Consider the following 66,690-nt stretch of genomic DNA (forward strand, 5'->3'; position numbering starts at 1 on the left):
CTGGTTTTGCGAATTATTGTAAATTACTGTACATTCTCTAAATTAAAAAGAATTATGGGGTTTTACGTGCCAAGACCACGATCTGATTATGAGGCACGGCGTAGTTCGGGAATATGGAAAATTTCGACCACCTGGACCTCTTAAACGTACACCGTACACGCGTGTCTTCGCATTTCGCGCCCATCGAACTGCGGCCGCCATACTTTATATGCGCTACCCGCCTTGCTTCTTCTCGCAGCAAAAATATTGTGACACGCTGACGAAGAAAATGTTTTATTCATCGTCGGATGAAGACGATGTTCTGGGTTGCGCGCGCTGGCTACCATCTTGTCAGCTGATAAAATTATTGTAAATATTCTGTAAATACACGTCTGACTGTTTTTAGCCCCGTAACGTTTTTGGTGGAGGTTGCGCTATGATTATCAAGACGGATTTACGCAGCGGGCGCTCCTTGGCTGCATCTACAATGGCAGCTCAAGGCGAGGATGCTTCGGGCCCGTCGGCACCATCGCCCACCATCATTCTAGAAGAACCCCGCGACCCAGGAACCTTTTCTGGCCCCGACGACACTGATATTGAAGACTTGCTTCAACTATATGAGCGGGTGAGCGCCAGCAACCACCGGGACCAGACCATCATGATCGCGAATCTGATATTTTGCCTCGTGGGCACGGCACGCGTCTGGTTTCAGACCCACGAGGAAAAACTTACCAGCTGGGACATTTGTAAACAGAAACTCAAACATTTGTTTGGCAAGCAAGTTCGACGTCAGCGCGCCGCCGAAAAAGACCTCGCTTCGCGTGTCCAGACGTGCACAGAATCCTATCTCACTTACATCCAGGACGTGTTCACTCTGTGCCACAATATGGATCCGAAGATGCCCGAACCAGATAACGTTGCACATGTCATTAAGGGCATAGCAGATGATGCCTTCCATATCCTTGTCTTCAAGAATTCTTCCACTGTGGAAGCCATCATTACCGAATGCCGGCGGTTTGAAGCAGCCAAGAGTCGCCGCATTGCCCAGCCATTTCCCCGCTTTCCCAACACAGCTGCTACGTCCACCTGCGAAGACCTCCGCTGTCCGCCCACACCCAATCGCTCTGATGACATCCTCCATGTCATCGGACGTGAAATAGAAGCCGCATCTTCTGTCATGACTCCAACCCATGGCCCCGACAATTGCCAGGCGACCGTTTCGTTGATACAGTCCGTCGTGCGCCAAGAAATGGCCAACGTTGGCTTGACCAACGTCTGCTCAGTTAATCTGCCTGACTACACTCCGTCCAGCACTGTCATACGCACGCGCAGCCTGAATGCCCCAACACGGTATCGATGCCCGGCCGAATGGCGTACTCCAGACGACAGGCCTATATGCTTCACTCGTGGCCGTATCGGCCATATTTCACGTCACTGCCAGTCTTCGTCGAATTCGACCACCTGGTCCTACCACCCAAGCTGCGGCCCTCATGCTGCTCCCCGCTTCGCCCCGCAAACGCAGCCAGCAAATTCTGGCGACACTTCTTGTCCTACCCGCTCTAGCCGCTCTCCTTCACCACGTCGCCGCTTCTCCCGATCGCCCCCATCTCACCGATCACCGTTCCCTAGTTTCTTCCGGCGCACCCTTCCGGAAAACGAACGTGTGCAGCACCTAGAGGAGATGCTGCCAAACCAACCCGACGTAAAAAACCTCTTTCGACCTTGCCCACACATCGGAACCTCATTAACGTGAACGTGGATCGTGTACCTGTTACGGCTCTGATTGACACTGGCGCGCACGTATCTGTGATGAATGCTCAGCTTCAGAATCGTCTCAAGAACGTCCTCACTGCTGCCCCTTCGCCTGTGGTCCAAGTCGCCGACGGTGGAAGACCAGCCATCATTGACATGTGCCCGGCTGACGTGAGTGTCGCCGGACATCATACGTCTGTTTAATTTTATGTACTAGAACACTGCCCTCATCACCTCATCCGGGGCCTTGACTTTCTGTCTACACATTCCGCTTTGATAGACTGTTCTGCTGGTGTTCTGCAACTCGTTTTACCTGCTGCTATTGACCCTCCCGATAGTGCTCCGATACGGCTGTGTTCCACAGAGCATATTCGCCTACGTCACCGTGCCGTTACGTACATAGGTGTTTCCTCCGTTCCACCTGTCCCCGACGGTGACTACATCATATCTCTTAATCCGGAGGTCCTGCTCTCGCATAACGTCACTTTTCCTCACACCATCGTTACCATTTCGGACAACACATCCTGCCTTCAGCTTGTGAACTTTGGACTCTGTACACAAGTACTCCCGCACAGAATATGCCTGGCGCTAATAACGCCAGCCAGAGACAACCACATTTCGGCTTTAACTTGTGACAGCTCCTCGTGTTCAACGCTTGCTTCGCCCCCAGTCCTTCAGATTTGAATGCCCTAACAAAAATGATTGCTCCCGACCTTTTTCCCCAGCGAGCTCAAGAACTACGTTGCCTCCTTGGCTCATACTGGTACCTATTGGACCATGGAGAACGCTCTCTAGGACAAACATCTGTCGTAAAACATCGAATAAACACCGGTGATGCGAGCCCGATCCATTGGCGACCCTACCACGTCTCGCCTACTGAGTGACTCATCATCCGACACGAAGTTGACAAGATGCCTTCACGAGACATCATCGAACATTCTTGCAGCCCATGGGCATCCCCTGCTGTACTAGTTAAAAAGAAGGACAACAGTTGGCGATCTTGCGTCGATTATCGACACCTCAACAAGGTAACAAAAAAAGACGTCTATCTGCTACCGCGCATTAACGATGCCCTGAATTGCCTGCATGGAGCACAATATTTTTCGTCCATCTACCTTCGCTCCGGCTAATGGCAAATTTCCGTCGATGACATGGACCTCGAGAAGACAGCTTTTATTACTCCCGATAGCCTGTATCAGTTCAAAGCGATGATTTTCGGTTTATGTAATGCCCCGGCCACATTTGAACGAATGATGGACGCCCTCCTACACGGTTTTAAGTGGTCAATCTGCATCTGTTACCTGGACGACGTGATTGTTTTTTCTCCGTCTTTTGCGACACACCTCGAGCGCCTGTCGACGATCCTATCTGTTTTCCTTCAGGCGGGGCTACAACTAAATTTGTCCAAGTGCTACTTCGGTCCTCGTGAAATTTCTGTGCTTGGGCATCTCGTTGATTCTTCTGGTGTATGCTCTGATCACCATAATATACGGGCAGTCAAAGACTTTCCTGTGCCAACATGTGCCAAGGATGTTCGCAGCTTCTTGGGCCTTTGCTCCTACTTCCGTCGGTTTGTCCGAAATTTCGCGTACGTTGCGCGCCCTCTCAATCGGCTCCTGAAGAAATACGCTGCATTCATTTGAGGCAATGAGCAAGCTAGTGCTTTCACCGAGCTGAGTGGGCTGCTTACGTCGCCGCCCATTCTCATTCACTTTGACGCGTCAGCTCCAACAGAAGTCCGTACCGATGCCAGTGGCCACGGTATTGGAGCTGTCTTGGCACAAAAACAACAAGGGCGAGAACGTGTTATTGCCTATGCCAGCCGCCTTCTCTGCTCTGCGGAGAGCAATTATTCTATCACCGAACGCGAGTGTCTAGCTCTCGTTTGGGCAGTGGGTAAATTCCGCCCCTATTTGTACGGCTGCCAATTCACAGTCATCGCTGATCACCACGCTCTGTGTTGGTTTTCGTCCCTGAAAGATCCTTCAGGGCGCCTTGGCCGCTGGGCTCTGCGCCTCCAAGAATACAACTATTCTGTTGTATACAAGACCGGCCGGTTACATCAAGATGCGGACTGCTTGTCGCGCCATCCTGTCGACCCTCCTGACGTTTCTGCGGCCGGCATACCTGTCACCGTTCTCTCTCTGCCTGCTTTTCGCGACATTGATGCCGAACAACGTTGGGACCCCTCCATGCAACACCTCATTCAACGGCTCACGTCAACGACGCCCGATCCTTCCCTTCGCATGTTTGAACTTCAAGATGGTATATTGTACCGCTCTAACATGCGCCCAGACGGCCCTGCCCGACTTTTCGTTTTGCCTGAGCATCTGCGTCAGACTGTTCTCGCCCAGCTTCATGATGTACCGACTGCAGGTCACCTTGGCGTGTCACGGACTTACGACCGCGTTCATCGGCGCTTCTTTTGGCCTGGTCTATACCACGACGTCTGCCGTTATGTCACTGCGTGTGATCTCTGTCAACGACGCAAGACCACAGTCCCTGCTGGTCACCTTCAAGCACTTGACGTACCATCAGAACCATTCTTCCGTGTAGGTGTTGATCTTTTAGGGCCTTTCCCTAGGTCTGCTTCGGGAAACAAGTGGATTGCTGTAGCAGCAGACTACACCACCCGATATGCAATTACACGGGCTCTTCCGACATGCTGTGCAACCGACGTCGCCGACTTCCTAGAAAACGTCATCCTTCACCACGGCGACCCTCGACAGCTCCTCACTGACCGAGGCCGCTACTTCCTTTCTAAAGTTGTCAATGACATTCTACACTCGTGCGCGACTAAACACAAACTTGCTACTGCTTACCATCCACAAACGAACGGTTTAACCGAGCGCCTTAACCTCACCCTTACTGACATGCTGTCCATATATGCCTCCGATGACCATCGCGACTGGGACGTTGTGTTTCCGTTCGTTACTTTCGCCTCTGATACGTCTCGCCATAATACCGCAGGCCTTTCTCCATTCTTCCTCTTGTTTGGCCTTCACCCTACGTTACCTTTCGGCACCGTTCTGCCTGCTAGTCTGAATTCCATATCCGAGTGCGCCCGTGAAGTCATCCTCAAAGCACAAGAAGCACGCCATATTGCGCGACGTCGACTTGCGGAGTCGCAGGACAATCAGCGGCGCTTATATGACGCCCGCCATCGCGAAGTCCATTACACATTAAGCGCCCTGGTTCTCCTTTGGTCGTCGTCGTGACGCTTTGGCCTCTCCGAGAAGTTACTTTCACGCTACTCCCGCCCTTACCGTGTCTTGCGTCAAGTAACTGACGTCACGTACGAAATCGCCCCTCTTGAGCCAACCGTGGCTCCGCATCGCTCCGACGTGGTCCACGTCGCGCGTCTTAAGTTGTATCACTCGCCCGCCTCCTAACCAGCACCGAGCCTGTGCTTCAGCCGCCCGGGGTCATGTGACACGATGACGAAGAGGATGTTTTAATCATCGTCAGAAGAAGACAATGTTCTGTTCTTCGCGCGCTGGCTACCATCTTGTCAGCTGATATAATTATTGTAAATATTCTGTAAATACACGTCTGACTGTTTTTAACCCCAGAACAATATTATTCTAAACCTAACTTAACGGGAAGCTTTTGCTGCTACATGGGAAGTCAGCAATCCTTTCTTCTTACAACCACTGCACCGCAATTCAGGAGTTATGTTGAACTTGAGAGAAACAGTTAAAATGAGATTTCCGAAAGCAAATTTTTATTTAGCTTCCACTTCTCTTATATTATAAAAAATTCGAAATTTGTAATCTGTATTCTGCACCTCAGCAACTAAAAACGATATCGGAATTCTGTGAGCTGCACCTAATATTTCATTTAATGCAGACAAAAATGATATATCATATGCCACCCTTAAATACACCGCTAACTCCTGAATATGGTATTCGCAAAATCTTTACATGCATTGTAACTGCATATAAAATATAAATTCATGCATCGAATTTGTCCGGTTAAGATACTCCAAGGGATGCAGTTTAGAGGGATGCGATATCAGTTTTTATCCGAACTAACGGATTTGTAAACTTCGTGCTTCTATTCATTTTTCAGATTTGCCAATTTCCGATAATTCTTGTCAATAATACCATGGCCTAGATCTAAATTATTATTGCAGCGATCACTGTGATCTAACGTTCCCTCTTGAATGCAACAATTCTCATTCAGATCGGTTGAGTGATTTTCTCATGAAATCATTATGAGTTTGACATGTATTATAGCAGCCGGCATCGAAGAAGGGCCCGAGCTAAAGCTTCCTCTTATTGAATCACACCGGTTCTTAGAAAACGCAAGAAAAATAACGCTGACTATACAGAAGCCCGCGGCCCCAGTGGTGCACAAATAATAAGAAAAAACAATGAAGAAAGGAAACCCGACGGAAGCTTTGCAGGAGCCGTTTTTTCGGCCAGACATCTCACCCGGAATGCCGACGAGCTGTCTGGCAAGGTGCCTAGCAAAATCGGTGATTCATTGCAAGTCGAGCAAGTAGAAGGTTGTCTTCAAGATAACGCTGATACATAACCGCACTCGTTTCCAAGTGCCGAGGTGAAGCAACAGTCTCAGGGTCTGCTTCTTTTTATTTTGTTTTCTTTAGTTGTGCGCCATGGCATACGTCACGGCGCGAATTTCAAATATTTAAGGTTGATACGCCACGTGGTGGCGAAAAAAAATATCTAAACGCATGTCCACAACTCCCTGGTATGAGACGGCCGATGATCTATGCCCAAAATTAGGAACTCAAGAGAAAATGACCTTTTATTGCTGTGAAAGCTTCATTGCAGGGGGGGGGGGGGGTATCAGAACTGGTGCGAAATTTATCAGCACATATATTTAGGAACAAAATTTTATTGATTAGGTTTGGTTTATTGCTTTAGAGGACATCTCCTTGCAGACTGAAAGCCGCCAGAGGCAGGGTGTCAAACCGAAAAGTCTTGGGGTTTGGTTCGGCTTCAGGCTTAAGAGTTATGTATATTTTACGTTTCTGTTCGACTTCAGCTACGGTGAAAAAAAGGTGTAAAAATGTAATGGTTCTAACTGGTTTGGACCGGTTAGTAAAGGCTCATATTGGCTCGGAATTAAGGAGAATTAACTGTTTAGTCTTACCAGCGAACTTACTTCAATGAACTATAGTTCACTGTAAAATGTCTCACTTTACTGCACCTTTATTTCCAAAAAAAGAAAACAGGTGCTCTTAAGATCTCTATTAAGAGATGAATGGCGGAAGCCTACTCTTCCTCCTCTTATCATTCGCCTTTCTCTCTTTCACTCAACCCTTCCTCTTCTTTCTTTTAGCCATCACTGCTCATTACTAAGCATTTTTAGTCATTTGTAATCAATTGTGGTCATTACAAGCCGTCGTTAGACACGTTGGTCATATCTTAGTCATAAGTAGTAATTTCAAGTCATTTCAGTTTTTATTAAGTATTACTGTTCATTATTAGGCATTTTATTCATTTTTAATTCATTGTGGTTGTTACAAGTTGTCAATAGACATATTGATGATTTCGTAGTCATTACTAGTCATTACAAATCATTTCAGTCATGATTAGTCATTACTACTGACTACTAAGCATATTTAGTTATTTGTAATCAATTCAGAATATCAGAATTCAGAACAATCAGAAGAATGATAGGTGTAATGTTAACCGATAAGAGAAGAGCAAATTGGAAGAGGGCACCAGCGTGGCTTAATAACATCGTCTGTACGTAGGAGAGGGCAGACATCCTTCTTAGTAATATTGTTCAGATTACGGTAGTCTACACAGAAGCGCCACGTGCAGTTCTTCTTCTCAACCAACACCACAGGTGATGCCCAGGAACTCGAAGAAGGCTCCATGATGTTTTTATCGAGCATTATGTTTGCTTCACTTTGAAATACTCGGCGTCGGGCACAGAAACTCGATACGGTCTTCGGTGAGAAGGCGTAGCATTGCCAGTAAGAATTCGATGCTTGACCGCGAGCGTCTTGCCTAAAGGGCGGTCGTTGAAGTCGAAAATATCGCGGTAGGAGGATAATACTTGGCAAAGGTCTTCAACCTGCGCAGAGGACAGGTCTGTCACAATCATTTTCTATACGTTGGTATCGGCCCCTGAGGCTGGCGCGAGGGGCCTGCTAAGCTCGCGAAAACCATCGGTCCATAACGCTGCCACGGCATGGTCGCCGAGACAATCAATGGTGGCGAGGCAAATACCTTGCGGTAGAGTCTGCTTTCCCAATCCAAAGTTAAAGAAAGGCATGCGAGTGCGGTTCGCAGTAGTAGTAAGTACATTGTGAGGCACGGTAACGTCATACTGTAGTGCAATGTCGGGCCGAGGAGGGACGAGCTACTCGCCATCAGGAACTGGTGGGGAAGACAACAGTTCAATATAGGCTATTGACTTTGGCTGCAGGCGAAGAAAGCCGGCGGGGCGTAAGCGGCACTGGGGTGCGTCAGAAGGTTCTGCGAGAATCGGCATTTCAAGGCGATGGGTACTGGAAGAGCAGTCAATAAGAGCAGAATGCGCGGAGAGGAAATCGAGGCTGAGAATGAGGTCCTCTGGGCAATGAGCAATTAGAGTGGAAAGGACAGGAGTGTGGATGCCGGCGATGCTGACACGTGCCGTACACATGCCGATGATAGGCACAGTACCGCCATTCGAAGCGCGGACGACGCGTGCCGACGCTGGGGCGAGTAGCTTGTTCAGTCGTCGTCGGAAGGCAGCGCTCATAATAGAAAGATGTGCGCCTGTATCGATGAGTGCCGCGACAGGATAGCCGTCCACATCAACGTCAAGAAGGTTTTCGTTCGTAGGTAACGTGAGCAGAGCATCAGAGGGCAGGGTCGATGACGCAGCTTCACCTCCAGAAGCTGAATTGCCAATTTTCCGTCTGGATCCGGGAGGCGATAGGCGGCCAAGAGAAGCGACGGCGCTGGGGCGAACGAAACTGATGGCTTGGAGGGGAGGGCGAGCGGCCGTAGCGAAGGTTCGGAGCTGGTGCATCAGCGGCAGTTCGTTCATCGCGGGTGGTATCGGGAACAGAAGGTCCAAAGATGCGGGAATAAGCGGCGCCGTATGTCCGAGAATGGGGTTGCGGTTGCGGCATCGTTGTGGTTGCAATATCGGTTGCGGCAGTGACGAGCGACGTGGCCGATGCGACAGCAGTGGAAGCGGATCGGTCTGTCGTCAGAGGTACGCCATTCGGACGGGTTGCGGCGACATGTGGCAGCAAAGGACTCTCGGGAACGAGGAGGGCCGCTAGAGAACTGGGTAACACTGGGTTAAGACGTGGAATAGACGGTGTTCAGACCCGTGTTCTGAAATTCTTGTCTGACGACGGTCTGAATCTTCGCAATGGTGGTTGCTGGCGGATCTGGAGGCGTCGTGCAGAAAGCCGACGAACAGGTGGCCCCGAGTTCGCGGCGGACAATACGGTTGAGGTCGTTACAGGTGGTGATCTGACGCGATCGACGCTCACATGTCGATGTAGCAGCAGTGCTGGGTAGCCGCGTGATATGGTGTGTGATACGGCGGCTCTTAGCTTATTCAAGGCGACGGCATTCTTTTATGATGGCATCAATAGTCTAGACGTTGCCGAAAACAAGCAAATAGAAAGCGTCTTCGGCGATGCCTTTTCGCTGATGTGCCACTTTATCTGCTTCGGACATATCGTCAGCTTTGCGGCATAAAGCCAAGACGTCGAAGATGTATGAAACGTACGGCTCTGTAGATGACTGAACGCGAGACGCAAGAGCCTTTCTCGCGGCAACCTTGCACCCAAAGGGGTCGCTGAACAGTTCCCGTAGCTTTTCTTTGACACCGTCCCAACTGTCTCGTCTTATCTTGCCTTATCTCGTCTTATCTCGTCTTCATGCGTTTGGTGCCACACACGTGGGGTGCCGCCGAGATAAAAGATGACATTGGCGAACCTAATCGTTGGGTCCCACCTGTAATTAGCAATGGCGAGTTCATACAGCTCAATCTATTCGTCAACGTCATGTCCCTCAAGGCCAGAGAACACATCAGGGTCGCGATGTGGGGCAACCGTGATGATTGGAGCAATCGGATAAGCCGAACAGCGCTCGTCCTGTGTCCTCCTTTGTCCGTGTTTTTTGACACTGTTTTAAATATGAATGATCCGTACAAACTAGCTCGCGCCCAAACCCTTCTAAGCCGAAGCCGTTGCAGAGGCGGGCTCGTCACCGGGAGGCATGGGGACAAGCTCGATGTGTCGACCACTTCGCAGATCCGTGGCGAGGGCGGTGATCGCTAACCTCCGCCAGAATGTTACATGTGAGAAGACACACGATAAACTTGTGCGCAATAATAACAACAAGAAAAACGTAAATATAGCGATACCACTGGCGATAGCGATACCACACATGTGGCGTAGAGTGCAGACTTCTAGTGCACAGTGCACAGTGGACTGTCACATAACGCAAGGAGCCCGATCCGAGCATAAAGTTCCAATGGCGTCTTGGTGGCGAGCAGGCTCAACGCTGCATGTCGCAGAGGCCGAGGAATCTACGGAGCTCATGGATTTCAGTTCTGAAACTTTATCGGCATAAAGTTCTCATAAACTTTTCATGCGAAAGGTGCGCTGACATTTCCAAAGTCGTGCTTTAGATTTTCAATTTCGGAACCTTGTAGGCTTAATGTTGTTATAAACATTTGACGTCAATAGGGCATTGAGTTTTCCAAAGTAGTACATCTGACCATACAACGATACAAGGAGACAACCCAAAACAAGACACCATCAGACAAGGTGACAAAACACGCAGTGAGGTCCGATGAGACGAAGCGTTTTGGTGGTTCATTTTTGTCGTCATGTCACAGAAAACATTATCAGCATTTTTTTTTCACCTGCGTCAAAGCATCCATGTCAAGACACTAAAGCCAGCAAATGTATCTACGTTCTCATTTATTTTTCTACTTTGACTTTTATCACGAGGACACATTGAGCTTCTTCAATTTTTTTTATATTCTCGCTACCCGCTGGCTGCCGGAGCCTGCCAGAGTGAATCCATTTTTCTCGTGTTGCCGCGACCACCGCGCGCGCGCACTTCGATGCGTGTTCGTTTTTCTCTGGCCGAGTGTATTTTCGCCTGGCAGAGTTTTGGACGCTTTGTGGCTAGGAGACGAGAAAAATAAACAATGCATGGTCGCTCGCCGCCATCACTGCGCGGACTCGCACGGGCGGGCAGGTCCTACAAACATTGGGGTTCCAAGCTATAACAACGCGAACCCAAGAAACCTTCTCGATACTTTGTCACGTCCAGGAGAGGTATCTCGTAGCCCCGATACCACGCAACAAGGACCCTAAGCTACACACCGGCAGGAGGAGAGCAAGGGCCCAGTACATGGAGAAAGCATTCAGGTTCAATTCCATGGCCCGTTCACAGACGCCGCCATGTATGGGACGAACAACAAGGTCGCAGTGGTAGAGGTTGCGACCACCAAGGCCACGTTGCCTCCGATGCATCGGCCCTCCTCGGCGCGATCATAGAAGCCGAAGAGCTGGCCATCGCACTAGCCATCGGCGAAGGCCTCCACGCAAACAAACCACCCACGATCCTCACAGATTCCCAGTGGGCCTGCCGTAACTTCCTACAGGGATGAATCGGAAGACCTGCTGCAAGGAGCATCCTGAGGACATCAACACCCAAACCATCATCTAAATAGTGGGACACACTGGCATCACGAGCAACCCGCAGGCCGACAGAGCAGCTCGAGGATTCGTGCATGAGCCAGCACTCATCACGCCGGCTGCAGAAGACCCGGACCTTGTCGACCACGAGTATTCAGCCATAGTGAACTACCACAGAGGGAGTCGCTTGCGATATCCACCACACCATCGAAATCTAAAGACAGAGGATGCCGTTACCTGGCATAGGGTCCAGACAGGCAGTTACACATGAACCTGCACTTATTACATCGCATAACCCCACAGCTTGCAGGGACGAATTCCCTTGGTGCGGGGACTCACCAACACTATACCACATTACGTGGGAGTGCACACTACAGAGCATAGAACACCTCGACAGGTACACCACGAGAGCAATAGGAGGCACTGCTGTCCAGCTCGGCCGTCGACGACCAGCTCAAGCTGATATAGAGAACTGAGAAGATGGCAAGAGCCAGTGGAGCCCTGGTCTAAGGTTCCGGACCATTAGCGATTCTTCTGATTATTCTTTTGATAAAATCTATCCATCTATCCATCTATCCATCTATCCATCTATCCGTCCGTCCGTCCGTCCGTCCGTCCGTCCGTCCGTCCGTCCGTCAGTCAGTCAGTCAGTCAGTCAGTCAGTCAGTCAGTCAGTCAGTCAGTCAGTCAGTCAGTCAGTCAGTCCAGTCCAGTCCAGTCCAGTCCAGTCCAGTCCAGTCCAGTCCAGTCCAGTCCAGTCCAGTCCAGTCCAGTCCAGTCCAGTCCAGTCCAGTCCAGTCCAGTCCAGTCCAGTCCAGTCCAGTCCAGTCCAGTCCAGTCCAGTCCAGTCCAGTCCAGTCCAGTCCAGTCCAGTCCAGTCCAGTCCAGTCCAGTCCAGTCCAGTCCAGTCCAGTCCAGTCCAGTCCAGTCCAGTCCAGTCCAGTCCAGTCCAGTCCAGTCCAGTCCAGTCCAGTCCAGTCCAGTCCAGTCCAGTCCAGTCCAGTCCAGTCCAGTCCAGTCCAGTCCAGTCCAGTCCAGTCCAGTCCAGTCCAGTCCAGTCCAGTCCAGTCCAGTCCAGTCCAGTCCAGTCCAGTCCAGTCCAGTCCAGTCCAGTCCAGTCCAGTCCAGTCCAGTCCAGTCCAGTCAGTCAGTCAGTCAGTCAGTCAGTCAGTCAGTCAGTCAGTCAGTCAGTCAGTCAGTCAGTCAGTCAGTCAGTCAGTCAGTCAGTCAGTCAGTCAGTCAGTCAGTCAGTCAGTCAGTCAGTCAGTCAGTCAGTCAGTCAGTCAGTCAGTCAGTCAGTCAGTCAGTCAGTCAGTCAGTCAGTCAGTCAGTCAGTCAGTCAGTCAGTCAGTCAGTCAGTCAGTCAGTCAGTCAGTCAGTCAGTCAGTCAGTCAGTCAGTCAGTCAGTCAGTCAGTCAGTCAGTCAGTCAGTCAGTCAGTCAGTCAGTCAGTCAGTCAGTCAGTCAGTCAGTCAGTCAGTCAGTCAGTCAGTCAGTCAGTCAGTCAGTCAGTCAGTCAGTCAGTCAGTCAGTCAGTCAGTCAGTCAGTCAGTCAGTCAGTCAGTCAGTCAGTCAGTCAGTCAGTCTGTCTGTCTGTCTGTCTGTCTGTCTGTCTGTCTGTCTGTCTGTCTGTCTGTCTGTCTGTCTGTCTGTCTGTCTGTCTGTCTGTCTGTCTCAGTCTGTCTGTCTGTCTGTCTGTCTGTCTGTCTGTCTGTCTGTCTGTCTGTCTGTGTTGTGCGTCTATGCGGAGACTAAGGATTGCAACGCGTTCGCTTGAGCGCAACCTCTCCGGAAAATTTTGTCTCTCTAGTGCACGATTCTCTGTGGACCAAAAGTCTCACGTTTTCTTCGACATTCCTTCGGTAGCCACATTAGGTGCCCAAAGTAGGCATTCGATTGTGGCCAACATGCTTTCCTTTGCGTTTTTTCACGTCCGTGCCCCTGCCTCGAAAAAAAATATATTGTGGCGGTGCAGCAAATTGTCGCATAGTGAAATTTTGATTTTTTTACTTCTTCTTCCTTCGCGGAAATGATGGGCTACAGGGCGCTTCAGTTTCCGGATACTCTTAATATATTATTGTGACAGCAATTATGTGGACACTCCACGCGCTTTCGTGCAATCGCCTTCACCCACATTTTCCGAATGAAGTCCAAGTGTGATATCAGCATGACCGCGCTCCGCATGCTGTATGTGGGAGTGAAAGCGTAAGAGGGGGGGGAGGTGGCACGGGTGAGCCGACGATGGTGGCTGTCTTGTGGGCTCAAAGGACAAAAGTGGGGAGGAAGCGCACCGCCTCGTGTAATGCGCGATACATCAGGGGGAGTGGATACAGGGGTAGCTGTAATCAGTGAATCTGGTTGCGCAACATGTTTATTTGCCTTGTCTGACGCATTACATACACTAACTTTTTTTAGATAGGTAGATTTATTGGAGTCTTATACGTATACTTAGATATCTTGTTGCGAGGTTATGTGCATACCCGTGCAGCAAACTTTGTTTCCAGTGCTAATTTTTTGTCATTTATCAAACTGTACCTTCGCATTTGTATATTCCATTGTGCCTTCGCATTTCTAATGCACGCGGGCGAATCAAATGAACGTGAGTTTATCTACCCCGTGCAATAATGGTTCGGTTAAGTATGCGCGAGGCATGCGCGTAGCACACAGGCATCTCTAATTTATCAAAGGGACACGAAGTTATGAGGATAAAGGTTCTTTATTGCTCTCATAGATTGGGTTGAACACGGTTACATGACGTAATGGAAACTGCCAATGTTGGGCAGCGTGGTGTCGTGAGGTTTCTCACGCCTGAAGGCGCTTCTCAAAACGTGTTTCCGAAAGGTGCTTCCCGTATGGCTGCCGTTCACGTTGAACCTTGCATTTAATGAGCCACTATGAAGCGTTGGAGCAAACAGTTCAGAGAAGGACGTGACAGTTGCAAGGACGATTCAAGACCGGGTCAAAGCCACCGTGCAATCACACCCAACACTATTGCAAAGGCTGATGAGCTGATTAGACAAGAAAGGGCGATAATCACCAATGAATTCGCAAGGCGTGTGAACATCAGTCGCGGTTCGGGTCGCACCATAATTCATAAACATCTCGGTTATCGGCTCTTGTGTGCGGAATGGATGCCCAAGATTTTGAGCCACCGCCAGAAGAACCAGCAGGTTCAGCGCTACCTTCACTTATTTGATACGGTATCACAATGAAGTTGACGACTTCCTGTCTAGAATAGTGACCGGGGACAAATCATGGTGCCACTACTAGTAGCCTGAAATACGACGGCAGAATTCACAGTGGGAACATTCGACTTCACCACCCCCAATCAAAGCAAAAGCCGTCATTTCCGCCGGTAAGGTGTTGACTTTTCTTTCTCGATAGTCAGGAGCCATTAGTGATCGAATTTGCTAAACCTGGGGAGACTACCGATCGCTTCTAATACTGTAAAACGCCGGATCGGCTGCGTGTCGCAATCAAGAACAAACGACGTGGAAATTTGAGCAATGTGGTCATGTTGCTCCACGACAATGCCCGTCACCATGTCGCTCATGTGGCTAATACAAGAACGGCAAAGTTCATGTGGGAAAAGCTGCAACATCCGCCATACAGCCCAGACCTGTGGCCTCGCGACTCACCATTTTGGAGCTTCTGAAAGAACAGCTCAAGGTAACCAGATTCGTGTTGGAAGATGACGTGATACAGTCAGTTACAGTCTTTTAGAAGCAGCAACCCAAGCAGTTTTATGAGACGGGAATCACGCGTCTCGCTAGTCAGTGGGAGAAATGTCTAAATAATCATGGAGACTACTTTTAAATAAAGTACCCCGTTTGTCATATATTCGCATTGGCTCATCTTCATTGGAATCGCCCTCGTATATTTGGCAGAACTCCTGCTTTTTATAGGTGCTCTCTGTTATGACTATGATTTCAGTGCAATTACAATGCACGACAGATGAAAGCTGCTCCTGCGCGATAAATTGTAACAATGGAAGGCGGCATTGAGATTTTGCCTGGTCGTTGTATATGTACAAAGATGTAAACAAGGTTCTTCAATGACAAAGTTTCATTAAAGTAATTGTCCTCAACGTGTTCATCTTATGGCCTTTACATTTTTCGTATCAGCGACATGCACTGCTTTGCTCGTTTCAAACTAATATAATTCTAAAGTTCTTTTGATATTTTCTTTACTTATTGAACAAAAAACATGGAAGCATTAATATCAGTTATTTCAAGCATGATGTTTGACACATACGAGTATTCTCTTTTATGAAAAAATACATATTTTACTGGTCTTGACAGTGCGTAGCGTTCAAGAATTCGTTTTTAGCATCTTTGCAGTGGCAATGCAGTTATTATTAGTGTATTTGACCCCTCGATAAGTTTTACAAGGAGGAGGGGAGCTGCAACGTGAGCCCCCCCCCCCCCCCCGCCCCCCTTCGCTGGACGAAATTTCTGGCTACTCCTCTGTTCACTACCAAATTACAATCATCGTATAAGTAGCATACGTACAACGCTACTTATCAACTCAGAAATCGCTGTGAACCAGTAAACGAGGTCAATGTGCCGGTATCTGTTTGTTTCAGGGGCTGATTACTCCCAATGAAACGAGAAAAAGTAGCACCAGTGTACCAGTGGTTGACGGGGATGAGACCATGGGCCTCTATCATGAGAAATTCAGCCCACAAGAAGGAGCGGTGAAAGCCATTCCGGAAGTATCTAATCGCGCTTCGAAAAACCAGATAGGCAAACTGGCTAATGGAGCAGAACAGCACTCCCTCCAGTCGGCTAACGGCAAGTGCTACCAGTTCTCCGGATACGACTCGACGATCGGCCTCCAAATGTCGTTGGGAGATTCATTAGGAACCGACGCATTCAAACCGATCACTGTGAGTATAGGATGTTAACCCCATAGGAAACCAAAATATTCGCAGAGGCAGCCACAGCTTTCGAGCCTATATTGCTTATTTATTTTCACCCGGATAAAATGCCTTACTGCGCTCTGCAAAGTTGGCAGTACATATTGGTGTGAGCGAGCAAATGTTACAAAAAATGCAAGCAATTACCAGGACTTCATTGCTTGCGAATCGTTTGCTTTCCTCATTTACGGCGTAGCAAAATACCAGACCTCATTGAGCGCTATTGTTAGGGTTGCCACGTAGCCGTTGTCTAAAGTGTAACCTTTCAGATGCCTCTTTTCCTTTTGAACGGCCAAAGTGCGCGGAATATTCTTGCTCGTGTGATCGGAATTCCTCTACAGTGCTTGTTTCCATTCGAGGCATTGAGAGAAAGCTCCTACCACGTATGATGATAACGCAGCTGCAACGAGCAGAGTCGTTTCACTCCGTAGTTGCCGGACGAATTGCTGCCATGCTGGTTTTTTACTGGTGTCCTTATCGCAATATATCTTATAGTTGCTTGGTAATTATCTACGCAACAGGGCACCCAAAATAAGTGTGCAATTCGACAGTACATAATTTATGCGGTCTCTAACAGCAAGAAGAGAATAATTTGTTTCAACGAAGAACACCATCTGGTCTTTGGTAAAGCGCTGCACCACAAGAACAGTGCTGGCTTTTTGGTGAGTTGATCAGCCGTCAAGTGCTGTCGGTGAAGCAAAGAGCTGCGACAACTCCAAAGTGAAGTAAGCTGCATGAATTGAAAATAAAGTTCAGAGAACCATAGCCTTGCAAAAGAAGTCTTTTTAGCAGAAAAATAATGAGCAGAAGAGGATAAACTCTATTGGTAAGAGACGTTTCCGATACGGGACTAAGAGGCGTCTTATTCCGAGCAGAGCGCCAAGACACCGTGGGTAAGCAGCTCTCAGACACCGCCTTGAATTTTCCGCATTTTCTATTCTTGAGGTCAAAGATTTTAAGAGAAATTGCTGTGGACCAGTAACTACGCTGTCGGTGAGCTAGGATTAGACGTACTGCATTCGAAAAGAGGCGAACGAATCTATTGACTGAGTTTCCATCACATTGTGAATATAGTTGTGAACCCCGACATCACAGGCACCTATAGAATCCGGGACTTCGCAAGAACGTGACGAATTCTAGATGAACCGCTATGGTTCAGGCCTCGCCGCTGTTCCGCAAGGTCTCACTTAAGGGTTCGCTGGTTTCGCTTTGGCCATTCAGTTTACCTGCAATCAACCTATCACTTCCTGCCAAACTGATGGCACCAGGCTTTTGACCGAGCACTTCACGAATATTAAATAGTTTATTTTTGCTTTGATTCCTACCATTACACTCATTTATTTATGGGTTAAAATCTACACAGCTAATTATATCTTTGTCTCTGTATCTGCATGTAAGTGTTATCATATGTTCATCGTTCTGGGGCAATTGTTTCGTGTTTAATTGCTCTTTGTCATTCGCGCATTTCCGTTTTCTAATCGTATATTGGTTCCGTTTTAAGTCGCGAGAAAAGATTTTGTTCACCATTCCATTTTGTATGGCTTAAATCATGTTCCTACTCTTGAATGGTCGCCAAAAGGGCCTGCAATAAATGTTGTAAAATTAATAAAAACCTAACAATAAAACACAACAGACGTTAATAACGTAACGGCAGGGCGAAGCCCTAAAAGCATTATCTTCTGCTGGAACAAAATATTCCTACTTGAGTAACAAAGAAAGCTTATAATGATACCTTGGCATTTTTTAATACATGGGTATATTTTCTTTATTTTTAGTAAGATCTTTATCATGTGTGTGTTTATTTATTGTTTTCGCGCACCCTTGCTAATGTTACTTATTCCTTCCCAGAGACGCGCTTCGTTGTCTTGAATTTTTTTTACAAATAGCTCTGTAGGGGAACTATTTCATAGCCTTCTCCAATGTTTTGATGAAAACAGGATGTTGTTATGTTGCTTTGAACTGTCAATGAATTTGCAACCACTTGGTTTTGCAGGTTATGTCAGAAAGCGAAAACTTCGCGGCAACTCTGGAGAAAACATTCATTATTGATGATGACATTGGAAACAACACAGTCGTTACTGTAAGCTGCGCCTCCGGTCAAAACTGTCCACTCTCGGTGCAGCTTATTGACCCCACCGGACAAAGGTGTCAAAACTGTCGTGAAGATAACACCGACCTCCAAAAAATACTCACCATACCCAGCACTGCAAAGGTGAGGCTGCATCCTGAGAATACAGGACTGGTCTAATAGTCACACTAGTTTGGTTCGTTTCTATTCATTTCTTACCAGCCGGCCCTCATGGCCTGCCGATCACGGCGGTATCGTGGGCGAAGGCCCCTCTGACAATTCCTCAAGTGTGAAAAGAAAAATACCCTGAGCAAAACAAACATTGTCCCGGCTCATGTTCAGATACATTTGTTTTAATTCCTGTCTGAAATGGGGCTGCAAACTTGTTTGGCACTCTCTCGCAGAGGCATTTTAAGGCAATTTGCCTCCCCAACCAAAGTCAAACTAATGCGCCCCTCTCGAATCTGGCAACAAATTTAAGGGTACTATGTTAAAAAATTCGGACATGACTTTCTGACACATTATTACTAATTGTAACGAAAAAAAAAACCATGTTTTCGGGTATCATTTTATTAATTCGTCTACACTTAGCCACAAAACGCGACTGACTTAAACGAAGAAATAAGTGTTTTAAAAGTGCTAAATTGTGCAAAATATTGCTAGGGGTCGGCCAAAATAAGAATATCCTAAAACGAAAGGCAAGCAAAATTGGGTATAGCATGGGCCGTATTTGATCGGTGGCAGGCAACTATTTTGCTTGTAACATAAAATTCATGTATGAAATCCAAATATTTATTTTTGATTAGAAAAAAAGTTGTACTTACTACTATTCGTGAAAAAAAGAACATCACATAGGTACTATGCAATGTATAGAAAACATACTATGTGAGCTATATTCGTTGAATCAAAAAAACGTATTCCAGCACGTTTCTGCTAGAGTGCTCTCTAAAAGTTCCCGAAAACCCATCGTCGTGAGCAAAGTGTAGTGCCCTACATTTGCCAGCAATTTCTTAGAAGTGCCACATAGAACAATTGCAAACGCTGCATGCGTGTCAGAACTCGTCTTTGGTGAAATGTCTCCGCGAAGTTTTTGTTGGCACATTATACCTGACGAAGTCACTTGACCAAATTCACGATGCTTCAGCCCCGCGAATTCAGTGCGCATGTGCGCAAGAAGTTGTTGTAAAGGCTGAATATGTTTTCGATAAAGGCTCATAATAGAACATACATGAATTGCACAAGAATACGCCTTTTTAAACCTCAAAATCATGAAATATTTCGCGGCAGAAAGCTGTACATCTGGCAGCCAGTCGTTATTATTACTAGTACCGACGATCGAAAGTCGGCCCTTTAATTAGCGTTCAGGTAATATCGTCGATAGACACGCCGGATATGTAGGTTCAGTACCTGATCAATAATTCTGTAAAGCTTTTTCATCGGCGCCAGTTTACCAGACTTGGCGAAAACCTTTTCCGCCGTTTACTGCTGACATGAAAGATGACAGGAGGAAGTGCGCCCTCGCTGCTGCCGGGCAGTCAAGTCCGTGGGAACATCGGGTCACGTGGTTTAGGTGCGTTTATTGTGCTGTTCTGACATGTCACACAGGTAAAAACATCGCAATAAACGTACTGAAGCGAATGAGCCGGTTGTTCAACAGATGTGACTGCCGGGCAGTAGCAAGGACGCGCTACTAGCATTGATTTCCCATTGTCAGTTCTTAGTAAGAAAAGTCTTTTTCGGCATCGCACAAATAGCAGCAGCAGCAAAAAAAAAAAAGAACGAAAGAAACAGCCGCGACGTGGATTCGAACCATGAACCAAAACGTGAAAATGCGACCTTATCGCGATGCCGCCGCTGAGTCTTTCGTAGGTGCTCCTCCACTTGTAATATTAACCACCGCCTGAAACTGTTCGAGCTTTTACGCATTGCTGTTGTTGGTTTCAGCGTATGGAAGGCCAATTCTTGCGCATTCTACATAGTTTCTGCTTTTGGGTCTTATCAATATAACATTTGCTGCACAGAGCCATTTTCGTTGCAATTTCGAGCCCTCATCACCGCTGGTTCTGATCACCGTCACAGTTAACTACAGCACGTGGATTCTCCCTCTTTATTGATCAGCATCTGATGACTGGAAGGCATCCGAGTATGATGGGCAGCTCTGTATGCATCTTAGCCCCAGTACCCTCAAGATAGTGTGAAGCGTTGCTGAATGCCTTTGCGGCAGAGCTTTGTGCCTTGGGAATCTTCCGCGTCCTTAAAAAGACGAATTGGACTGTACATACTGTTGCGATTCAGGGTCCGAGCGGCCATTAAGGTTCTGTGGCTGGTGATGTGCCAGGCGATTGAGAGGTCCGGGGTGGCGTCAAATAGATGAGAAAAAGTGTTTATTTAACGTAGTAGTTCTGCAGAAACCCGCAAGGTGGAGAGAAGTAATTAATAAAGGGAAAATCAGACATCCATCCGTTCGTAGCAATTGCTACAAAGGAAACCCATACGGCTTCCTCGAAAGAAAAGCCTCAGAGTTGAAGAAAAATTCATCCTGGTGCGGTACTCGAACCCGGCACCACCGCCTTTCGGTGGCAGCCGCTCTACCATCTGAGCTAACCAGGCGGCTAGCAGCTGGCAGGCCGAAGTCGAATTTGTAGACAAGAATTGCAGCAATTGTAGCAAATGTAGCAATTGTAGCAATTGCTACGAACGGGTGGATGTCTGATTCTCCCTTTATAATAGGGTTTATTTACAAATTAACGCGATGCTGGTTTACATGTACGAGCCCGAGTACCAGCACCAATACGAGCATGAGCCCCCTTCCCCCCCCCCCCCCCCCCCGCCCCCGAACACTAAAAATCCGCTTTTCAGCGCTTTTTTTTTCTCCTTTCCATCGTTTCGTAAATTCACTGTTCTTCTCGGCCACCCACAATCGTCGAACCGTTCGCGAAATCTGCCCATTACGTTGCACCCTTCTGCCGGACTCCGCCTCCAATGTTGCGCGTTCGCCCGCTCCATACGAGGCAACGTCGTGGCAAACTGGGAACTTGATGTCGACCTCGTTTCCACGGAAGTCCTCAGCGTTGGCCCCTTTTATCAATTAGTGGGCCATTCGTGACGGCCCGTTTGTCAGGGTCAGGTTAAGGTAGAGTGGTCTTCGCTGTACTCATTGCTTCCACGGAGGGCAGTGGGTTTTGACCGCCTCCAAGTGAGCTCCTTTGTCTGCGCGTTGCAGTCTATGTCGGGTCGAGTCTAGTCCAAGCGGGCGTTCGTCTGATTTACTCGCCAGCGCTTTGGCCCTGAAAGAACAATGATGCCAGTGTGAAGGGCCTTTCATAGTGGCGCGCTCGCCGGCGGAGCCTCATTTGTCGGGGAGGGATGCCGGGCACAGCAGTGCTAAACGCTAATCGTAACAAAGGGTAGGTCCATCATGTGTTCAGCCAATTCAGTCTCAAAAATGTGAACAGCTATACGGAGCTTATCGAAGCCAGTTCATTGGACACTGTATTGATACTCCGGGAAGTCACTTTGCCGTCTCAGCACACGAAAACGCTTTGAGATTGGCAAAAACATTGCTTTGATATAATGAGTCGGACACACCTGCGACATCGGAACGTTGACGCATTATCGCAATTCCAAGTTGTGAGTAATGCCGCAATACTGGCCTCTCAAGACAGCGGCAAGTTGTTCGAACGTTAGGAGAGTACACGGGAGAGGAAGCTGTGGAATGGCGTCTGTGCTTGGCAGATCAGTTCTGCGGAGGCCCGCAAAGTGGAGGGATGTTCATGAAAAGAGAAAAAGAAACGACATCCATCCCTATTTTATAAGGAAGCTACAAAGGAAACCCACACCGTTTTCTCAGCAACAAAGCTTTGCGGTTGAAGAAAACTTCGCATTCCCCGACCAGGATCAAATTTCTTACAACTCGGAAGCTTTCTTACTGAGAAACCTGTGTGGAAATATTTTGTAGCTTCGTGCTACAAAAAAAAGGTGGACGTCAATTTTATTTTCAGGTGTGTGTTTGTGAAAGAGAAGATCAAACATTGGTTGCAATGAACACAATCGGGAGGAAATGATAGAATTCAGGAACGCAAGGCCACCAAGGTTTTCTTCGAAATGCACGAATACAGGTGTTGTTAAATACGTCAAGCCATGTCATGAGTTTCAAATAATCAAATAAATGCACAAACCCGTCGGAAGGCAGCGGTACTGCTAGAATATTTGACATTTAAAATGAACTTCTTGATTGAGTCTCGGTCAAGCAGAAGCAGAAGCAAGGTGTTGTGGATGTGAACATTTGTTGTCGCTATGCACCGTGCTCTTGGCAAAACCTTTAACAGTTTACTGTCGTGCATTCCGAAATTGCTCACAAAGGCTTCGTGCGATCTTGTTTGACTTAGACGTGCCTTGTTTCAAACTTTTGCTTGCGGCCCATCTGAAATTTTTTTTCCACCATCGCCATTATTGAAGCGAAAACAAGTCACAGCGGCCTCTACTCTTTTCCGACTCCGCGTTCAACTGCATATTGCAGTTGGCTAAGCTAGCCTCCGAACTGTGATGGAACTGAGTGCCAATATTTTCTTTTCTAATCTTTTCTTAAGACTAATCTTTTCTTTCAAGTCTTTTCTTAAGACTTAAACAACACTTTTATTGCGTTAGATCCCATGGTGGTATTTTGTGAGTTCGGTAAATAACATTCTTCAATAGTGCTGATTCATGTTGTGATTATGACCTTACAGCTATCGTGCCTCTGGATGTACTGTCTTAAAGATTTTCTACCATTCCTCTAGTATGAGGATCTTGCGGAATTTCAGCACCTGTGAGGTGGAAATTTTGTGCTATTGTGCCATCTCCGACTTCTGTTTTTCTATTGAATCGACACTGTTCATTGGTATACTAGAATGCACTTCTAAAACGTGACGCGCTCCTGGACCTAGTAGCAGCCAAGGTCAAATTCGAGGCCGTCCAAGGCCACCGAGTTTGTCGCCGATGCGCGCGCTCCTTAATGCGCCTGCTAGATGGCCGCTGTTGGCTCGGCCCCCTGCTTGCTCCACGCGCACGCGCTCTCTCTCACGCACTCCCTCACCCATCGCTAGTGCTTGGCTCCTCCACTGGGCCCTGTGCGGGTTTGCGTGCCACAAGTAGACGGGGCTCGGTTGCGCCAGTTTTGCCGTGTTGCGCGTAGGCCTCCACTTGTAGATACAAAAATGGGCCCTCCAGAAGTATCAAGCGGAAGAGGAACATTAAGGTACTGCAGAGGTACGCGATGCGTACCAAAGCGGCGAGGCAGGAGCAGGTGAAGCGACGGGCCGAATTGATAAGCGTGGCCAAGAAGCGGTAGGCGAAGCCGAGGGCCGCCGAACGGGCCGCCGAGGCCAAGCGCCGCCGATTGGAAGGCCACCACTTGCGGGACGCAGATTCGCACTTTCGGAAGCACTTTGGCGAAGACAAATTAGATACGCCGTGTCAGGTCTGAGAGTGCCTCCGGTTCCCATACGACGTCGTCAGGCATGTCGTGGCCCGCGAAAGTGCGTGGCGGTCCTCAAGCGAGCGTGGCAGGGTGGACGCGAGTGCGTTCGCGCTTTGGACAACGCGCACGCGAGCAAGGCTCCGCATTGTGTCTGATGGTCATGAAGGACGTTTCCTTCCATAATTACTTTCTCTGTTCATAATTTCCAGCGTTTGCAGAAATAGAACAAAACAAGCAATTTTATTGTGGTTTAGGTAATGGTTACAATTATGGGGCTTTTGCATGCCGAACCCACGACCTGATTATGAGGCACGCCGTAGTGGTGGACTTCGGATTCATTTTGATCACCTGAGGTTCTTTAAGGTGTCCCGAATGTCACGGGACAATGTCACGGAATGTCACGGACTGTCACCCGAGGTGTCACGGGACGCAGGGGTTTTTGCATTTCGCCCCCCCCCCCCCCTTGGCAATGCGGGAAATTTTATCCCGCGACTTCGTGCTTAGCAGTGCAACACCACAGCCGCTAAGGTGTGGGTGGTTTAGGTAATGGTGATGTGACTGACTTACTGGCTGCCTGACCAACTAAATGACTGATTGCGTGACCGACTGAGTTACTGACCGAACGAGCAACTGATCAACTGATTGACTGACTGGTTGACTAATTTTATATTTCAAGGCGGGTACATGGATGCTTCAAGTGAAGAGCTCAAGCACGGACCGAGTCAAAGTCAGCATCCTGGTCATGTCCGAAGGCAGAGACCCTACAAAGATGCCGGTATTGGCTTCATGTCAAGGGCCAAAGAACCCGGTTCGCGCACCTGATGAAGCAGTCATTGACGTCTATGTGTCGAAAGGCGGGAAAGTTGTCATTGGCGCGAAAGTTATGGCGGTGGTGATCAACACGCAGGGGCATTGGTGCCTTCCACTGTTTGACAGCGGTGATGGTAAGAGCATCGCTGAAATAATTTGTTCTCGTTAAACTTGGCACATAGCGCTGCGCATTTAATATATTGATATAGTATGATGCTTGTTGTACAAAAAAAAAGATACAGACAAAAAATCACGCCAACAAGATCCAACCTGGCATTCCATTATGAAAGGAGGACTTATTGGCTGCAGCTAGCCCTTCCCACAACCGCAGCACTAATTTCGATCTGCGCCTCTAATAGGACAACTTCTTTTTTTTCTGCTACCCGGGACGCTCAATGCAGAGGTATTTGAACTAATGCCGCCCAGATTTCTCGAACTATCCGGTAGGCTGTAGCACGCACGCAACCACGGTGGCGTACGTAAAATGTCTTGCGCGCGCTGCGAAGGGTTTATGGGACCACGGGTACAGAAATGGCGTATACAAATACACGAGTTTCATTTATTCGTGCATTAGCAATCGTAGTTGTTAAACCTATGTTGCAGCTGTTTTTCGCTCCATGTTCGTGGTGGGTACGTTTGTTTTCAACTGGAGATTTTAGTACTAGGGTGCGGAAATGACCCCCCCCCCCTCCACCCTTGCATGATGGTGCCCGGAAATGTCCTGCACCGCTCAAGCCTGCTGCAGTCATAAATTGCTGAGGCTCTTAAACTTGTCTCATTGGCGGACACGCTTAACCGTAGTAAAATCGGTCCGGTACCCCTGTGTCTCCCTGCCCGAGTTTCTTCGCACCTGTTTGGCATCCTCATCATGTCGAATGCAAGAAAGCCATAGGCAATAACTGCGTGCTATTCAGATGAATCGAATGGATTAGCGCCCGCATTAGCGTCAATCCCCGGACACTGAGGTCTATTTTGTGTCCCTGCCGGTGGTTGCACCGAAGTCATAAATTGTGTATCGCGCCACCACAAGCAGCGCTGCTTTCGTCGACAGAAAAATATTTGCTGTCTACGCTGACGTTGATAAATTTCTGTACTGCAAACTTCTTTTCTTAGACGTGAAACAAGAAGAAAATGGCTACAAGTCTTCTACAATGACTAAATATGCGAAAAGCCGAAATGAAGTTTTTATGAAGCGGGTAGAGCAGTCAGGCTTGTCTCTTCCTCTTCCCTCTTGACACTCTGCGCCATCTCGCGATGCCACCGTGAAGTTCGCGCACCTTAATGGCGGAAATACAGGGATCGAAGTCGGTGTTAAGGAGGTTAATTAAACAACACCACATACCGCGGGGCACACGATCTGTGCTACGCACACCCTAGTTGCAGCATTTTAAACTGCTGCCAAGTGTTTCGCACACAACTACATGCTGCGCACACCGCGTAGAGTTACGGTAATATAAATCGATGTCAAAAACAATTGGCATCAATGAAAAATGCTTCGCACTGAAAGGTGTCATGTGGATGACCTGCCCGGCCCCGGCTCCTCCCTTCCCCCCAAAGAAAAATAAAGAGAAAGGATATGCACGTGGGTGTTTCACCACATAAAAGAAGTCAACGCGCAAAGGAACCGAATGGAGCAGTGAAGGACGCCACCCGCAGTGGCTTTCGTGAATGTCACATCACGCCGACTGGGTTTAAGCCCATCTGTACACCTATCTCAAGTGGGGAGTAGATCGCTAGTGGTACCTTTACACATCCTTTATTGCTCCGTGGTATAGCGCCATTGATTCTGTGATTTAGTTTATAATCGCCAAATTAAAAAAAAATTATATGGGGTTTTGTGTGCCAGAACCACTTTCTGATTATGAGGCACGCCGTAGTGGAGGACTCCGGCAATTTCGACCACCTGGGGTTCTTTAACGTGCACCTAAATCTAAGTACACGGGTGTTTTTCGCATTTCGGCCCCATCGAAATGCGGCTGCCGTGGCCGGGATTTGATCCCGCGACCTCGTGCTCAGCAGCCCAACACCATAATCACTGAGCAACCACGGCGGGTAATCACCAAATTTGCTGCAGCAGTTATCATCAAAAGTTGGCATACGAGACTAGCATACAGAAATGAAAAATAATTTCTTTGACGTGGTATTCACATGACTAACGTAACATGTTTTGTTGTTGTTTTTGAGTTGCCACAGTCCTGCTAATTTTCGGTTATTTACTTTGTCGCCTCTATTATATATGTATTATTTTTCAATGGTAGGTTGTCGCAGAGTATAAAATATGAAAATAGTGCAAGCGCCATTTATTTATCACGGTTTTGCACAACATAATTCAAATGACACTGAACCACTCTCTTACGGTAAAAAACGCTGTTGAGAATGCTGCTGTGAACACGCGAGAAAATAAAGAAGTAACACTTGGCTTCAAAACAAAGCAAACCTACTACCTTGCGTGATCATATCGCTTGACTTCTCTGAAACATTTCCACGTATAACAACCGCGGTAACGTCAAAAGAGGCATGACTAGCCATAGACGTCTACCAGTAGCTACGCGCCTGCATTTCAGCAATTTTTTCAGAAAACGGTATTCTAGTCCTTCCATCGACGGTTACTTCGCAGGCCCCGGAAGCTTTCGTCAGACGGCCCAGTTTTGGCCATTGAGAATGTAGCGTTCACGACGGTAGCAAGGTTTAAGACTTGCGCTGAAACTTCTCGGAGAGTACTCCAGCAATGCACGTGGGCAACGCGATGGAATCGATGTGGCATAAGAGGTAGTAGTTGCCTCGGAGCAGAACTAGCAGCCTGCAAAGGCGGCTCGAAACACGGGGGCAAGGACGAGATGAGATCGACAGATAACCGTTCCAGTCAGCGTCCCCGTTATTGTCTCTTACGCTTAAGTCAGCGCATGGCCGCTATGCCCAAGGTTTCTAGATAAGGTCCCTAGATAAAATCTGGGGAGTTCAGCTATACCAACCCGATGCTAGTGCACCTGACGACAACGCGCATTCGAACACGACGTAATGCACGACACTGCCAGGGCTCCACTAATGAAGTAAATAATCATAGGGTCATTGTGCGCCCACTTCATTTCTCCTTTTTTTTGCACCTCATTTCTGTTCTTTCCTTTTCACAGCAGAATGGACTGTCATAGTGTTTGCGACAAAACTTGTTAGGGAAAATGCCGGCGTTGCCACCAATGCACTGCCATGAACCCGTGGTTATAACCCGCGTATTTATGGAATCCTTGTATTTTTCAGCTTCAATTTCGTTTATTTGACAATGATTAATTTTTATGGATTTCCAAGTACTCATATAGCTTTTTCGAAACAGCAAGGCAATTAGCCTGGGCGATCACGCGTAATCACCGCGAGACGTTGCATTATTATTTCTAAAATCACTTTGAGATGATTTAAGGCCAGAAATGCGCTGTTCAGACAAATCCACGCACCAGCCACAGCGATCATGCCAACTGATCGCTTATGCTTGCGCCTCCCATAAACACCTCCAGACAGTAGCGCGTCAGTGCTCTCAAAATATTTGTCGGTAAATTGATTCGGACTGTGCCTCACTCGCGTCTAAAGAACCCTTCGGGATGAGACAGTTATGCCAGGTTGTGCCATGACGTACTGGTTGGTCTCTTTTCTCTTACATGTCGACCCGCCGCGGTTGATTAGTGGCTACCTGGTGGGGGGCTTAGTAGCACAAGGTCGCGGGATCGGATCCCGGCCATGGCAGCCGCATCCAAGGGGGAGAAATGCGAAAAAACCCGTCTATTTAGATTTAGGCGCAGGTTAAAGAACCCCGGGTGGTCGAAATTTCCGAAGTCCACCACTACTGCGTGCCTCGTAATGAGATCGGGGTTATGGCACGTAAAACCCCATAATTGATATTTTTTTTTGCCAAACTTAGCGCTTTCGCATCCACAGTGTATTCCATGACCTTGAAGTGCCCACGCGTCTGACTGGTTCTGCGACGTTAATACCGAGACTTATCACGGAGGCCACTACGGTGGTGCTGGCCGTATGTGAAGAAGCGAAAGGGAAGAAGCGAAATTGACCTGCTGTTGTTCGGAATAGAAAAGTAACCTTGTGCTACAGACGACGTCGCATAACTACAGTATACGGACTTGCTTTCGTGTAAGGGTAGGCGAATGCTGTGTGCGCGTTCACCAGCTCTTGCTCCTAAATTCGCAGATCCCGACGTATCCAGCAATGACGGTATCTACAGTGGATACTTCACGCAGTTCACGGGTGCGGGACGGTACTCTGTCTTTGCTTACATTTACGGAGACAGCAAGACCAGGCACGCGCACCGAATTGCAGGCTTCCCCCCTGAATCTAGTATCACCGTTCATAATCGTCCCCGTCCTGGTGAGTTGGTCATTTGTACGTTTTACTGAGATAATTACGTCTCTCTCGTTTGCGTTTATTACGATAATGACTAGTGAACTACAGCCAGACACGTATGTCATAAATGTGTTTAATCTTGCTTGAAAGGCGTTCTTTGCACATTTGTCGCCGACTGAAGAGCGATACTCGGCGCATGCGGCGCTGCGGGCGCTTTTCGCGCCAGTGGTCAGTGCTGGGCCGATCGCTGCGCAGCCGAACGCAGCGAGATTTACAACACGAAGGCTCTCGCCTTTCAAGGGATACGAAAACGTGTCGAGTCGGTGTCTCCAGAGTCGCACCCGGCGTCCGAAAAGTGTCGGCAGGTGCCCGTGGTTTGAGCATTGCGTTTCAATCGCTGAGAACTGTGCTTATATGCTTAGAAACTAAGACAATTTGCGCGTGCAAACGAAGGTCGTTGAACTTTTCCATGCCAATACGTAGGGAAAAGTGCACGAACCACGGTACGAAGTGCCTGCAACTCATTAGTCTCTTCACCGGTGTTGCTTTAAAGGTGCGACGACCAAGGAGCAAGTTGTGTTTGTGTTAGTACAGTTTGCCTCTCGTGGTGGTGTTGAAATAAAGGAATACTGTGTCTTACCGATAACCATTACAAAGAGCCCTCGAAAGCGTTCACCAGGGGTAATAGACAGCGTTTATTGTGGCCAGGTATATCGCCTTTCACAAACACCAAGGCTATCAGAAATATGCATATATCTACGGTTTCGAAACGACCATAGGAATAATGCAACAGCGGCTTAGCATTCTCCTGTGTAAAACAGCGCCAAAGAGGACAGAGAACTAGCCAGTAATAGGCGATCACAAATTAGCGACTAAATGGTATATTCCAGATATCGTTGCTTTGTCTGACATTCAAGCATAAATAGATAAATGATATAGTTTTTATTCTTTGATACCTTTGAAAAAGTTCCCACTGTTCCAGATGTATCAGATGGCAACTGTATTGTCCGTTTATATGCCGTATTTCTTATGTTTCTACTTGTTGCGTGTTAGCTTTCACGGAATCGCGTGCGGTTTCCGCGAACTGGTGCATGTGTTTGATGTAGTCTGTAACTATGTTGTCTGTATATCTGTAGATGGGGTCGAGGATTCGTCAGGCCAAGTGGTCTTTGACCTCGAGCTCGTGTTAGGCACTGTTTAAGGAGCCAAATAAATAAAAAAGAAAGGTGACTTTTAGTAAAACTCACTCACCGATGGTAGTGAATGATTGCGAGAGCATGCATTAGCCAACTACACCAAAGCCAAGAGTTGAAGGCTAAGCAATTTCAGCGCATAACAAAGGTTTACCTGACAGCCAATACATATCCACCATTAAACGCCGTCAATTAGCTTCAACGACACCTACCGTCATTTATAAGAGCCTTTTAAAGTAAAAGTCACTTTAGACAATATGGATGTCATTTATAGGTAGGGTAACTCGTAGTCGTGTGATGATAATCAACAGATGACCAAATGCGTCTGTTATATTGAAACGTGCGAGTGGAGTTTGCATCAAGAGGAGAACGAAGCTGGGCTGGCTCGCGCCCGGTGCTGTGCACTCATTTCGCGAAGCGATACCTTTGCATATTTGATCTTGTAATTAAACGCGCTACATCGTCACAACTGTGTTGAAAGGTGTGCGGTAGGCCACCTACTACCTAGTGCTAGCTGAGGGACACCGTTTGCCAACTGCGTAAGCACAACAGTACTAGCTTTGCGCGGCCGTCGACTTGCGGGCGGACTTGGCACCACTAACTAAAGAAATAAACTCAAACGGAGACACCCAGCAACTATCCGCAAGGGCCTCTCCTCACTGCCACAGGGAGCCGCGGACCATCACAGGAAAGCCCGGCAACGACGTAGATAAGTGGTCCGAATGCTGCTAGCGAGTTGTCTAGCGTTTTGTTATTCCTTGATTTTGCTGCGTTACTATGGTTTGAGAAACATGAAGACACTTTGACAACCTGGCACCTACTTGTGGAAGAAGTTGAGAAATGCGTTGGCGGCCCAGAAACGAAGAAGAAACGCGCGGAGCAGACGTTGTCGCAGAGGGCCCAAGTCACCGGGGAAGCTTGGAGAACGTACGTTGAAGAGATACTGAAACTATGCATGCTTGTGGATGCCCAAATGGCGAAAGACAAGGTGGGCCATAGTCTCAAAGGTATATTGCCGAGGATTTTTGCCACTTCCTCATCGACAAGGACAGTCTGGTATCAGTAGCTGACGTGATCAATCAAACCTTCGAGGCCCTTAAACACGTTGCATCACTTCGAAGTTTGGACGTCTGGCTGACGTCAAGGTCGACGGCCGCCACCGTCGATGTATGCCATGATTCACTACCTGCTGACCTTTCCTCCACCATTCGCCTTGTACGCGAGGAACTACGTCGGCATGCTTCTGTTTCCGTGCAAGCTAAATACGCGCAGTGTCATATACCATCCACAACTATCCGTGCTGCGAGTTTCGACGAGCGCAGCTACTCCAACCACGAGCCTCGCTAAGGGTTCATTACCAATGGCCTGTAACGTCTAGCCGCCTTATGTACACCGTGACAGTTACAGCTACAACAGTCGACAGTCTAATTTCGTTCTAGAATGGGAAACTGCCTGCCGGCTACACTCACAGTACCATGACTTTTCGTATGTCGCGTGAACGCCCCGTGTGCTACCAGTGCGGCGTTCGTGGACACATCGCTCAATGCTGCGCTACGCGATGTCACCCGCGTACGGCATTTTCCGAGCGATGTGCGACATTCCCACGGTGAAGCCAACGGCCCGATCACACCATCTGGCCTTCGGATTGAAATTCCCAGCAGTCCGTGCACCGGCAGAACGTCCGTAGTGACCCTCTCGCCTCTGTTCGAAGCCTGACGCCACCTACTACGCCCATGGTCCCAGCGGCAGCTTTCGCATCGCCCACTGGGGAACTAGCCTGCGCGTCCGATGGAGGTAAGGTAGCTGGACGTACCGCATTACACACAAGTAGGCGTCCGGAAGTTTCGACGTTTCAAAACAAGGTTCATGTGCTTGTTCACGATGTTCCCACAATGGCTCTGATAGACACCAGAACAACTGTTTCTGTTAAGAGTTTAGTTTTCAGGAAATAACTTTACCGAAAACTTACCTTTTATAGGGACAAGCCTACTACCTTTCGTGCGGTAAGCTGCGCGTCTTTGTGTCTAGTCGGTGTATGTACCGTGTCTGTGTGTCGTTGGGTAGGCCCTCAAGGCAGAATTAGCAGCACTTGCTCATTCCCCGCATGACGTTGCCCTTGGCATCTACTCGTTGCAAGAGTGCCGTGCGATACTGAACTGCGGAGCAGGGAAAGTCCTATTGTCCGCTCTCGCCCAGCAGCCTCCCTGTCGAAGCGACCACCTCGATGTAATAAAAGGTTCTGCTCTTCCGCCTTGGTCAACGACCAGCATGCTAATTAATGAATCGACCACCAACCCGAGTACAGGTTAATTCGACATTGTGATTGAGCCATTGCCCTTGCATAGTATGAAGAAAAACATGTTTGCGCCTCACTGCCTTGTTTCGCTTGCTAGCGGAAAATAATAGTTATGGGTGGTGAACTGTAAAGCCGAGTCAGTCATGCTCCCGGAGAGTGCGCATTGCACTGCTTGAACAGGAGTGTGGCATGTGCAGTGGAGCCCTAAGCAACTGCGCCAAGTCTGATCGTGCTGTGTCTCCGTGACAGAATTGGAGTTTTTAAAAACGATTAGCACGACTCTTCCCTCGCAGGAGCGCAGAGCTTTAGTTACATTGTTGGCCAGACGCGTTAAAGTATTTGATTTTGCACAGAAAGCACACGGCACTCATGTACCGAGCTCGCACACTTGTCGCAAGATTGACACCGGATCTGCGTATCCTCTCCGGCAGAAGCCTTACCGAGTTTCCGCGTCGGAGTGCAAAGTAATTTCATAGCAAGTCATCGAGATGCTGACCACCTGCGTTATACAAGAATCGTCGAGTGCCTGGGTTGCACCTGTTATATTCGTTAAGAAAAAGGCCAGGTCATGGAGGTTCTGTGTCAACTGCCGACGTCTCAACTCCATAACCAAGAAGGACGTCTACCCACTTCCACGCATCTATTACTTTATCGACTACATACATTCGGTGCCTTATTTTTCCTCAGTAAACTTGCGATCCAGGTACTGGCAAGTTCGTATGGATCTGACTCACAAAGAAAAGACAGCTTTTGTAACGCCAGACGGTTTGTTCGAATTTAAAATTATGCCGTTAGTTTTGTGTAATGCCCCCGTCGTGTTTGAAAGATATATGGACACAATTTTGCGGGGCCTCAAATGGGAAATATGTTTTTGTTATCTGGACGATGCGGTGATTTTTAGCCAAACATTCGAGCAACATAACCATCACCTTGATCTTGTTCTAATCTGTCTGGAGAAAGCTGCACTGACGCTGAACTAAGAAATCTTTTGGAGAACGCGAAACACTGGTTTTGGGACACTTTGTGGAGAAACATGGCTCTAGAACGGATCCGCAGAAAGCCGCCTCTGTCAGCAACTTCAAGAAGGCTCAATTTCTTCGGGACCTGCGAAGTTTTCTGGGCCTGGGCTCCTACCTCCGCCGCTTTATTCCAAATTTTGCTCATAGGGCGCAACTACTGACTGACTTGGTGCAAAAAGACGTGCCTTTCACTGGACACAGGATTCTGACTCACCATTTACGCAACTAAAGTTGATGCTGACATCGGGGCCAGGGTGCCACTTTGATTCTTTTGCTCTTATACACAGAAATGCATACCGATGCCAGCGGGATTATGCAAGCCGTTCATTGAGCAAGGCAGATCGCAACCATATAGTGACAGAACAGGAGTGCCTGGCAGTCGTTTTCGCCGTTCGCATGCTTCGCCGGCACGCATATGGCCGTTGTTTCACAGTCACCAACTACCATCATTCCCTTTGTTGATTGGTGGGCCTACGTGACCCCTCTGGCCGACTTGCGCCATGGGCTCTGCGCTTACAAGAGTTTGACTTTGTACTACGCTACAAAAGCTGTAACCGCCACACAGAGACTGACTGCATATCGCGTCTACCTCTTCCTACGACTGAGTGCGAAGCCGAGAACTTCGATCAGTATATCGACGCTATCGACGCCCCGTTCCCTGATCTCGCGACATTCCAACAAGCACAACATGACGACCGTGACTTAGATCCCTTGTTCGCCTATGCGAAAGAGCACGCCAACCCAAGATGTTTCGTAATCCATGACGACATCCTCTACAAGAATAATTATTCAGGCCAAGGAGCCCGCCCGCTTTCCGTCGTTCCACGCACTTTACGTTTGCACGTTCTTCGCTTCACGCCCAATGGCGGAACGGCGGAACCTGCGGCTTAATAGGCTTTGCCCGAATGTTTCACCACCTCCATCAAAGATTCTACTGGCCCAAGATGCTACACGACACGAAAAAGAATTGACCGCCCTTCCACTACTGTGAGGAGGGGTGCAAGTGAAGTTCGGGATCCGCGGCTTCTCCGTTGTCGTAACGCCTCGGCTTCACGCTCCCTCACGGCGAGGTAGGCACGTCGACGACGAGCCTTTTCTCGAGCGAGTTTCCGGCGGCGTTCATAAACCACCGCCTGTTTTTCAGCTGAACGCACGACGCGCCGCCCGCTCCCACTGCCGTTCCTTCAACGCAGCCTACTCTTCGGGCAAACGAACCAAATGCGGCCTCCCCTTCTGAGTGCAGGGCCTAAACTGGCGGGAAATGGCGGGCGCCGGGGGAGGGAAGACGCGATCACACCTTTTCCGTCCCCCTCCTGAGAGAGTGGATGCCTGTGATTGGCTCCAATCACAGGCGTTGTAATGATTGGAGTCGGGCATGAATTAGATGGTAGCTGGCCGATGCCGTCGTCCAACTCATCCACGCTGAGGACGTTTTTGAAGTGAGAGACTTGTTCCCATCGAGAACGAATAATAGTATATATAAGTATATACATGCGGACGTTGCAGTTCATCAGCCTAGCATGACTGCGACAGAAAAGCACACTGAGGAGCCGCGCAACAGCTCCTTAAATACACTCTGTCCTCCCTAGATCCCTAGGTGAGGGAAAACGTTCGACCAGAGTCGTCGTAGCCGAGCCGCCTTTGAGCGGGAGGGCTTACACACACACTTCCGCACAGGTTTCTCTGCCCCAACCGAGGTGAGGCGGTCTTCGCAGAACTGGGTCTTGCGTCTTGAAAGGCGCGTGGGACGGTGCCGCCAAATACATTACTTCGAGAACTCCCCCGCTCCCGACAGGCCAGGTCGGTGGTGGCGAGTTCACTAACAAAGCCTGGCTCGTCAACCTCGTCTCGGCATTCCGGCGACGAAGAGTTGCTGACTCAATGTGTTCTCCTCCTCACACAGTGAGTCGCCGCAGCAGACATCGTGACGCCAAGAGGCTGCGGAACGACGCCTTGTCGCCGTTTCAAACCAAGTCTCCGCAGTAGACCTAGTGGCGCCCTTCGGCTGGAGACTGACCGTCGGTTCTTAGAAAACGGCAACCCCACTGTTGCAGCTGGCTGAGAAAGCTTTGCATGTCGGCACCTCTGCAGGCCGTTCCTAACAGCGTCCAATCAGAGGAAGAATGACAAGTTCACAAGCTTCCCACGAATGCGCCTCCCAGACTTCTTCATCGTGTGCCGCCTCCTAACTCTGCCTTCGAGGCTGTTGGTGTCGATTTACACTGCCAATTTCCGCGATGAGTCAATGCCAATCGATGTGTAGTCGTCTGTGTCGACCATCTGGAGCGCTACGCAGAAACTGCGGCAGTACCTGCAGCAACGGCCTACCACGTATCGCAGTTTATGCTACGCCACGGTCCTCAACGAGTCATCATCAGTGAACGCGGGTGCCAGTTCGCCGCCGACGACGTTGAGAGGATCCTGCGCCTGTCCACCTGCCAGGTGCACCGTGCCACTCCATATCACCCGCAGGCCAATGGTCTCGTAGAGCGCCATGTTATCCATCGTAGAGCGCCACATTTTATCCATTTATGTCGACTACAAGCACAAAATAACTAAAGCCTACAACAACGCGAAGTACGAGACCACAAGGCACCATCCATGTTATCTGCTTTACGCTCACTCTCCTCGCATCTTCCTTTTACGGCACACGTGGAAATTTCGGTTGGCAGTCTACAACTGGTACAGCGCAACATAGAAAGAAACAAGCCAAGCCGGCCAGATAAAGGAACAGTGTGCTCTGTTCCTTTATCTGCCCGGCTCGGCTTGTTTTCTTCCATTTTATGTTGCGCTGTACCACTTTTAGAATGGAATCCAAACTCGCCCAGTCATCAACCGTAGTCGGTTGGCGAGACATTCTGCCGAGCACACGTCGGTCGCATCGCTCGCCCCCGAACTCTGACATCTCAACAGCGCTCAAAGATCCGTCACGACGCCCGCCATCGGACCACGTCTTATACTGCTTATACTGGTTCAAAAAACCGGTCCGCAAACGTGGTGTGTGTCGGCAGATCTTGGTCCGCTACCCCATTCCATTCGTCATTGCCGAGCGCTTCAGTGACGTTATGTATGTTATCTCCAGCGTCGCAAGCAATGGTCGCCGCTCCAGAAAGACACAGCTGACCCATATCGCGTGCCTTAAGCCATTCTACCGTCGACATTCTGCACGACTCGCCCAGCGCACATCGTCTGCGAACTGGGAAGTGAAACGTGCGAGTGTTCTTTGGATGACAAGGACAACGAGGCTGGGCTGGCTCGCGTGCGGCGCTGTGAGCTGATTTCGCTGCGCGATAACCTTGCATTCTTTATGTTGACGATCAACGAGATCCATCGTCAGAATATTATCTGGTGCCTGCGCTCCCTCTAGCCCTTAGTTTTATAACAATCACATTGCTGATAGTAGGGTATTGTTGACAGCAGGCTATCGAAGGCCATATGCTGATATTATGGCGTTCCATTATTTGCCGCTGCACACGTGTCAAAACTGTTTACGTACTAACAGCATGTTACTTTTGCTGCGAATCGGCGATGGGTAAAGTCAAAACAAAATACACTATACTGATAAGCGACTTCAATGCCAGGGTAGGCAAGAACCAGGCCGGGAGACAAGCCAGCGGGGGAATATGGCATATGCTCTAGGAATGGCACGGGAGAGTTATTAGTAGAGCTTGCAAAACAGAAGAATATGTGGATAATGAATACCTTCTTCCGCGAGCGGGATAGCCGAAATTGGACGCGGAGGAGCCTCAATGGCGAGATTAGAAATCATATAGACTTTATTCTCTGCGCTAACCCTGGCATCATACAAGATGTGGACGTGCTCGGTAAGGTGCGCTGCAGTGACCATAGGATGGTAAAAACTCGAATTAGTCTAGACATGAGGAGGGAATGGAAGAAACTGGCAAATGAGAAGCCGATCAATGAGTTAGCGGTAAGAGGGAAAATAGAAAAATTCCGGATCAAGCTACAGAACAGGTATTCGGCTTTAACTCAGGAAGAGGACCTTAGTGCTGAAGCAATGAACGACAATATTATGGGCATCATTAAGGAGTGTGCAATAGAAGCTGGTGGTAACTCCGTTAGACAGGATACCAGTAAGCTATCGCAGGAGACGAAAGATCTGATCAAGAAACGCCAATGTATGAAAGCCTCTACACCGAGAGCTAGAATAGAACTGGCAGAAGTTTCCATGTTAATCAACAAGCGTAAGACAGCCGACATAAGGAAGTACAATATGGATAGAATACGGAAGAAGCCTAAAAACAGTGAAGACGAAACTGGTAATAGGCAGGAATCGGATGTATCCGTTAAGAGACAAAGCCGGCAATATCATTACTAATATGGATGAGATAGTTTAAGTGGCTGAGGAGATTTATGTAGATTCATACAGTACCAGCGGCAACCACGAAGATAATGGAAGAGAGAACAGTCTAGAGGAATTTGAAATCCCACAAGTAACGCCGGAAGAAGTAAAGAAAGGCTTGGGAGCTATGCAAAGGGGGAAGGCAGCTGGGGAGGGTCAGGTAACAGTAGATTTGTTGAAGTATCGTGGGCAGATTGTTCTAGAAAAACTGGCCACCCTGTATGCGCAATGGCTCATGACCTCCAGCGTACCGAAAGCTTGGAACAACGCTAACATAATCCTAATCCACAAGAAAGGGGACGCCACAGACTTGAAAATTATAGACCGATCAGCTTACTATCCGTTGCCTGCAAAGTATTTGCTAAGTTAATTGCAAATAGAATCAGGAAAGCCTTAGACTTGTGTGAACCAAAGGACCAGGGAGGATTTCGTAAAGACTGCTCAACAACAGACCACATTCACACTATCAATCCGGTGATAGAGAAATCTGCGGAATATAACCAATGCTTATATATAGCTTTCATTGATTACGAGAAAGCATTTGATTCAGTCGAAACCACAGCAGTCATGGAGGCATTACGGAATCAGGGTGTAGACGAGCCGTATGTAAAGTTAGTGAAAGATATTTATAGCCGCTCCACAGCCACCGTAGTCCTCCATAAAGAAAGCAACAAAATCCCAATAATGAAAGGCGTCAGGCAGGGAGATACGATCTCTGCAATGCTATTCACAGCGTGTTTACAGGAGGTATTCAGAGACCTGGATTGGGAAGATTTGGGGCTAAGAGTTAATGGAGAATACCTTATTAACTTGCGATTCGCTGATGATATTGCCTTGCTTAGTAACTCAGTGGACCAATCGCAATGCATGCTCATTGATCTCGAGAGGTGATGCAGAAAGGTGGGTCTAAATTTAATCTGCAGAAAACTAAAGTAATGTATAACAGTCTCGGAAGAGAACAGCAGTTTACGATAGGTAGCGAGGCACTGGAAGTGGTAAGGGAACACGTCTACTTAGGGCAGGAAGTGACCGCGGATCCGCATCATAAGAATGAAATAATCAGAAGAGTAAGAATGGGCAGGGGTGCGTTTGGCAGTCATTCTCAGATCATGAACAGCAGGTTGTCATTATCCCTCAAGAGAAAAGTGTTTAACAGCTGTGTCTTATCAGTACTCACGTACGTGGCCGAAACCAGGAGGCTTACGAAAGGGGTTCTACGTAAATTGACGACGACGCAACGAGCTGTGGAAAGAAGAATGATGGGTGTAACGTTAAAGGATAAAAGAGCAGATTGGGTGACGGGAGAAACGCGGGTTAATGACATCTGAGTTGAAATCAAGAAAAAAATGAGAATGGGTAGGAGGACATGTAATGAGGAGGGAAGATAACCGATGGTCATTAAGGGTTACAGACCGGATTCCAAGGGAAGGGAAGCGTAGCAGGGGGTGGCCGGCAGTTGGGTGGGCGGATGAGATTAAGAAGTTTGCAAGGACAACATCGCCACAATTAGTACATGGCCGGGGTAGTAGGAGAAGTATGGGAGAGGCCTTTGTCCTGCAGTGGGCGTGACCAGGCTGATGATGATGATGACTTTCGTTACACAAATTACGCTAGTGAGAATTCACATATGGCCCAAAAATTATGTAATATTTCTTGACCTTTTCTGCCGAAGCCGCGACCGAAATCAATTGAACGAGTAAAACAATGGAATGGTGTTGCTTTGGGCAGGTACTATTGAAACAGCAACTCCAAATGGGCAGCCCTACAGGAGGAACATCAAATGCAGAAACCCTTCCACACAGCATTTTGGCAGTCCTTACTCCAATAGCCAGCAGAAGAAAGCTGTAGCGCTTATTCCTTTCAGACCAGCCGTCACAGAGATCGGCACGTGGGTGAAATAAATGAGCAGATTTTCGTAAAACGCACTTTACTAAGCTTTCATGTTAGAGGATCCCTTTAACACAACATGTTAGGGGTATGCCACTAAGGTATTGCCTGGAAATCGGAGGATTGGATCTATATTTTTAGAAGACGTGCAAGAGATGATATATTCTGTTTCCTCCAAAAAATTATTAGTGGTTGTCAAGGACTGCATTAAACAAAAGGGCGGTTGAGAAATTTCTTGAACGGAACCGTCAAATATCTCGAGTGCTTCAGGTCTGTGGAGGCACTCCGATGGATAAGCTGTCGCGCTCAGATATGTTCTATGTGACGAGTCATGCTGCCGATGGTTCCCACAAGGGGTTCGGAGATGTGGCAATGAGGCCGGCCGCGTTAGCGTGTTTTATTCTTGTGGCACTTTCACGCGGGGCTAGTTATATTCTTAACACGGGACCTGCTGCTTACAATTGACGCGCCGCCAAAAGCCTCTACAAGTGTTTTATATTCGATCAAATGCTGTTCGTGTTATGGAACGTTTTTATGTGTGATGCAATATTGCTAACATCGTTTATTGAGTTGTGCTTGTTTTGTGGTGCGTCTGTCTTCTTAGCACTGATTTTTACCTAATGTTTGATACAAGTAGGGTGAGGGCCTTCTACTTATTTATTGAGGTTGTGCCCATATCGCCAACAGGCGTTATAAACAGATAGGGAAGGGGAAATTAGTTACATACACATCATTCAGATGCAGTTAACATCACATTAGCAAATGATTCAACGGAACAGAAGTGCAGACAAGTAAAAATTAAAATGTAAGTGAGAAGTATCGAAAAAATTATATGTCAATGAACAAACGCAAAGTGACACTCCAAACAATGTCAATCATTCACGGCAAGCAGAAAGTACAGCTAATCGAATCAGCTAGTTGACCAAGTAAAAGAAATCATCATTAAAAGAAACCACTACAATCAAAAGAGGCAACCGGTTCCACTTGAGAATCGTTGTCGAAAAGAACGAAATAATAAATAATTCCGTTTTATAGGAGTATTCGCGTACTCTATGCTTGAGGTCACCTCGCTGTGTACGTTCCCTCATGTACTCGCCCCTGTGGATGCCAACAACAGAGCAGTAGATATTTTAGAAAAATTTCAGATGAACTGCACGACGACGATAGTCTAAACTATGTGATTTCAGAGCCTCTTTTACACGGGTGGCACTAAGGTTTCTGTCATATTGTCCAGCGACAAAGCAAGTTGGCAAATTCTGCACCCTTTAAAACTTAGCGACGTCTTCCATATTGGTAGGTCCCAAACAACCATGCGTACTCAAGGGCGCGACCTCACGAATGTCTAATAATGTAGCTCCTTAGAAGTTCAAATAAACGTATCTGCAATTCAGAAAAGAAACTTCAGTATCTGGCCTGCTTTAACTATTACGTAGTCGACATGACGCCGCCGATTCAAATTATCTGTATGCTCTTAGATATTTATACTGTGATAGCCTAGCTATTGCCATATCATTAATGTACAGCGACCATCCGCCCCGTAGTTGCCCCAACAGTGCTCCGGAAATCCAGTTTGCCCTGCCGTAGGGGTCAGTAACACCTACTCTTTCTTGCAACAGAAGCGGCTGCGCTACTGGGGCGCCACCACTGCCACTCAACAATCCTGCATTCACTTTTGAATAAAGCCAGTCGATTCTCCGTTCTCAAGATCTCAAAACGTGTACTCCTTGCCTCCGCTAAACAGAGCTCCCAACAAGTGGTGACAAAGGACCTTTAAGGTATTGTTTTGGAATACTAGCGATGTACGACGCTGCTCCTATTCCTGCTGATACAGATGACGCCATGGTTACGTCTCCTCTCGTCGCCGCAGTGCTTCAGCTTCCCAGTTTTTGGCCCAAGAATGCTGACGTTTGGATTATGCAAGTAGAGGCCCGTTTTCGATCAACTCGGGATCATTACTTCAAATCTATTCCGTCGCCTATAGCACGGGTCATCGCCGATGCTATAGTCGACTGGCTAACGGATACGCCTTCAGCCACAGCATACGACTACCTGAAACGCACGGTCCTGCACCGCCTCGAGCCACCGCAATAGAGTAGGCCTCAACAGCTCCTCTTCGAGAAACTCGGCGACCTACAACCGTCACAACTCCTGTACGGGTTGCGTAAGTCACTGAGGGAGCACTCCGCAAACGACAGCTGCAGCTTCCAATTTTGTGCGAGCGCTTCTTGCAACGCCCCTCACAGTCCCCACGCATGGTATTGGCGAGTTCCGTCTAGACTAGTCTTGATCGGCTAGCTGAACTCGCTGACCGCATAAATAGATTTCAAATCTTCTATCGCAACTGCGTGAGCCCCAGAGCCAGGGGATCGACTCACGCAGCTGGAGGAAACAGTCAACCGCCTTACCAGTGCACGGGAGAAGCTGACAACGGGTGGCAATACTGGCAACCAACTTCGGCGCAACCATTCGCCTTCGCAGTCTCGCAGCGCATCCTAGAGACTCGCCGCGGCAGTTGTACTCGCGCCACCATCGCTTTCGAGAACAAGCAATTCTCTGCATCTGGCCCTGTTCATGGACGCGAAATGCACCGGCCAGTCGCTAACGGCGGCATGCGACATCGGCTCTCGCGCAAGCCGCCTATTCTTCGTGGTCGGCCGCATCACCGGTACCTCCTTTTCCGTCGACACCGGAGCCGAGCTGCCTATCGTTCCCACCACAGCTGTAGTGGTGGGAACCACACTACACCACAGTACTACACCATTCCCACCACACCACAGTAGTAACACTGTGTTCGCGCCGTATGGATTCCGGTAAAGAACACTAGGCATCGAACTCTGGTGCTTGAACAGATGGGTGTTTGTGATCGCTGACGTCCGCTTTGCCTTACTTGGAACGGACTTCCTCAGCCATTTCAACCTAGATGTCAGTGTTCGCGATTGGCGCCTAAAGGATAACGTCACATCCCTCGATTTACTTGGTCTATAGTCCACCTCATCTGACATCTGCACATTTCCGCTGCTGTCAACGTAAGACGAAATATTTGCTGGGTCCCCGCAACTCACGAAGCCCCGAAGCGATGCGCTGCCGCGAAACACAAGGTGACGCATCGTATCACCACCAACGGCCCACCTGTCGCCGCCCGGCCACGGAGGCTAGCGCGAAGGAGGTTGGAAGTCGCCTGCCGTGAGTTCGAGCGCACGCTTCAGCTCGGGGTTATCCGTCCTTCCTCCAGCAATCGGTCTTCCCCTCTCTATCAGGCTCCAAAGCAGGACAGTGGCGATTGGCGCCCTTGTGCTGATTACCGAGGTTCAAATGCCATCACTACTCCGGATCAATATCCCCTTCCCCACATACATGACCTTGGCGCTCATCTCGGAGGAGCCAAATTATACAGCAAGATTTTTTTGATGAGCACGTGGCACCAAATTCCTGTCGAGCCGAGCGATACTCTGAGGACAGCAATCACTACTTCATTTGGCCTATTTGACTTTTGCCGTATGCGTTACTATCAGAAGAATGCGGCGGAAACTTTTCAAAGGTTCACTGAAGAGGTTAAGCGCGGACTCCCGTTCATTTTTGTCTACTTTGACGACATTGTCTTTGCAAGTCGCACAGGCGAAGAGCACAAAGAACACCTTCGCCTTCTATTTGAGCGACTGGATTAACACAGCATGTTTAAAGCCCCAGAAATGCATTTTCGAAGTTCAAGCCCTGGATTTTCTCTACAATCGCATTTCATACCAAGGCCCATCACGGCACTAAGAATCACGGGTGCGCGCAATAGAGGACTCCGACGCTCATAAATTTTCACTGGCTCCTCATAGCAAACTGCGCAAGTTCTTCAACCACTTACCAACGTGCTCCGTCGCGACCCCAAAAAAAGAACGCCTACCTTCCACTGGTCCTTGAAGCACGAACACTCCTTCCAGGAAGCCAAGACGCGGTTGGCGACTGCAGTGTTGCTGATTCATCCCTTGCCCGATGCGCCAGCTCGCCTTATGATAGAAGCAGCGACAACGGCAGTGTGTGCACTACTGCAGCAGCACGATGGCACAGACTGGAGACCACTGGGCTTCTTCTCAAAGCGTCTCAAACATAAAAAAGCTCGCTACACCACCTTCGCGAGGGACATGTTGGCCATCTAATGCGTTGTCAATCATTCCCGTTTTTTTTTCTTGAGGGCTGTAGGTTTTACATTCCGACTGACCCCAGGCCGTTAGCCTTCACATGCAAGAACAATATTTCCTCGTGCTCAGCACGTGAGCTTCGGCAACTTTCCTATATCTCCGAATTTTTTACCGACATCCACCATATCTCTGGGACAGAAAACAAGGCAGCTCACGCACTGTCACGGATCAGCGCTGTGCCTGCTGGCCGTGTGGATTTGCAAGCTCTAGCCTCCACTGAGCAGCAGGGCCCCGAGCTGCGCCAGTGGCGGGAAAAAGGTTCGTCACTCCAGCTTGCGGAGGAGGCGTTTCCATAGACAACAACATTGGTCACTTGCGATACATTGCAGGCAGTTCCTCGCTCGCACTTGTCCCATCAGTTTCGGCGTTCATTATTTGAGTCAATGCGTATCTGGCCAGTCTGACCAGGGATCAACAAAGTTGTTTGAAGCTTGGCAAGAAGCTGCCAGGCCTGCCAAACCGTGAAAGTGACCCGGTATGCGCATTCAGTTGTGCCACCGTTTCGACCACCAGAGAGCCTATACGATCATGTGCATTTAGACTTGGTGGGGCCTCTTCCACCCTGCGAAGTTTTCAGATGCCTCCTCACGTAAGTCAACCGGTACTCAAGGTGACCTGAGGCGACGCGTCTGCATGAAATCACGGTTGAAATAGTGGCGGAAGCATTGCTTGTTACGTGGCTGTGTCGGCATGGTCATCCTTTTCGTGTGGCTACTGGCAGAGGCCGACAATTCCAAAGCTCCCTGTTTTCTGCCCTGGCGAGACTGCTGGGCACGTGCGCTCATAACACCACGGCTCACCAGCCAGAGAGCAACGGCATGGTCGAGCGTCTCCACCGACAACTGAAGGCGTCATTGACCGCTACGCTCGACAGACAGCAGCGGATGGTATGAGAACTTTGGCATCAGAGCCAGCAGCCGAAGTGGAGGACAAAGTGACTCGGAGCGCGAGCGGTTATTCGAGATTCGGTTATTCGGCTGGGCGCTCTTGGGCGTGGCCGGCCAGGATGGGGGCTTGCTGGCGTGGACTACGCCCTTCCCGCAGTAGAAAGGCTACCTCGAGTGCTATTAGGGCTGATAACGACCAAAGATGATGATGCTCTATGGGTAAGCCAGTTCTTCGCCCCCTAGCCAAGCACTCCGCCAGTTGCCATACAGAACATAGGGAGGCTATATTCCTCGCACCCTGTGTTTAGTTTCCCAACGATGGACACACCTCGCACGTCTTCCGCGACGTGACTTAATCAAGCCACCATTGACTGCTTCCTATGAATGTCCCTTTCGTGTGGTTTCGCGTTCAGAGAGGACCTTGAAGATTGACGTTCGCGGCATGAAAGAGAGAGTGTCGTGCGACCTCGTGAAACCGGCCTATGTTGATTAACATGATTAACTCTTCATTCATTCCACCATTCACTCCTAAGCTTCTGGCATTCTACGGGGGAGGAGGGGGAGCTCTTCCAGCGACCGTGCATCTCTTCGTTGTCCCCGCCGTGCGGGCCATTGCCACTTGCTCCGGAAATCCAGTTTGCCTCGCGTTGGCGGTAATTGTCCCTGCTCTTTCTTGTAAGCGAAGCGTCCGCCCCACTGGGGCGCCACCACTGCGACTCGGTGAACCTGTTTTTACTTTCTAATAAAGCCAGCCTACTTTGCGCTCTCAAGCTCTCAAAACTTGTATTCCATGCCTCCGCCAAACCTATCACCCAAAAAATAGTTTAACAAGTCGGAGGAGCTTGCTTTTATCCAACAAATTCCATGAAAGCTCTTTTCTTTATTTAATTGCGTGCACAATCACGTGAACCAATTACTTTTGCTATTATTTCTTTGCATTCGAATTTTCTCCTTAGCATTAGTGATTTTGCGATACATTACGCAGTCATGTGCAAGAAGTGCAATTTCAGATTGGAGAACTTGCGTTTATTATTAATTTATGTTAAAAGCAGCACTGATCTGAAAACACAGCATGTATTTCTGCGTATATACACACATCCAGACCGCCTTTAGACTACTTTAAAGCGACAAAACTATGATTACTTTATATATATTGAATAGGTTCCAGATGCCCTAGCTATTTTCATATGTGTGGCGAGGGGCGTAGTTTTTACGCAAGATTTCCCGGATGATGAACGCTGGCAGTTTGGAGACGTTAACCCTTACCATGGCGTGTTACACATGCAATGCACAGCTGAGCTTTTCTTAAGCTGAATATAACCTTGAGAAAACTCAGATACTTGCTCGGAGAATGTGCCGTACCTGATAATGAAATGCATAACGACCGTGGTACTGGAAATAAATTTTGGGTTGTATGTTCTTGAACAATGTATTGTTGCAGCTCGACATTTAGGAGGAACACAGCCCGCGAATGAACTGGTTATTCTTGCAGTCTATATTTGAAATCAGCACTCATATCTCTCCGGCGTTTCTAAGCCTGTTGTTTCTACTGTCAGTATCTACAGCTCGCTCAAAGACTGTTTCTGCCCGCTAGACATGTGTGCATGTCAGTAAAGCAATGACTCAGAGAACCCAGTTTGTACGACTTGTTATTGGCAATAACAATTGGCGTATCATTTATCTATTCAAATTACAACGTATATAGGCTCAACTATAACAATGTAAGTAGCAAGCATTGACACTAGTTTCTATCCAAGTCTTCATCGTACCTAAAATAGATGGCATCAGTTTCAAAGTTATCAAGGTTAACGTGACAAGACATGGAGCAAGATTGCTAACGGCGCTTTACAAGAAAGCTCTTTACTTAATTAGCGTTGACAAGTGTGAATGTCAATTACCGAGTGAAACAAGTTAATATGAGAATATATGAGAAGTTTAATCATTCTGCATGGCACACAGCTTAATAAAATGTGGAGCTAAATAAAAATGGGAGTCATTATTCACTGTTTGAACAACTGCAACGACGTTTTCTCCTTTCCAGTAGTCTGGTAATGTAACAGCAGACAATTAACAGTGACAACAAATTTCTCAGACTTCTCGGTCTAATATGTTTAGCACTCATTCAGCAGCTTTCAGTTGATCTCGTCCCCACCTACGAAAGCAGAGGGATAGCTTTTTTTTCATAATTAAGAATGTCTTCTACCGAGAATATAAACAACAGCATATGCAGTGTTACGGTAATTGGTTAGAAAAAGTTCTGGGTAATAGTCTCTTTGGTAAATGCGAAAAGCATGCGGCGTTCAACATTTGTAGACAGTCGGCGTCCGGGGTACAGTCACCTGTTGGATTTATCGTGTGGACAGTATGACCCGATTTATCGTTTATAACTTGCGAAAATTGTGAGGGCTTCGAGTAAGATCGCCTCTAGATGTGATCTAGCGCGAGCAGTACGGGTGGCACTCAAATAAGCCGCCCCAGCCGCTTAGTATTGATACCATTTATCCGGGCTACATAGCTGCACTGGAAGACCAGGAAGTGAATTCCTACTTATTTTGCAGCTTTTTACGAACCATGTTTTTTTCATCGGTTTTCTTTTCTAACTTCACAACAGAAATGACATATAATCGCTTTGCGGAATCAGCTTGGTGGAATGAAAGCACACTCTTGTTTTAATTAAGGAGAAAGCGTCAGCGTCAACTCCGCGGCACGTAGGGGCCTTGTGGGGCCGAGAAGCAGCGAGATGGGCTGTGCAATGCGGCAGCACACAAATCACTGTCGGGTGCAAGCGTTATCCATTGCACTATACGCAGTGGGACGACAAGCGCAATGCCAGGATTGTCTACCTAATTCTGTGAAAATAAATGTAAATTGTTTTACGTGCTTTATGGTGTCATTTAAAAACAAGGCCTACATAAACGAGAACGCTTCCTTTTTCTTATCGGGTATGTTTGTGCCTCTTTCGAGGGGAGATCCGCAGATAGTGCAGTCTAAAAGCATCCCATTAGTAGGTGCAGTCGGAATGTGTTGGCCGACCCAACAAATAGCGAGCGAAACATTGTAAGCAGCCGCACGCTCCTCGTACTCCCGTCACACGAGACGTGACGCGATAGAGCGCCGTGCGCAATTACTCCGCCCAACTCCTTACCCCAACTTGTTCAAGGAGACATGTCTTCGATAGATGTGAACCACTAGAGGATGAGCTGACTTTTTTTTCCTGACAACACTTAAACCGGCTAAACTTAAATAGATATCATCAGCGTGCATGAGGAATGGTCATGAAAATAAGAAAGCCCGCCTCCATTCCACCCTGTACAGCGAAGCTGGTGTCTATGTTAGACAGGTACCGCCACCCCACCTGACGTTAAACAACGTTGCGCAAGCACCACCACCACCACAGGCGTCGTGCGTCACGCGGGCACGCGCATGCGCGGAAGTGCAGCGTACATCACCATTCTTCTAGGCCATCCGCCAATTGCAACTGCCTTATTGAACAAAATTTGTGTTTAAAAGCAAATAGCGTCGGAAAATGCGTAAGGTACGATTTATGCACAAGCTGCAGACACGGTAGCTTCACGCTGTAATATGAATATACGAGAAAACAATGCTGTTACCCGTGAGCTGAAAGATAATGCCCTTTTGCAGCTGCCGTTTGAAGTCCATCGTCATTCGTCTTCATTCTTGCAGTTACTGGACTAATTGAATTTCTCGAAGTACAATGTGTCAGAAAACATGTACGACTTATACACAACCTACAGACATGACAGCATCAAATTGTAATTCGTATACACGAGAAAATAACATAGTTTTGTTACGTGAAAACACCAACACAAACCCTTTTTGAGTTTGCGGTTTCTTGGATTAGCATGCCACGAAAAATTTCGAGCGACTGGAGGATAGCAGTTACGCCGCAAAAAGTAGCACAAGGGATGATAATCATTGCCTGTATCTGCGTGACCTGAGTATTTGTGGTGTTTTGCTCTGGGGCCTCACGCATGCCTTCCCGAAGCGATCAGCTTAGCAGACGCTATTTGAACTGGTTGTTTCTGGATAATGCGGCTGCTATGTGGTAAATGCTATGTTACTACCACTTCGCTATGTGGACAATACACTAACACTGTGGCTATGTGGCTTCCAGAAGGACTGCCACAAATAAACATCAGCGCCTTCGAGCCGCTGCCAGCAAACTACACACCGACCGATGACCTTTTGGAAGACATTGAGTCCACGCCCCGATTCCAAAGGGTCGTAGCTGGTGGTTCATTCAAGGTCGACAGTAACCTGAACCAGGCTGATGTTCCTCCTGCCAGAATCTCTAACTTTCAGAGTGCCGGTGGGCACGTTCAGAAGGACAGAACGCCTATCATCACTCTTAAATGGACTTGGCCTGGGGCGCATATGACAAATGGAAAAGGTGGGTAATGTCTGTGAACGCGATTCACGAACACACGGACACGTGGCTTCAGAATACTCAGCAGGAAGGATAGTGCTGGTCACAGAAGCAACACGAGTTTTCGCTTCTTTATTTTCTTTTGCGCGTAACTAGCGTCGAGGACACTGAGGTTGAGACGTGTCGCGAATAATGCAAGCCAAGATATTGCCAAATATTTTGAAAGATGTTCATTGCTAGTGAGTGAAGTGTCGCCTTGCTTTCTTATTTAGTGTTTACAATGGTGCCCTGCGAAAAAAAAAACCAACGCGCACGTAGTTGAGTTTTTCGTATTGCATTGATTCGCATTATGCTGCAGGCATCAGAAATCTATTTCCTTTGTTTGGAAGTCTCGGCTTTTGTTTGTGCTCAGTATACGAGGAGGACACTCTGGCATTGTTTTGATGATTCTGAAGATGTTTTCATAACCAATATTCTGTTTTTCACACACATATTAACTTTATTGTCGATAATGACAATGGTATGCTGGGTGTTTAAGCCGCAATTTCTCTATGGCACCATCTTCATTAAAACTTCTACTCTATTAATCGCTCACACGCCAAAAACTTGAATATGCATGCTCGGTGTGGGATCTTCGTCTTTTGTCTCTCATCCAAACTTTGTAATCAGTGCAAAATCTAAGAGTAAGATTCGTACTTCACAACTACTATTGTCTGTACAGTGCGTCTACCCTTAAAACTAGTTTGAACCTTTCTCTACTTCCCTTACAAAGGAAAGTGTATTGGTTAGCTCTCTGTCACATAAAATTATCAGATGGAAGCCTTTCCATCTGAGCCAGAGTACATTTCTTCCCGTAATGATTACCTTGATAAAGTAGGCGCCTTGTTTTCTCGGACTAACTCACATTTTTACTCATTAATTCCTAAGACAAGTAACGATTGGAACCGCCTGACTACTTCAAATGCCGCAATTTCCGACACTGGCTTGTTTAAATCGGCTAATTAAGATCTTGTGTATTTTCAGTAATCAGCATTTTGCTGAATCATAGTTACCTTTTTCTGTTTTTGTTTTGTGCATCGCAGCAATCCTGCGCTATTTTTGTTTCCTGTACTGCCGCATTTCTGTTTTATATACATTCGTTTTTCATGCATTCCACTCCCTTCTGCAACACCCTCGGGGCATGAAGGTGAATAATCGAAGCTATTTTTAATCTTCGCCGTATTACAAAAGCATCGTCCATGCAAGTGTATTCAAAGCTCACATTGCGAGATACGTCAGCTATATGAATATAGCTTTTTATAGCTAACAATTTATCGAAAGTCGTCTTTGGCATGTCTTTGGCAAATATTGTCTTTTGCAAATATTGTATCGTCTTTGGCAATTACTGCGATAGATTGCCCTGAGTGGCGGACATTATTTCATGAGAAATAAAAAAAACTATATCCTCCTGAGTGCCGGCTATGGGGTATTTGTCCAATATATTGGACATCAAATACTCCGTCACTACCCAGGCAGCAACATGTTTTAGCCCGTAAAACCAAATTGTACAATATTTTAGACACCTACTAGCGCCACCTATAAAGTTTTGTTGAAAATGCATGAGTAGTTTGGCCAGCAGGGGCGTTTGCAATGGCGACATTCAACTGCACGGCTTTCTACGGCAACCGCCGATAAAGTAAGTTCTATTCCTCATACATTATCTCTCGTTCTTTTTCTGTAATGAAATTTCCATTATTGAACAGATTTTGCACTTTTGAAGCCATTTGCAATATTAAGTTTGCCCTTTGCTACTGCATATCCACTACCACAAAAATGACCGGGTAGAGTTGCAGTGTCCAATATATTGGACATCATGCTGTGCTAAAACACCCGATAATTGTGAAAAATTAATTCACTTTTTGTCTCTGTAACGTAAAAATCAATTTCTGAAAAGCTCACAAAAATTTGTAAACTTTAATACACCTCGGAACTCAGGAGGATATTTAAACAGTTAACTTACTTTCGCTAAATTATTCAAACTAACTACTTAAGGCACATACTAGAATTTGCGAATTGAAGCTGGCCATTTCGACAGTCATATCCGCTTACAATGAATTCTCTTGATTAGAGCAGTGTTGAGATGAGGGTTCCGAAAACTTGAAGCGAAAGCAGAATCATAATTAGTTTTATTGTGACGATTAGAAAGATTACAAGATCGTAATATGCAACAATGCTTTTATGTTTCAGTAGCTTTTCTGTCACATTACATTAAAAAAAACGTTGTGTGATAAAGGTAAGTGGAATAGCAGTGTATTTCTTACCGCCAGTTTGACTGGACTCATCTCAAAGATAGTGCTAGTTTAAAAATTCCTTATAAGCGTATGTGCCTAATGAAATGCCTAGCTTCAATTGTTATATGGCTATACGTGCGTTAACGTGATTAGTCGACTGGTACATTAGTGAAAACGTGTTAATTTATCTGCAGCACTATCTTCTTCTATGTAAGTAATGCCCTATGCGAGTAATCCAGCTCGATAAGTAGATTTGTGCTACAGGCCACAAGCGATTCGCGAAAAATTATGTTACCGTCAAGATAAAGCATCCGCTATCACACGCAACGGTAGCCGAGTGGGGATAGCGTCGCGGCTTTCTCGGAGTCGCGGCTTCAATCCGGCTAGCACCGGTCACAGAGTGTCCTAAAATCATCCCTAGAGGTATCTAATAAAGATAACGTGTCGGCTAGTTGATTCAACGTCTTGATCTAGGGAACAGCGCGAAAGGCGAGAACGTACAAGATGCACACGACAACCGCACGTAGCGCTAACAACTGAATTTACTGAGACGAAGGACGTACATGTAAATACGCGAGAGCGCATCGTTAATATCATAAAAAAAAACATGAAAGAATGTGAAGACACGGAATGGTCGGCCTTACGTGATGCCGCGCGCGGATGCAGAAAGCGGGTCCTCATGACAGGTCACCCGATAAATGGTGCAATTCTTTTGTCAGATAGAAAAACAGATGGTGCACTCACACAGTTTTCATTCAGCACTTCAATTCTGTAGGCCTCGATGATGTCGCGCGTCATTGTGGTTTCTGTTTTTGGCTGAAACGTCACATTTCTTTAATTTAGGGCGGCACCCGCACTGCTTACACAGAAACATCTAGACGTAGAGAACCATGGCGCTAGTGTCTACGGGAAAGGCAAATTCAGTGGACCAGCCTGCAAGGGTATGATGTTTAGCACATAAATTTCCCTAAGCTTCAACCTTCTGGCTTTAAACGGTTTTCGTGAGTTTGAAAACTTATAATTTTGAAGAAACCACGGTGTTAAAAATAATTGAAGTAAAACGGAATTAAATTCTCCGACGGCAGGATTCAAACACAGGGCCTCAAGCACAGAAGCGCGACATTGAAACCATTACGGCAGGCATACGCACGCTTTCAAAAACCGCCATGGAAGCCCCTAAAGAAATTCTCGCGCGCAATCCACGACGTTTAGAAGCTTGGCACGTTTCAATTTGGCCTACTTTAAAAGGTATATTCGCGGCACTCCGTAGTGATTATGTATGCTCAAGAGCTTTATTGCCTTATGCATTTAGAAAATGTGAAACTGCTTTGGAATCTAGGTCAAATAAAGACACACAAGGGGTAGTAAGCAAAGCGGCAAGAACATCTGAAGCAATCATCAAGAAGATTAGACAAATGCGCGTACTAGCGGCCCTCCCCGTGCAGTCAGAACGATCGCAGTGCCAGCGTTGCATCAAGTAATTATTTTAGGAAAACTCGCGTATGCGACTTATCCCCTGTGTCTAGTCGTCAACGAATGATATATGACAACGCGACTGTGAGCCCTTAAGTAGATTCTGTGCTCAATCTTGGTGTACGGAGAATCGCTGATACATGGCGGCGTGATTAAAGTAGGAGGTGATCACATTCATGTATAGCTCGTGTGCTCTCAGTTACTCGCCGTCGTATCTCGTACGGTTCGCCGCGTCAGAATTAACAGCGCTCGTCATGTCGTCTTCAATCCGCTGACGACTGTCCGCAAATCTTGTACCGGAAATCACTGAAACATGGTGATTGCATTAAGGTAAGAGGCGTCCAGATTCGTGAGCAACTCATGCGCTTTCAGTTACTCTCTGTAGAACGTTTTGCAGCGCGATAACGTGTGCTGCGGAGGAGCTGCACTCGCAGTATCGTGTTTCACGCGCTGACGATTGCTGGCATGCGTATGGGTGCACCGACCTTTGCCAGATGACGACTATCCTTTTACTCAAAACATAATAGGCACCTATGGGATAGCAGGCGGCACGGAAAATCTCCGCCGCGCTTGACGGTTTGATGAACATATGCTTTGAGAGAAGGTAGTGCTTAAGCTAACAGCCGGGGAAAAGTGCAAGGAAACGCATGCAATGGTGGACGTGGGTACACGCTGCGAAGGCATGAGCGGCATTCTCAAACGATCACTTTGACGAGTTGACGCCACCTGACGCGTCGGCGGTCTACGGAAGATCACGTTACTGGCAGACAGGGAGGGGGGAGAAGGGTAAACCGCGGTTGACGGTCGTGGACTGTACTTTCACCCTACGTATATGTTATGTACCCGAGAGCCCCAGACTAAGTAGACTAGGTTACCTAGTGTAGCTTTTTTTTATGGGGTTCCAGCCAAATCTTGGGATAATGAAGTTTGGCTCGGATGGGTACACCTCACTGCATGATAATTTTGTCACTGTCCGAATTTTCTGCACAACGGATATAGAACAAGTCATCAGAAACGTAGAGCAGTCTTGGAAACTAGTGGACTTGAAACTGCTCAAGTGGGAAAGAAAAAAATTAATTTTACTTTATTCTTTGCACCTAATGCACCTTTTGCACCTATTGCACCTCTTTTACTAGGTTGAGCGTATTTCGAATACCTTCAGAGCACACAACAATGTTCTGCTGTTCTCCGCCATCACACAAATGCGGCATTCTTACTTTCGGAGGTTCCTTTAATCCTGTGCATTTAGCTGCTTTACTTCTCATTACAACATAAAAAGATGACACTAGCTTCCTTAAGTTGCATACTTTTGTTTGTTATTTCTTTTCACTAGTACAGTGGGAAGTAGTAAAGACGTAAAGCAGCTGAAAGCACTATCATCAGCTTCCTTGTCTATACGATATATAAAGCGTTCCTATGGAGGCCTCAACATTTTTTTACTGTATCAAAATAAGAATGACGATAAAACCAAACGCAAGCATGACGCAAACTTTATCGAACACACTAAAAGAATCCATTCCTGAATGCCGGTCAGCGCCTTACCACAGACCTATCCTGGAACAGTGCCTTCCGCATGAAACTGGTGGCAGCAATTGTCACCGCCTGTTTTAAACCTTTGCCCACGCTCTGCGCGAGACAGGAGGCATGCTCATGTATGCTTCATCGAGCGGCCGTGATAGGAAAAGTACAAAGAATACAGAGGAAACAAAAGAGTAATTAGTTTTACATTATGTTATAAATGCTTACAGCACCAGCACTATTATATGAATCTTCAAAAGTAATGGTAGGAACAGAGCATGCTGTAGTGAATATGATTGCAGTGTGAGTACTGCCAACATGAGTTGACCATAATCGCCCTGAGGCGTCTGCAATGTTTAACATGCCATGCTCGCTGACTTTTCTCGTGAACTCATGCTGCTAATCCGTCGGCTACAGACAACGCCAGACTGGAAGCCCAGCTCTAGTCCCGGTTGCCCACAGTGGTGCCTCCTTGCCAAGCAATGTCCAGGTGATACCAACTGTGGCGGGGGGTGGGACCCAGACCAGCACATCAAAGTGTCTGTAGATGTTGCTGGACACAGCGCCGACACGTCTGAGGTTCCCATGCTCGGAATCCCATCTGCTTGCACCTCTCATGCAGCCATGCGCTTTTTCAAATGGTCATCTGTCTCTGTTTGGTGCCATAACTTTTACTAGCCTTTTCTTTAGCATGACACTTTAGTTGATGAACAGCTTCTCGAACCTGTTACTGAAGTATGCTTGCCTGGGCCAAGTAGTCTCAGGGAACCTGGATCGTGTGTATAACACCAAATAAGAATGAATTGGAGTGCATAGTTCAGTTTCTTGTTATCCTTGAAAACTACACAATCAGTGCATTCTACCGGTACTAAGCTGAAGGGCTGAAACTTGGTGAATACAAAGAATCTTGAAAACAAACAGGACTGTGCAATGCTTGGTGGATTAGACTGTGGCAGGTTTAGCATTATGAGACAAGAACTGTACAGTACTTATTAGACAGCAAATGGGTGTAGCCAATATACTGGCTGAGAGTAACTGAAGGGGAGTCGGATAGGGCATGCAATGGAAAGAGCAGATAATCGGCACTCTTAACTTAACAATCTCTGCCTAGGGGAGGGAAACATGGTGAAGGGCAGCAGATGCCATAGTAGCATGGTACTGTTAAGAATTCTGCAGGCGTAGTATGGAGTCGGTTTACACAAGGCAAGATAGCTATAGAGATAAATGTTACCTTGAAAGCTTCTCGTACAAGAGAACCGAGCCCACTGTTTCTACAAAAATTACGAGTAATGTGGGTATTCAAGGTAAGCGAAATTTATCACAGCTCTGCTGTTTCTCATTTGTTTGAATGTGTTTTTGACTGTAAAGTACCTTGCACCATCAGCTCCCTGCACATAATCCTCTTTCATTATTTCCAGTTTTTAATCCGACACTTTCGTTGCCGCTTCCCCAGGGCATGGCATTTATGGTCGTTTTCTTGCCATATATAGTTGTGACCACTTGGGTCACGGGGTATGTACACAAATAGACAACCTACTGCTGATTATTGTATGGCGTAATAGACAACATCGGCACAGGGTATGTGCAACCGGGTATGTGCTCATTCTTTGCTAATCCCTCATATGGGTACGCTAGTGATACACACGGGGTACGAAGCCTTAGCTCCATTTTGATATTTATTTATTTATCTACGCATACGCCTGTCACTACTGGACCTTCTACACATGCTCACTCACGTTGCCTAGCTGCAGACCTGCTCAAGATTGCCTGCCGCGTGTTTGAGCACATGCTGGAAGTAGGAATCGTGCATCCATTTTCCAGCCCATGATTAAGTCCATCGCACATGGTACCCAGATGACTCCAGGTGACTTGAATGAGACCTACCAATGTTTGATGCTACCGTCCCCGACTGCTAGTCAGTGTCACACGTTGAAGGCTTCGCAGCATCACTACACGGAGCTGCTACCTTCTACAAAACCTCTCTTCTCATCCTCTCAACATTTTCCCCTTGATGCATCACACATCACCGTCATCTATGACCCACAGAGTTAACAGCTACAGGCAGTGATGCTGTGCTCGTGTGATTTGCTGCAGCTGCAACCTCACCAACTCGGACAAGTTTCATGGTATTTAGATTTCAACACTGTGTTGGATCTGCATTTTGATCATGATAACCCTTACAGTGCAATAAAAAGACGGTGTATGAAGAAGGGCGCCTGGTTTATACATCTAACACAATTCCTTGCTTTTTGTTTACGTGAGGCTGTGCATTTCCTTAACAATAAAATTTTGTTTGCAGACAGCGCAGACATAAGTTTTGTCAGGCTGTTCTTTTCTTGCTGTAATTTAATAATTACCAACTTTAGCAGCTGTAGGTTATGCTAACTTATGACTTTGCTGTTTTTAGCTGCATCTAGTAACCTATTGTTTGGTCAATTTTCTAGTCGAGCATCATGTGGTGTCGCAAAGCCGCTCGCTTGAAAGGCATGACATGCTCCATGCTTAAAAAATGAACTGTTTGAAGAATTCTTTGAGTAATGTTAGAACAGGCAACTCTAACTGAGTGAGCACTGCTTTCGTCACAATATGTCGCAATTACCTAGGCGTATGCTGTCATGCAGCGTTATGTTCTGCTTGTAGGAAGTATAAAAAAAACAAAATCGGAGTTGTGGAGTTTAAAGCCCTAGGGCTACAGCCTCTTTTTATACCTCTGACACTCGAAAACTTTAGAGGACGCAAGCAGGCATGCGTGAATAAGAACCCTGTTAAGGTATTGCTAGCACCCATGTGGCGTGCATAACCAAGCGGCACACGAGTCACTTGAGTCTCATCTAGTACTATTATTTTCACTGTAAAGGGACCAATATCGCAGTAAGTGTCATCAACCTTCATTATTATGCTAGAAATATTTAAGCACTTAAGCTGTGTCTGTTTTAAGTGTTTGAAGCACATCTTGCTAATCAACTCTTGAGGCGTTTACGTTGTTTTTCTATGCTGTAAGATTAGTTTGAGATTCCTAACAAATCTGCTAACGTGAAATTGTGGGCTGGTATATTGGTCATGCCATTCTAAAACTGTGAAGTCTGACACTGTCAAAGCATTTGGTAACTTTAGTGAGCTTCACTTCACTAGAGATATGTATTATGATGAGACCATTTAGCACGTGAAAGTAAAAATTCCGGCAAGTAGAGAGTTGGCGGTGCAGTATCTTCAGGGCAACAGGAAAATCAAAGCTGGAACTAGGGCGCTCTTACGACCCGGCCGTCACCGCAACACACTGTTTGCTTCACCGTTCTACAGAAGTGTGTTGCGGTGAAGTTATTGTGGACGCATATACACACACGTTACTTCATCCGAACTTTGTACAGAACCCGACGTCCCATTGGTAGACCTAAATGTGCGAAAAACGGGCAGAGATGCAGCTGAACATCACAGGGCACGGTATTAAGCTCAATATCACTGTGCTTATAGCACCCCTAGTACCGAAAATCTTAAAACATCTACTCTGCATTTCAGCTCGTGATATTCTGGCAGACCATGTGATGTCATTAGAGCTCTTTAAGGTCCACAGTACTACGATATAATCGTAAAGCCCGCGATAAAGGCAAATCACACGAAGTCACGGACAGCGCACTAACGCTGAACTCGATTGAAAGCGTACGCTGCCTAATTTCAAGGATGCGTCAATAGTTGTGAGCAAACACCACCTTAAGCAATACATCACTTACGTAACTGAAGTCGTGGCTAGAAACACGTACGATACCTCCATCTTCGACGCCCATCAAGTAAAAGTGCATGTTCGATGTGAGGACGCTGCCGTAAAGAGCGGACAGGGCGACGTTGCTCTACAGTGCCAGTTCGCAAACTGCGCTGCCGAGGCGCTGCGCCAATCCAATATTTCAATCGTCAGCACCACCAAATTCTTCAGAAATACGGGTCTCGCACCACCAGAGCTCACCGAGACGAAAAGCCGACATACCGCACCACTGCTACTGCATGACGTTTCGCCAATAAACACTGAATCCAGCGCAGAGAAGTCACACAACCAGCGGTCGGCGTGTGCCAGAGAGCCAACGCGCCAAGGCGTCACGCGCCACCGTCGCCCTTCTCGAAAAACCCTAAACGACCGTGTCTGTAGGCTACTAGGATCAGGTCACGTGAGGAATTTTTGTACGACATTTAGACGCATGCACGTCCATGGCTGCCGTCCGATGCCCTTGGTGTTTAACGCTCGATTTCGCAGTGCTAGGCGCAGCCGGTCCAGCGCCGAGAACGCGACGTCATCACGTGGCCACGTGGGTTCTCATGACTCGAAGGACCGCTCAGCGGCGCCACTTCCTCCTCATTGACAGCGCCGTCACGTGCCCAATGACGCACGCATTAGGCACACATTTAGTCAGCCGGTAGCGAGGAGCCGGCGTGGCGCCGGGGAAGCGTGCTCCGGAGGCACACCTCGGAGGCACGGTTTCAATATCCATACCAAGCCGAAAAATTTCAAATTCTCTTTCCGAAGCTATTCCTTTGCTTTGTTTACAGGAATCTCCCTGAGAAGTTTGATGTCGATCCGAGTCTTTTAAGGTGTAAGCCTTTAGTGGCTCACGTGTGATCGGGCGCAGTCCGTGGTTGACGCAGGAAAGCGGTGATCACCGGCGAGGGGATTAAGGAGAGGAGGCACCACTGGCAACAGAAGCAAGGAGAGGAGGCGCCACGCCAGCAGCGCTGTACGAGTGGGCGCGTGGGAGAGCGCGGACATGCGCGTGCGGGTGCGCGCACATCGGCGACAAACCTTGCAGCCATTATGAATGTGATTGCATCGCATGCTCATCCCATCCATGATGGAAAAATCGCACCCACGCACGCACAAACACGGCGATGTTCTACCGATAAGATGGGCCATAGGCCAAATAAATATGGGGTAGTATTTTCTGTCGCCACAGGGAGTGCTCTAAGAGACTTCTGAAGCCTCAAGTAATAGTGCCCCAATTAAATAGGTTACTTTCAAAACCAGCGCAAACGTAACGCGTTATCATAGGCGGCGCGCTTGAGGCAAGGTGATGATCTTACACTCGGCTCGTTTGAGAACGCTGTCTTTCCTGCGCGTGGACGCGAAGAAACGCGGTATTTCTTTCTTTCGCGGGCACATTTTAAAGGGGAAAAAGAGCACCGCCAAAGAAAATGCGCCACAAATAACGAAAATTCGTGTTCTCGATGTCGACTAAACACGTGTACGCAAATACACAATAGGTTGTTTCAAACTACAGACAATCGGTTTCATCTGCAAAGCAAAGCTTCGCTCTTTTCAAACCAGGTGGGTGAGAGCTGACGCACACACACACACACACACACACATATACACGCACACATATATATATATATATATATATATATATATATATATATATATATGGTCTTTCCGTGTCGTAGGCGCACATTGGTTAGAGCTATGAATCGATCTCGTGGCATCATGCCTGGCATTTGAACCTTTATCCACGAGGCCTGCGAGCGGATGCGTGTTATCGTCTCTCTGTAAATATCAACGTCTTGCCGAGTGCGAGCTATATGGTCTGTATCTTCAATTGCAGCTACTTCAGTGGAGATCCGAGGCGGCACCGACGAAGACGGGGTCTTCTCAGACTTCGACAGGCAGGAGCTGTTGTCGAGCGTCGTCAAAGGCAACCTCGAACCCCTTCCCGCCGGCTCCAAACACATGGTCGCCATCAGCCTGCCGCGTCGCTGGGCTACGGCGCCTCATGGCAACGATAGCTTCTACCTGACGGCGTACTTGGCTGCACGCGTTCTTAATGCTGATGGGCTGAAGTCGAAAAGGTCCAACGTCGTTCGAGTGATGTTCAAAATTGCAAACATTACCGCCTCATTACCCTCTGCAGTAGCTGACGCCGTCACGCCGGCAAAGCCTTCCCCGAAGGCCAGCCCAGCGACAACCACTACAAGGCAGACCAGGACCGATTCTCCTCTCGATCCGGCGACAACCCCCCCTGCAGAGGTTCATCATGAAGGCCAGACATCCGTCTTCGTTTGGATCCTGGTGGTGGCAGTGGCCGGAGTCGTCATTATGGCAGTCATTATTAGGCTGCTGCTCAAGATGAAATCGGACTACAGTGATGAAACTAACACCAACACAAGGCAGAGGACAACATAAACCATGCCAAGTTAGTGCCGCACGTGGCAATTCTGGACAAAATAAATCATAAGGCAAGCCTGGGCATGTGAGACGTTATCTATGACATTATTAATGCAAAAGCCTTAGATGATTCATAGGTCGAAAAACCCGATGTCCGGCGTTATGGCACCCAACTTCATAGGGAGTCGAACCCAGGATTTTTGGTAATAATTAGGGCGAATCATGCCATCAATTCCTTTATAAGGAAGCGTGAAGCCGTGGCGAAGAAGCCTCAGCATGACCTGTGGTGTTAATTAAGCGAAAGCTAATAAAGATAGAGGCAATTAAGGCACTCGAGCCTTTGGTGCGAGTCGAACCCACTTGGACATGTGGGCGAACCGGACAAATCTCCAAATTGGATTACGATCGACATCGTGAGGATTGAAAGTTCCACCAACTACCTTTGCTGCCAATTAAGGCGAAGTGAATTGAGGCACAGTTGATTGAGGCACTCAAACCCACGACCTCTGGTGAGAGAAAACAATAGGAAGTAACAACGCATTCGAATGAAAATGTCGAGTGATGTAATGAATGTCTCCTTTTGCCTTCATCTTCTTTAGGGTAGGCTAAAGTAACTTTTTGGCTAATATTTGGCTAGGAGGTGTAGGTTCCTTTTACAGCCTCCCGATCAACTTATTGTTACCTTAGGTTTTTGTTGCTTATTTCAGCCAATTTTCTCACACAGGGCAGTGACATTTCTATTGTTGTGCTTCTGCAACACATACAACAAGCTAACGATTATTTTACTGGACGACACCAAACAGGGGTTATTTATTGCCACTTGTGACGAGACTGTCTGACTGTCAAATCAAACGTAGTAGTGCAGCGGTTAGCGCACAGTGGTAGCACGTACTCTTCTTATTGAGTAAGTCGCGAGCACCAAAACTTACGTGACAACTTGCATGTGTGATAGCACATGGCCTGATTAGTCATTCTGATTACTTCATCGCACATGGCGAAAGCAGCATTCGAGGTTTTCCATACCAAAATCGCTTGATACAGGTGCAGCACCACGAATTTTGATATAGTTATTCTGTACTAAGCCGTGAAAGAAATCGTGTCGTCTATACACGATTTAACTACCGTTTAATGGGGAGGATTTTACGGAAAATGATGCGTTAGGGACTTGTTTCTTACGTGGTGAGTGAGAGGATGCGTACCTTTAGCCTTCTGCCTGTATCACGTTTTCAAATAAGCTGAAATTGCGAAAACGCATGTCCCCAAATAATTGAAGGCTAAACACCGAAAGAGAAAAACTCATCGGAGAACCTGCCAATGAAGTCTATTCTGCACGACTAAAGATGAAAGCAACGATTGCAATTTGAATTTTTCTTGTCTTTCACTTTCCTTCCTTTTTCCATGCACGGTTCATTCTGCCTAACGTCAGCTTTTACAGCGAAGCTTCATACAGCTACCTTCCGGCGGTGGTCGATGTCCGTCCGTCTACGCGCCGCGTCGACACGAAAAAAATGTTTTGTCTCCAGTTTCTCGCGAATACTCTGCGACTCTCAATCTAACGTGGTTATCTTGGGAAAAAAATCATACTTAAATTGGCTACCAAGGTGACTCTATCATTACGCCGGGTTTCATTCACTTGTCATATTTAGTTCACAGTGAAGTTGTAAAAAGAATTTTCGTCTGCTGTGAATACTTGGCCGTCTACGGAGGGACTATTGTTATAGAAAACGGCTGTAACTCTTGCTTTATTACAATTACCCTGACACAAATTATATGAAAATTAGCTGCTAAGTAGACTCTAACATTACGCCGAGTTTCATCTACTTTTCATAATTACGTAGTTCACAGTGAAGCTGTAAATACTGTGCAGTTCCCGTCTGCCGTGCGGTGGTACCTGCACACATCACTACTTCGTAAAAGAATAAGAATAAATCACTACACAGTCAAAAGATGTATTCGTTGTCTGTGTCCTTCGATAATAATATTAATAAAATAAATAATGATACTGCCTATACATACATAGATGCGTCGATTGAGGTAAAACACACCACAGCTTCGCTGCTCTTCCTGCTTCACAGTGGAAGGGCTGATGAATTTTGCTATCAATAGTCAAACTGTACATCCCGGATGTCGGTAGACATTGACTTGCTTAAAGCCAAAATCATTATCAGTTGCGCGGCTGGATAGGTATATCTTTGCACATGCATAAATAGAGAGGGTGCCGCATGCCATGGACAAAGCGAAGAATCCCGGCGAGCTGTGCGAGCCGATACATATACTTTCTCCAAGAACAGCGTTCCTTTGTGTAACCTATTGGTGGCTACATATTAAGTAGGCAAAGCACGTCACTCAAGTATATTTTATGCTTCTTGCGAGAACCATGGTTCCAAAGCTGTACGTAGAACATCAACCCCATTCAGGATGGCTTTTGGAAGGGGATTGAAGAATGTGTCGTTGACCTCCACATCAACACGCCGTACTTGCGTCCTCTTTTCAAGAAAGGTGGTCACCTCTACAGACTCCGAGATGCACAACGAGTCACCCTTCGGCGATAACACAGTTCTTGAGTACCTTTCGGCTGATCAGGGTAATCGCCCGTTACGCTATGTGAGTGTTACAAATGCCAACCACCGTGGATGCATCGCGGTGCTGGGGAAGATGGAAGGCCATCACAGCAGACGCCGAAGGAATGGCACGGGCACTCGTCGCGTGCGCCGATTTGTACGCCGAGGGCGAATGCCATTGGTTGCATGGGAATATCGTCGACGCAAAGTGCTATTTGCCGCTCCATTTCTGCGCAGCTTTACTCTTGTGGCGGCGGCAATACTTCGTCAAAGCGACAGTGCCTGTATTTCTGGTGCGCACCGGTGTGTCGGTGCGGTTTCTAGGGCGCCCACGAAAGAGCATGCTTATTTTGTTTCGCTAGGGACGCGGACCTGCGATGCCCCAACTGACAAGACGAGCAGCGCTGTGGAAGCTGCAGGACTCCGTAGCCAATACGAAGGCAGAATGCTTCGAGGGATATGTTCATCAGCACCGCATCGTCACCTCACCGCCATATAATTTGTGATGTACGACTTTTACACGCAACGTGTAGTCTATCGATGTAACGTATCATGTATCAAGCAAAAATAAAGCTCTTTAATTCCATCAACAGCCAGACAGTTACGCCCGGCACTATATTTCGCTGCGCAAGAAAACTATCTGCATAAACGTCGTACCTTCGGCAGAGCTGCAAATGACTTGTGAGATGGACTATAGGCAGCTGGGAATGATCCATGACGCGGTGAGACACGTTAGGCTGGCTGGAAACAGTTTTACAAGTGTGAAAAACATTTGGCGCACACGACATTATTCGTTCAGATGTGTGGAAAATAAACGGTGACGCTGCGTTACTGCAACGTGAGTGATGTCGGCTCAAGGCAGCTACCATTCCGAGTATTTTTACAGAGAAGCTGTCAGCCGCTAGTTGGTCGGTACTTTTCATGGCGTCGACATGACGGGAAAAATAACCTTCAGTCTTTGAAGCGATAAATGCACATATTCTTTAGTATCGCGTTTACAACATGCAGCACTGCATTATTTTCAATAAAGAACAAACACAAGAATTCACATGACATAATTGTTAATAAGCTGCTCGTGCTAACAATGTGAAGCACGTTGCGCTCCCAGAGTATGTTTCCCGGTAAAGATTATTGTTGCGCAAGCTGCCGCGGCGACAGCAGCTTACGATGAGTGGAGTGACGTCACTAGCCTTTCATATATAAAGAAACCAGCCTAGCAATTGATTTCAGTGTTGTTGTTGCAGCGATGCTATTTGTAGGCAAGACATAGTTAGGACTTCCGAGCAGCAACGTGAGTATGTGGAGCGCCAAAGGGAAAAGAAACGGCAATGCGACCAGCTGCGGCGCGTTGCCGCTTGTCGTACTGGCGTAAAATTCCAGCACAGGGGAAGTCCGCACGCCCACGTTCTCCTGTGGCTGAATAATGCACCGGAGCAGGAATTTAGAAATAAAGCATTGCACTCAGCAGTTGTAGTGGCGGGTTTCAACAGCTTCGCCGGACATCCACTTTCGCAGAGCCGCGATGGCGAGTCAATTTTTCAATTCCTGTCGGTTTACTCGTCTACCCGGAAGCCACTGTTTCGTCAAGTGACACGGTATAGACCACTACAGACAGAATAGTTGTTCGCAGTTATCGACTAATCGTGTGTTTACGATGGAAACCTTTTTTGCCCATCTGTTAAGCAGACACAGTCTGCAAGGGGGATGCATCGCTAGAGTAGACCAAAATTTCTACTCAATGGGGCTTTCAGGTAAATTTCCGTAATCTCGCTTACATGCTAACACAGGAAAATGAGCCAGCTCTGAACGCACACTGAGCGACGGCTAGCCGTGTCGTGCTGACTGGGTGGTCGAGCTGCGTCAGCTGACTCATGGGTGAGACGTGCTTGGGTGGTGCAGGCTCTGTTGGGGCAGAATAGCAAAACATACGAACCAAGAACACCGGCAAATGCACACTGTTTGTTCTACGGTGCTAAAGCAGCATATTAATTATATGCACATTGCTTTAGAATAAAAACAGGAACAGCGCAACACAGTACGAGTGAGTAAACAGGAAAGAGCGCTGACTAGCAACCAAATGCTTCATTTGCAGAAGCAGCACATAAATACATCATGAAGGTGACATAAAGAATAGAAAAAGAAGGATAAGAAGGATAAGTGTCAGCCACGAAGATAATCAATTTCTTTTGTTGAGAGCGTGAGGGACGCAGAGCTGACGCACGCTTCGCCACTTCTGAATATGCAATATGCTTCAAAGATTTTCCGCGCACGCTTTTCACTTTATCTGCCGATGATTTCGCACTTGTTAAAGGTCGGGGTACAACCACACGTCTTACGGTGCGCAGCTAGATGACTGTACTGGTTTCCTTTTCGTGAAGCGGCATGCTCGCGCAGGCGATCATTAATGCACCTCCCCGTTTGCCCGATATAATGACATTTACAATCAAGCGGAATTTTATAGACGGCCTGCGTTGTACAGTTAACAAGGCCATGAACATGATTCTTATAGCAGCTTTTGCGCGTGACAGTGTCCTCCCTATTGACTCTTTTGCACAACCTGCTCAGTTCATTAGGGGCATTGCACACCACCCTCACTCCTGCCTTGGCCAAAATTTTTATAATGGCATGTGAAACACGGTGTACTTAAGGAATGACGGCAAGCCTAGATCCTAGATGACTTTACCGTCACCGCCTTCCAGATCTAGGCTTTATGAAGATTTTACTTTAAGAACGCGTTATTTGTGTAGTCATATTCACGTTTTAGACGAAGCCTCTTGCAACGCCAGCCAACACAAGCCTCGCAGACACATATACCGTCATTCCCATGACGGCACGGCGCCCCTTAAGAAACTCCCATAGGCGGTGGCGCCAGATTTTCCTCTAGGTGTTATAGTGAGAAACTCTATGGTTTCAACTTTCGGCGTCCTCTGCAGCGCCAAGGCGCGGCCACTCCGAACATAAAAACAGCACGGACACACATTGCGCGGGATATTTGGAATCTGACTGCAGAAATAATTCTACTGAAACTGTCGCTGCGGCTGACAGCCTTGTTGGCCACGGCTGAGTTATTGTTTTATCTATTTGGCTCGTGTCAGATATGAACGTATTTAAACACTCCCAATCTCCGTATGCCATAGTTATGCTTTGAAAAACCCCATTTTACAACCGCAATGCTCCTTCAAATGAGGTCGGGGGTAAAATGATGGTTCTAGCTTATTTTACTTCTTCTCGTGGGAGGGCTCATTTTAAGCTAGGGGGGAAAATGGCATGTCAGCTGTTAAAACGCCCATATGGGCTAAATTGTGGTTACAGTGTATCATAGCTTTTACATGAACAACCACTGATTTTTTTTTTCAGTTGGTTTGACAATGACAAGTGAAAAATGCGGGAAAATCTCTTCCGCTCCTCCCCTCACCCACGAAGAGAAAAGAAAAGATTTTGTGCCTGTCTTCTCTCATTTACATTGTGCTAAAGGAAAAGTTCGCTTACAAATTCAGCCAACTCGTAAGTTAGGTGCGCCACTTGTCCAGGAATAC

General features: G+C 47.4%; 1 protein-coding gene across 1 annotated transcript; it reads left to right on the forward strand.

Annotated features, from left to right (window-relative positions):
- Positions 1 to 24,444: 24,444 nt before the first annotated feature.
- On the forward strand, positions 24,445 to 60,669 carry LOC126527809 (calcium-activated chloride channel regulator 1-like). The gene is made up of 4 exons (XM_055068931.2): positions 24,445 to 24,761; positions 28,819 to 28,995; positions 48,939 to 49,214; positions 60,034 to 60,669. The coding sequence occupies exons 1-4, from the start codon at positions 24,506 to 24,508 to the stop codon at positions 60,609 to 60,611; spliced, it is 1,287 nt and encodes a 428-aa protein (XP_054924906.1). The 5' UTR covers positions 24,445 to 24,505; the 3' UTR covers positions 60,612 to 60,669.
- The last annotated feature ends 6,021 nt before the right edge of the window (positions 60,670 to 66,690 follow it).

This window comes from Dermacentor andersoni, chromosome 9, assembly GCF_023375885.2.
Source record: "Dermacentor andersoni chromosome 9, qqDerAnde1_hic_scaffold, whole genome shotgun sequence".
NCBI lineage: Eukaryota > Metazoa > Arthropoda > Arachnida > Ixodida > Ixodidae > Dermacentor > Dermacentor andersoni.

Coding starts and splice junctions, on each gene's coding strand:
- LOC126527809 (XM_055068931.2), top strand. CDS start 24,506: ATGCTTCAAGTGAAGAGCTCAAGCACGGACCGAGTCAAAGTCAGCATC. Junction 24,762..28,818: donor ACTGTTTGACAGCGGTGATG/GTAAGAGCATCG, acceptor CTAAATTCGCAG/ATCCCGACGTATCCAGCAAT. Junction 28,996..48,938: donor TCATAATCGTCCCCGTCCTG/GTGAGTTGGTCA, acceptor TGTGGCTTCCAG/AAGGACTGCCACAAATAAAC.